At 32.5% G+C, this 71575-nt stretch overlaps 6 protein-coding genes across 11 annotated transcripts; 5 read left to right on the forward strand and 1 right to left on the reverse strand.

The window, feature by feature from the left end:
• Positions 1-3542: 3542 nt before the first annotated feature.
• Positions 3543-10161, forward strand: LOC108344853 (histone-lysine N-methyltransferase SUVR3). 2 transcript variants are annotated; one of them, XM_052867641.1, is made up of 3 exons: positions 3543-4233; positions 6296-6711; positions 9333-10161. In XM_052867641.1, the coding sequence occupies exons 1-2, from the start codon at positions 3561-3563 to the stop codon at positions 6682-6684; spliced, it is 1062 nt and encodes a 353-aa protein (XP_052723601.1). In that variant the 5' UTR covers positions 3543-3560; the 3' UTR covers positions 6685-6711; positions 9333-10161. The 2 variants fall into 2 exon arrangements, with proteins under 2 accessions (XP_052723601.1, XP_017438859.1); XM_017583370.2 differs by lacking the exon at positions 9333-10161 and having other exon boundaries at positions 3563-4233; positions 6296-7171.
• A 9814-nt stretch (positions 10162-19975) lies between these two features.
• LOC108344423 (uncharacterized) lies at positions 19976-20824 on the reverse strand. Its single transcript, XM_017582869.1, has 3 exons — positions 20705-20824; positions 20349-20630; positions 19976-20278 (listed from the first exon to the last, which is right to left on the reverse strand). The coding sequence occupies exons 1-3, from the start codon at positions 20822-20824 to the stop codon at positions 19976-19978; spliced, it is 705 nt and encodes a 234-aa protein (XP_017438358.1).
• A 1072-nt stretch (positions 20825-21896) lies between these two features.
• Positions 21897-27285, forward strand: LOC108346099 (probable inactive leucine-rich repeat receptor-like protein kinase At3g03770). Of its 5 annotated transcripts, XR_008245042.1 has the most exons (9): positions 22118-22294; positions 22408-23842; positions 24482-24615; positions 24876-25116; positions 25346-25548; positions 25671-25723; positions 25840-25948; positions 26026-26111; positions 26801-26938. XR_008245042.1 is itself a non-coding variant. In XM_052867638.1 (8 exons), the coding sequence occupies exons 2-8, from the start codon at positions 22504-22506 to the stop codon at positions 27074-27076; spliced, it is 2355 nt and encodes a 784-aa protein (XP_052723598.1). In that variant the 5' UTR covers positions 21897-22044; positions 22408-22503; the 3' UTR covers positions 27077-27279. The 5 variants fall into 5 exon arrangements, 4 of the variants coding, with proteins under 4 accessions (XP_052723598.1, XP_052723599.1, XP_052723600.1 ...); XM_052867638.1 differs by lacking the exons at positions 22118-22294; positions 26026-26111 and adding an exon at positions 21897-22044 and having other exon boundaries at positions 26801-27279; XM_052867639.1 differs by lacking the exons at positions 22118-22294; positions 26026-26111 and adding an exon at positions 21907-22099 and having other exon boundaries at positions 26801-27279.
• A 2101-nt stretch (positions 27286-29386) lies between these two features.
• Positions 29387-32238, forward strand: LOC108345424 (LOB domain-containing protein 20). Its single transcript, XM_017584024.2, has 2 exons — positions 29387-29800; positions 31808-32238. Exons 1-2 carry the CDS (start codon positions 29399-29401, stop codon positions 32135-32137), a joined length of 732 nt encoding a protein of 243 aa, XP_017439513.2. The 5' UTR covers positions 29387-29398; the 3' UTR covers positions 32138-32238.
• Positions 32239-39302: 7064 nt separating this feature from the next.
• LOC108343816 (mitochondrial import receptor subunit TOM20) lies at positions 39303-42705 on the forward strand. Its single transcript, XM_017582207.2, has 6 exons — positions 39303-39542; positions 39796-39874; positions 40273-40442; positions 40556-40603; positions 41786-41878; positions 42399-42705. The coding sequence occupies exons 1-6, from the start codon at positions 39444-39446 to the stop codon at positions 42531-42533; spliced, it is 624 nt and encodes a 207-aa protein (XP_017437696.1). The 5' UTR covers positions 39303-39443; the 3' UTR covers positions 42534-42705.
• Positions 42706-65385: 22680 nt separating this feature from the next.
• On the forward strand, positions 65386-69015 carry LOC108343926 (transmembrane ascorbate ferrireductase 2). Its single transcript, XM_017582376.2, has 4 exons — positions 65386-65700; positions 65953-66001; positions 68132-68331; positions 68602-69015. Exons 1-4 carry the CDS (start codon positions 65554-65556, stop codon positions 68902-68904), a joined length of 699 nt encoding a protein of 232 aa, XP_017437865.1. The 5' UTR covers positions 65386-65553; the 3' UTR covers positions 68905-69015.
• The last annotated feature ends 2560 nt before the right edge of the window (positions 69016-71575 follow it).

The following is a 71575-nucleotide window of genomic DNA, read 5'->3' on the forward strand; positions in this document are numbered from 1 at the left end:
TTACACAAACTCTGTAATCGATTAATTCATACAGATATGCAATGTGCAAAGAGTTTTATCAATCTTAACCAATGAATATGCATGCCATAGATAAAATCACTTGTATTAGCACAATGAATATGCATATTAAATAGTTCAAGCACAAACAAATATATAACCAGCAACTTTGCTTAATGTGTGCAAGAAACTATTAAAACATTTCTGTTGTTGTCATCATAAAAAACACATATGGGATATATGGGTTTAGCTTTAACATAGCTGCCCCTATCAACACGTTCGATGCTTCAATCCAAGTCAGCAAGGTCACATGGAAAAACCTCTCTCGCGTGGCTAGGCTTTCGGGGTTTCGGCTAGGCACCTCTCTTGAAAGAAAACAAAGAAAGAGCTTTCGAAAGTCCTTCTTCTACTTCCCTTTCTCTTAGCCTTAGCTTAAGTTGATGCTCCTTTGAATTGATTCCTTAAATAGGTTTCCATCAATTGATATCTTTAGAAAAGAACTTAATTGCAAAATGCTACCTAACCGTAGAAATTCAAAAAGAACTTTGTTTTTCTGAGCAAGCATTAAATAACATTAAATGCTCAACATTGAAAAACAACTAAAGTTATAAGAAAAGACGTTTCTGTTGCATGCACAATTTACTATAATCTTGCAGATAAGCTATTCTACACACATCCACAGTGCTATAGATCAAATATAAAAAAGTGGAAGTTAGAGACAAAGAAGATATTCACGGAATGTTCCTCACTTGAAGCAAAGTTTAAAAAAATTGTACAACTTACTTCAAGCAAAGGACTGAAAAAGCATGCCGACTTTGACAAGTTGACTTACCCAACCTCGGAAAGTTAGTTACTCTACCCACTGGGGTCCCCTCCAGCTTGCCCACTGTGCCACCCAAAAACCACTACTACAAAGGCTGGTAAGAAAGCCCTGAGATTCACCTATCATCGCCGACATAACCATAAGAAAGAATAGAGTTGAGGAGTTTCTTAAGGTGGGCGTGTTTAGAGGAGTTTTCTAAAAAAATGGGTGTTTGCCCCATCCCCAAATTTCATTTTTGAAGGTTCTTCTCGAGAGCCTTGATCTTATACTCTGCGTTATTGTTTAATATTTCATCCGCTAACAAATTCTTTTTTTGCTCAACCTAGAATGGATTGGAATCCAACTGTTGTGTAAAGAAGAAAATGAAAGCATGAGTATCAAGGCTACAAGCTCAGTCTAATGGACAAATATTCATGAAGCCTATATATAGAAGATCTCTCAAGAAGAAAAAAAAGAAGAGGATAGCTTATGATGATATCATAAGAGTATAAAAGCTTATGTCGAAATATTCATCCTGAGAACAAAAGAGAAAAAGCTCAAGAAAAAGAAGATATCTGAGCTGAAAAGAAGAGAAGAGAAAAAGAGAAATATATACTCTCGCACTTCATTGTCATATTGCATACTGTTGTAGGAGAGAAGAGAGAAACACCTGCGAGTGTTTAGACTACTTTATATTGTAATCAAATCCTTTCTACGAGAGATATAGTTTAAGCAATCATTGATTGCAATTTTGAAGAGAATTAAAATACTTACAAGTGAACTCTATTGGAGTTGACTAATCTTGGCAAGGTTGCTAAGTACTAGGACTGATGCGAATATTCAAAGGAAATCTCGAGTAAGGTTGCTGAGTACCAAGAGTCGTGCTAGTACTCAAAGTAAATCTCGTTAGGTTGTTGAGTACCAAGAGTGATGCTAATACTCATTTGTAATCGTGTGAAGATTATAGAGTAACCCTTTGCGGAGGAAACTAAACGTAGCTCAGTTCGAGCGAACCAGTATAAAATCTCTTGTGCAATTATCTCTTCTATTACCTAAACGATCCTCTTGTGAAAACTTGTAGTCACACTTTATTTCTAAACATAAGAATCTTCCAAGCTAAACGATCTTATTCATAAAGGAAGTTCTTGACAAAATGTTGTAGTGTCTATATTATGAGTAGCACGTTAAAAATTGTTATTATACAAATCTATTAAGTCGAGCTTTCAATCATTTAAAGAAAAATTTCAAGAGCTCGATAAAGTGCTACATCAAAAGGGTTGCAAAAAGTTTTCCATTAACATTATTCAACCTCCTCTTCTAATGTTTTTCATATGCTTCAAAATCAATTAAGAAACTTATAATCAAAAGTAAGCATTCATAAATAAAAAAAGTACCGAATATAAGAGAGTTTAAAGTAGTTTACATCTCACTACATTGCCTAGGAGATTTATTTCCTCCTAATGCATGGGGAAAAAGTTAAAACATGGAAGAAACTTCATCTCTTAGTCCTTTAAAGATGTTCTTTAAATAAAAAGGAAATGTGTAAGGAGACCCTCTAAAGTCTCTCTCTAAAATCTCTCTAAAAGTTCTTTGAAAAGTCCTTTAAAAGGTCTCCAAAAAGTCTCTCTAAAACAAAGGAGAAATCCTATTTTTATAGACTTTGACAGCATGGCTACAATGGTGGCTTCCATGGCTTCAGTCGTGAGGTTTCCTCCCAAGGTGAGTTTTTTCTATGGCATAAGTTGTGCAGTTTTGGGGTGGAGCCCCTTAAGATTGCTTCTATGTGAAGGATTCTTCATGACTTAAGCCTTAGATCAGGGTTTAAGGAAACCTTCCAAGATGGGTTCTCTTCGTGTGACTCAAGCTATTGCATTTTCTATGAAAGGCTCAAAGTTTCCTTGTTGTTCTTCATTATTCAACTTTGACTCTCGAATAATATAAAAACCATGAAAACTAGTAAAATTGGAGTAATTAACATAAATATTTAACATCAAGATAAGATAAGTGTCAAATTAATATTAAAATCAATTCATATTTGACACTTATCAATGATTCAACTTTAAACTTTGTTTGTTTTGAAACAAATATAAAAACTAACTTAAAAGATGTATGCATAATCATAAGTTAGTTCATGAACTAAGTGGAGCGATTGCTCCCTCATAAGATAATGCAAGCTAAAAGAACATGAATTTTTCATTCTTTTTAAAAACAATAGTGTAAGTTTTCACTTAAGCTTTTTGAAAATATGTAGAATTTTTCATGTATTCAATGTTTGTGCAGGAGAAAATCTCTCTAATAGTGTTTCACTCAATCAATCACAGTGATAATATGCTCTTTCAAGATTTTGTACCTTATCTCTAAGTACTTCTTATCACATATTTGACATAGATCACTAAGACTTTATGATCTTGTAACATAGTTGGGCTGCACAGAAATTTTTTATTTTACAAAGTTAAGTAAAACTTACTGATAAAATATGAACCATCAATATATACAATGAGTTCATTCATTTTCCTTTTTAATTGTCCTTGAAACTTGAAGAGATGATTCATTCAATTCTTAGTTATTGTTTTTCATTTTTCATACACCTTTTTTGATCTTTCATGACTTTTTACTTGATACTTGACTGAACCCACTTTTCTTTCTTCACTTTCTAATTTCTATACTTTCTTTTCCTAATTTTCAATTTATAGACTTTGCTAAGCCTCTATTATGAACCACATAACATAATTTAAATTTAGTTAAAAAAGAAAAACTATATATGCAAGTGAATCTCAATGGTAGAGTCCCTGAACGACAAATGCTAACGGCGGAAGAAAGTGGTCCCCCAAAGCGCTGCAACGCGAGAGAGCCTCCTCTGCTACAATGCGCAGAGCTGGTGCTACCCTACCTTAATCCTTCAGAACTTGCCAACGTCTCTCTCACCAGCAAACCACTTTTCAAACTCTCTCGCACCATCACCATCCGCCGCGCCTCCGACGCTTCCAGAACCTTCGAGACCCTTCCGATTCCGTTCCTCAACACGGTCGATTCCCACCCATACGCTCCCTTCCTCTACACGCGCTCCCTCGTTCTCTCCTCCCCACTCTCCCTCCTGCGCCAGCCCTGGGGCTCTTCGGCAGTTTCCCCCTCCGCGCAGTCTCGCCTTCTTAGCGCCGAGTCAGTGGGCTTCGTCGATGGCGAGGGCCGGGCCATGTCGGGCTGCGAGTGCGAGGCGTGCGATGGCGGTGAGTGTCCTTGTGCTGGCCTGGATGGGCTGGATGACGTTGGCAGAGAGTGCGGGCCCGGGTGCTGGTGTGGGCCTGAGTGTGGGAACAGGTTGACACGGAATGGGGTGGCGGTGAGGGTGAAGATTGTGAGGCATAGGAGGAAAGGATGGGGGTTGCATGCGGATCAGTTAATCGCGAAAAGTCAGTTTGTGTTTGAGTATGCAGGTGATTTATTCATCTAATCTAATATACGATGATACCTCTCTTAATAATTGCTTTTAGTATACATTATTTTTATACAAGTTTAATTTTGTTGTTAATATGATAAAGTTGTGGTAACTGATTTTTATAGCGATAACTGTTGATTTGTTCACTTAACAAAATTGTGGAACACAGATTTGTCGTGGCAACTATTGTTTTTGATAACTTAACATAATTGTGCTCACACAGGCCACCCCAGCTCTGGTGTTTCCAATAATGATATTAATCTTAAAATGACAGAGTTAACTGGTAGGACTAGACCAAGGTTTTAAATTGCAGTTGCTATCATGATTTCGTTGTGATCCTTGACATTTGGAGCATGCGCGACTCGAGCCAGTGCAGCTACAATTGTGGTTGCATAGCCCAAAATTCCATGCTTTTGTTGCTGAAATTATGGTGGTAGACTGTTTCTAAAAGTATTAACAAATCTAACATGAAGTCTATTATGTGATTTTAGTTTAGATCTTCAATTAAAATTAGAGTTTTCTTATGCTTAGGACTGAAGACAGTTAAGAGTACCAGCTTAAGTTTTCTCCGAATTTGATTTTTATTACAATATAAAAAGACAGTTGAGGGTTTCAACTTAAATTTTCTCAAAATTTGAGTGGGACTTTTTACTGAAAATTAATAATGTAACTCGAGAAGAAAGTTGTTATTGTCCTTTGTGCAGTTTTAATTTCAGTTCAAGTAAATGTTAGTTATTGTGATTTTAAGGATATTCTTCTTATTTATGTTATGTATTTGAGGGTGGTTGTGTTTGAATTTTGTTGATTAGGTAGATCTTCTCATTAACTTATGGTATTAGGTTGGACCCTTAGGTTATCAACTATTTGTGGGACTGAATATTTGCATTTTATTATGCTTGATAAGTATATGAAAAGAGGGGAAAAGTAAGGTGAATATAATTTTTTCCTTTTGGTTTTCATAGTCATTTTGTTTAGGTGCTTCCATTCCTTGGATTTGAACCATGTAGTGAGTTTACTTATGTGTGTACGATTATTTATTAACATTTAGGAGACCACGAGGTTTAATGATAATATGGTATCAGAAAAAAATGGTTATATATTGTTCAGAAAGTGAGTCTCCAGGCCTTGGTAAAGGGAGGAAAATGATGTTTTAGTAATTTGAGAAAGAGGTTACTATGTAGATGTGAAGTTTGTAACTCTTTTTTTTTTTTTACTTTTTAGTTCATTAATTGTTTGTTTTAGAAGATAAAAATAGTGGGTAGGAGCTTGGTATCCTGTATGCAATATCTTGGTTGCACTCTTATGAAATTGGTGCTAGGAGAGGGTTGATTGTCTAAGATAGTTTATGTTTTATTGTGATTGGAATTCTCAACAATACAAGATACTATCATTCCATAGCATAACTCAATTGGGTGTGAGAACAAGGTTGTCAAAACCATGATTCAACCTGCAAAATCATTTGACTAGGAGTAGGAGGGGTAAAATTTTGTGTATATTGTAGAAGCTTAATAACGTACTTGCTTTAAAAATAGAAAAACAATGAGGAGAATCTTGATTTAGTTTCCTACATGTTCTTGTTTTTCGTATTTTTAGTTCGCTTACTGAATGGAAATTAGAGTACTGTTAGGAAGTTTTGTCATAAGGTTATGAATGTTTGTGTAGTAGATTTTGAAACTTGTGTTGTTTCATTTGGGGAAGAGGGTAGATTACTGGTAAGGTGTATGAAACATTTGTATTTGTTTTCTACCACATAAAAGTTGTAACGGTACTAGAAGCCATCTAAAAGGTTTAAAGGTGTGAAGCCTAACCCGCATGATCTCTGAGTGAGTTTTTGGTACCAATTTTCGTTTAGATAAGTTAATAACTATCTAGTGTTGTTAAATTTACCATCCCACACTCGACTCAAACATATTTTCTGTCCTCGTGATACTATTTTCTACTGTTTCAAAGTCATTGTCGCTGATACTTTCTTGACTCTTTTAGTTGTTTCTTATGCATGGCTGTTTTTAATCCCCTCATGCGTGTGTAAACTTAAATCTTGGTTTCCTGTGTAATAAAAGGTGAACTCTTGACAACGAAGGAAGCCCAGAGGAGACATCAATACTATGATGAACTGGCTTCTCAGGGTCGTTTCTCTTCAGCTCTTTTAGTTGTAAGGGAACATCTTCCTTCTGGAAAGGCATGTCTGAGATTAAATATTGATGCGACAAGATTAGGAAACATTGCACGATTTGTAAATCATTCATGTGATGGTGGTAATTTAAGCACAAAGCTAGTTAGAAGTTCAGGAGCTTTGTTGCCCCGCCTATGCTTCTTTGCTTCAAAAGATATCCCAGTAGATGAAGAGCTTACTTTTAGCTATGGAGAAATCAGGAAAAGGTCAAAGGGGTTGCCATGCTTTTGCAATAGCCCTTCATGCGTTGGAACGTTGCCCTCTGAAGACACATAAGATTTATATACATTGCCATTTAATGAGGTAACCTATGTTAAATCAAAGGAATTTTGATTTGGAAAGGTTAGTTTTTATAATTTATTCAATAAGACATAGTAGGCATTGCAAATATCCTTGTCACAGGTCGATTAGGTTACCACCAATATCTTTATGTAGTGTGAATGATTTAATGTTCACTTATGTTTTGGTAGAAGCCCTTAAGTTCATTTGACGGCTTGCTCGTAGGATTTAACACCAGATATTTTATCCTTTTTCCCGAAGTTCATGAGATGAAAGTGAATGGTGTGGTGTTCAAGTGGTGTCTTATCTTGGGTATGTTGTTCGGGGATGGGGGTTTGTGGCGTGATTAATGATACAGTAATGAGGCGATGCTTCACCCTCAAGTGCTTTCTGAATTCCTATGCTTAGAAAACATGCTTGTCTCATAATAATGATTTTGTAAAATCAGCTTTCAAACATTTATTAATTTTATGATAATACGTTATCCTTCGGAATTCATTATACAGGTTTTATGTTTCTAATTTATTGTATACAGGATGGTTGTAAACTTTGTCAAGGTATTTATGATTTTTATTTTGATTATATTATAATTTTTTTTATCTTATAAATATAATCATAAATTTTACTTATTGAATTTGGCTTGATCAATTCAAGAGCAAAAGTAAGGTGAATGTTTCGTTAAAAAGTAACATGCATTTTCTTGTGGTTGGTTGACAAATCATATATATTGTCTTTTAAATGAAGGTGGGTTTAAATTATATATATAGTTCATTTAGAAGACAATACACATCATTTGTACCACCAACAAAAAAAACATTTGAACCACCCACAACCTCTTGAAAAGTTGAACGCACATCTTCATTTAGAAGACAATACACATCATGACTTTTTATAGCAAACTTTGAGTGCTAAGATGGTTTAACCTTTTCTCCTATTGATCAGCAAAGTCCTCCGATACTAACTTCATTTGGCTCTTCTTCTTCATGGTCCTGTTTTGACTAAGAAGAATTGTCCGAAGGCTTCCTTTTTTATCTGTATTATAGTAATATCCTTTATAAAGCTACCATCTATATGCTCATTTTGTAGTTTATTTTTTACAAAAATTACATCCTTTCTAACAACAATCTTATGGGCAGTGGGATCTCAGGCAATACCCCTTACATTGTCAACATAGTCCAAAAATATACGTTTCTTGGATTTTAGATTCAATTTTGCTCTTACTTAAGAATTTTGCATCATGTTCATAGGACAATCAAATACATCCAATGAAGAATAATTAGCCGATTTTTCATTCCATGTCTCTATTAGTGTCTTCAAACCTATAACTAGTGACGGTGATCAATTTATCATGTAATAAGCAATTTTAATTGTTTTTTCCCAAAAAAGCATGGCCACTACTTAATGTAGATCTTGTTCTATCATTTGCCATACCATTAAGTTGAGGTGTATGTAGAAGAACAAATTCTTGTAATACCTTTTTGCGTGTAGACTGCTTAAAACAAAAATCATGTCTACATATTCTCCTTGTTTATCTATCCTCAAGTATTTGATTCTTTTTTTAATTTCAATCTTTACATGTGTTTTGAATTCCTTCAATACTAGAAATATATTTGACTTCCTCTTGATGGATATATATAATGGTAGAGTCTTCTTCTCTTCCATGCAATAAGGGATTTGAAAATCATTTAAACCACCCAAAAACTTTTGAAAAGTTGAAGGCACACTTTCATTTAAAAGAGAATAGTAGTACCTTGACACGTTCATGTGTACTTTACACTCATTTGACATGGTTCCAGCTCATCCTTTGGAAAAAAAACATGCACAATAATTGAGGGTAAAGTGGAAAAAAATATCATTTTTTGGAATTTTTTTTTCTTTCTCTAGATTTTTTTCCCTCTTACTATTCTATGTTCGTTGTTGCCCCTTTCATTTTGTCTCGCTCCCCATTAATAGGTGATTTTGTAGGTTTTTCTAGGTGTGAAGGTTTAGGGGTTTTGCATCATTGTCTCACTCCTGGTGTTGTGCACACTTTCTCTATCTATAGTCTTCAAGGTTTTCTGTTCCGATGTTTCTGTACCAATAAATGTGACCAAATATTTCAAACTTAATCATTGTGGAAGTTGTACATAATAACTATAAGAACTAACCACAAAGCAAGATATAAGAGCAATTGAAATGATGTTGACTACTTGTGCAAAAAGACCAGTACAATTAGGCATTTTGTTGTGGATAACTACTCACTAAACCAATAATTTATACCAATTTGTAACATGTTGAGCAATTTATTGTTGTACTGAAGGAATATAGCAAGTAACCACATAAGCTTGACTAGATAACCACTTACTACACTAACTAATTATTCATCTTAAGCATTTTGTCAGTTGTATATAACCAGCTTAACAAATAACTACATAATGTTGACTACATAAACAGTTACTACATCAATAAATCTGATGAAATCTATCCTTAAGAACCACTATAAATGTTGTACATAATAACTTTCATAGAAAATCACATAACCTTGACTAGATAACCATTTATTGCATTAACTAATCAGATCCCTAATATCCATCTTCAACATTTTGTTACTTGTACAAAACTAGCTTAACATTTAACCACATACAATAACAACCTCCTTATGCTAGGTTGGGCCAAAGCTAGGAGATGTGCATGGAGGGATGTTTCCTTGAAGATATATGGTGTGTAAATGTGGTGGTAAATGGTTCAAGGATGATGAGCTAAGGTGTGGATGGAGTAGAAGCTCATGGCCTCTAGGAGATATAGTGGTGGTGGTGTAGTATTTTGTGGCTCCAAGAGAAGTGATGTCAACTCAAGGAGGAATGTGACTAGAAGGACCTCTAAGGTTGCTCTAGTCTTGATCTAGGAAATGTATGGCCAAATTTGGGCAACATAACATTAATAAACTTTCAAGATGAATACATGAGAGGAGACACCTCTAATTATAAGCTAAGAGTGTTTCCTAAAATCCCTAAAAGCATGGCCTAAAGAAACCTATATTACTCCAAGCTATGCTCCATGATGGCTCCAAATGTGGTTCAGAAGGTAGAGTTTAGACTATCTTTATGGACGACTTCAACTCTTCTTGTAGATGTTTGACCATGGTTAGGGGGTATACCATCTTCCTCTTGAAAAGGATTTGCTCTCAAATCTTCAACTTGGGCTAAGGCAAACTTTCTCATCTTCTTTGGAGTCATTATGTCTCTTTTTTGCCGGGGTCAAATACCCATCTTATAACACAAGTTATATAATAAGTGTTATGATAGTGAATAAATGACAAATAGAGCTCCTAAGAATGATATACCTTAAATTAAATGAATGATCAAGGTATTGAAGAGTAAGAGCATCTTGAAGCTTTTATTTGTCTTGTGTTGGATGTATATGTTTGAAATACTATCCATTTCAATACAAGAGCCAACTTTTAGGGATATGTCATCATACCCTCTCTTTTGAAAAGGATTTTCCCTCAAATCTTCATGTTCTTTTATGAAAAAAACCCTTTTTTTTATTATTGGTTAATTTAAGTATCTTTCCACCATGACTAAAGATTCATATGTAAGTGTCATCAAACACAAATCCAATAATCTCATGAGCCACAAACAACATGTATCTAGATGAAAGATTTGAAGAAGACCTTATGTTAATTCCAAAAGAATTTAAATAAAAACTTTGAAGGTCTACTCCAAAAAATTGTTTATGTTGACTTTGAATTAATTGTATCCTAGAAGGTAACATCAACTTAAAGTTTGATTTGAAAAAATTGAGGAGTTAAAAATAGTGGGCGGTGAAAAAGAAGTTGAATATTTTTCAAAAGTAAAAGTTGGAGTTATGAAAGATGGTTAGATGTATTGAGAAAAGTTCAAGGATTGGAAAACTACCTTGATCATCTTAGTCTCAAACTTAATTGTAGGAGTGGTAGGGGGTTTTAATAACTCTTCCTCTTCTTCTCTTCTCTTAATCTCTTCTTTTTCTCTCTTTTCTTTCTCATTCCTTTCTTTTATCTTTTTCTCTTCATACTATATTCTTCTTTCTTTCTCCTTTTTCTGTCTTCTTACTTGTTCTTCTTTCTCTCTTTGTTATTTCTCTCTTTTCTCATGCTCCTCATTCTCTCTTTATTTTTTCTTCCTTCTCTTGTCTTCCTCTCTTCTTCTCTTAATCTTCTTTAATTTCTCTTGGACTTTTTCTTATTTTTCATTAAGAATTCTAAGCTCTTCTTTTAAGGTAACAAGATATTGTTTTCTTTCAACTCTTTCTTTATTTTTTATCTCTCTCATTTGTTCATCTCTTCTTCTTTGAATCTCTCTTTTTCTCTTGTCACTCAAGAGTTTTCTCACTTTTTCTTTAAACTCATCTTCTCCTTCAAAGAACCCTTCACATTTTAGAAAAGGTTTTTCTCTTTTAATGAGTTCTCTCATCTCACATATTTGCTCTTGGTTTATCACAAAGGAAGAAGGAACAAATTTTCTTCTCATGCATGCTCTCAAGTCACACCAATCTTGAATTGGAGATAATCTACCTCTCTCAACCTTAGATTGTCTTTGATTCCACCATTCACTTATATGTCCTACAAGCCTAGAGATGCATAAACTAAGTATATGATATTTATGATGCCTAACCAAGAATGGATGAAGCTCTTCTATTCTTTTGCCCCACGCTAGTATGATAATGCACTAGTATTTTCACAAAAGAATGGAAGGTCACCCTTAATTTTATAATGTAGTTCATCCTCACCATGAATTAAATACAAGCTACTATAAAAACTCATTTGCTTCAAAAGCATTTTGAAAATCAATTTTCACAAATAATCCTAGACATTTTTAAGATTTTCGAAAATGAATTATGCAAAAAAACTTAGTATTTCAAATAAAATTCCTTAAGATACTTTAGAAGACAAAAGGATCTTAAGCTCACTTTTAAGAAAGAGAGGTGAATCACTAAGGATTACTTAAATACCAAGTCTTTCCTAGCCAAAGTTAAATTTAATTCCTTTTGTACCCTACTTCTGAAAGGGATTTAAACTTGAAATGCAAGTAAACACACACTGAGCTACCACAATTTAGGAAAGTAATTAAATCTAATCAATGTAGCCTAATGGTGAAGTTGGAAGGAACTTTGGTTCCCTCACACTCAACTACAAAACGTAATTAATCAAAGTCCAATGTTCTTGTTAGGACACATCCTCACAAGGCCAAATATTACAAATCCAAAAGAAAGGCAAAGACAATTTTACAAGGTAAAGAAATACAATTAAATCACTCTTTCTCACCAAGTGTTTACTTTCTCTTGTCTTCTTGTCCTCAACCAAGACCTCAAGCTTACCACAAGGCCTTCTTCACCTAAGATACTACCTCCAAGATGTTGGCTCACCACAAGGTCTAAAACCTACATAAAAAAGAGGTTACCACCACCAAAACACTCATACATCAAACCTAGATCACGAGCAAACATACCCAACACATCATGCATGTATTCAGACCTCATATACCCTCATGAACAGACCCTAAAACATTCATTACATTACTTGAATGATCCAAAACCCATCATTATGCAGATTATAACCTAAACAACCCAATATTCTACATATGATTATCATATCATCTTTATAACATATATTTTCATGGTAAAACCCCCAAGCATCATAACTTTGTCTCTCTTAACATCATTACCCATTATGGGATAAATTAACAAAATCATACATACTTTCATAGGGAAAACCCAACACAAATTTTACATAAACCTTATCTCCATCCATACACAAACCCTTACCCAACAATACCACAAATAATCATAACCAAAATCATGTACACATGCATCAAAACAAGGATTATCAATCAAGATATTCAAGAACATATAACATACAACAACAAACAAACAAAGGTAAGATTTCTCATACTTTGGCCAATACTAGGACTTTATCTACAATCCAAACCACTACAAATCTTCCTTTACACTAAGGTTTTTTATAGCTCCTTTGTATCTCTCCCAAAAAATGTCTCTTTCCTCTCTCTCTATTTCTTTTCTTTGATGTACGGTTTCTAAAAACAAATGTCACCCGTCTCCCTATATCTTAGTTTTTATAAATCACTCAAACCCTATCTCTAATATTCCCTCACTTAAAATAATAGACTTTTAAATCTAAATCTATACTTTTCCTCTTTTCCACGTTCACACCTTTTTCTTTTCATTTATTTTATTTAATTTGCATGTTTTTACTTTCTACACCCCTAACTTAATTTTTGTACCAATTAATAAAGATAAAAAGACCCTTTTGCCTCTAAGCCAAAAATACAATTAAAAATCTAAATTTTTGTTAAGCTTTCTCCCTAGGAATTGAACCGACCCATTTAATCCTAAACACCCATATCTACCAAGAAGGCAATACATCACTTTGGTAATAACACACATACCACAATCCAACAAACATACCAAAACATGTTTTAAACTTTATTAAATAACACTAAAGAAATAACATAAGTATGTTTTAACAAAGATATTCACACATAACACCTTATTAGACATATCAACTCTTAAAAGAAAACATACTCAAGCCTTAACAAAACTTTATTCCTAAAATCCCTATTTTCTTCGGGTCTTACATTCGCAAACACTCACCCTTCACCCTTCACCATGACTTTCTCTTATAGCTTTAGCCCAACCTTACTAAGGAGATTTTCGTCATTTGCTATCAAGAGCTTAGGTTCTTTAAGAGCTAAGTCTTTTGGTCCTTTATCTATCATCTTATTTTCGTGTTACCTTGTGTTTTTCTAATCTTGTCTTGTTGAAGCTATCTTGAAATGGTCCAAATCAACCTCCTTTACTCTGCAGTTAACGTTGACGCTTTTAAAACATCTAGCTCAAAGGTATAAAAAATACGTGTGTGTAGTCAAATGAAAGACCTTTGAGTCTAGTTTCCAATAAAAAAAGAATCATATCATTTCGAGTTTTGTGTAGAAAGTTATGGCTAAAACAGTGAGCAAAGGTCTGAGTTGTCATAATGTTGTCATAAACATTTTTTTTTGTTCTATTTTGGTTGTTTTTACTAGGTTTAATGTCTCCTAAGGTCTCTATTTTTGTCTAGAATTTCAAATAGGTCCCCTTCTTGTTCGGCGTCTCAATTAGGTCCTTATTTTGTGAAAATTGCAACAATTAGATCCTTACCGTTAAATTGGGCTTAACGGCGTTAAGCAAATGTTAAGGTGGCATGTTGATGTCGGTGTTTTAATGACGTGGCAAATTGTTAGATATATATATATATATGTGAGTCGCAAATTTTTGTGTTTTTAAAATTAAAAAAATGAGAAAAAGATAATTAAACAGATTTGTGTATAAGAATTAGGGATTTTAAATCACACAATCAAACGTCATAGTGGTGTAAGGAATGGTGCAAGCTCTGTAGTGGGAATCGATTGGTGTCAACAACAATGGAAATTCCACAAGCTCTGATGCGCTTTCCATTTTTCACAGCAAGAAGGAATGAATGTGATTGCAAAATCAATAAATAGTGATAAGATCTGAGTTGCGTTGTGAGTTCAATTCGCCAACAAGAATTGCAGAGAGAGAGATGAGAGAGAAAGCGTGACGGAGTGTCGCTTCTCTCCTCACTTTCACTTCCCACACGAGTTGAAACTTTCAGCTTCTTTTCCTTTTCTGCTAAAACAAATTAAAGAGGATTGAAAAAGAACATGATTTAGGGTTTGAAAGGGTTTTTCGAATTGAGAATTTTTTTGGATTAGAGCTCCTCTGCGTTTGATATGCAAGTGATGAAATTGATTTGGGTTTTCTATGATTAGGTCTGGGTTTTCTATGATTAGGTATGGTAGTGTTTCATGGAGGTTGACGCGCTGCAATGGTGCTCGCGATTTAGGTTGCGTTAACGGAGGCTTGTATGGTGGCTATCTGTGCAAAGAAGATGGCGGCAGCGACCTGAGGGTTTAGAAACGTGAAGAAGATGATGCACGAAGATGGTGACGGCGCGAGAACAATTTCTGAAATTAATTCCCAATTTGGATAAACCCTAAAATCAAACTTTCTTTTCCCAATTCCTAATTCGAATAAAGGATGCAGTTTAATCTTTAATTCATCTTTACAAATTTCTTTTATTTAAAAAAAAAATCAAAAGACACATCAAAATCTGATCCATCAAATAAGTTATTCTAAGTCTTTTAAAAATGAGCATGCCACGTCAACCACACATTAACACCGTTTGACCTAATTTAACGGTAGGGGTTTAATTGTAGCAATTTTTACAAAATAAGAACCTAATTGAGACGCCAAACAAGAAGGGTACCTATTTGAGATTCTGAACAAAAATAGGGATCTTAGGAGACATTAAACCTTTTTACTACTATTTTGTGCCTTCTAAATGCTCCTAAATGTGTTGGATATCATGTTCTTATATTTTTTTAGTCTTTTCTTCATATTTTCCATTCAATCGTATCATATGTTTGGATCATTTTACTTTTTAAATCCATCTATGTTGTCTAGAGTCATGTGTAGTCCTTTTTATGTCACTTTCTCCTAGTTGAGCTTATAAAAATCACAAAAAAATATGTACAACTTGGATTTCTAAACCGCATCATATACAAGCCTTTAAGTGTCTTATCTTTACAGTTTTGGGTTCATAATTGCCATTAGATCATTGGTAAGTCCATAAAAAAATATTTCTCTTATGTCTTGTTGAAGTTTCAAACTCTATTTTGATTCTAGTAGGTTTTATTCTACTTTGTGTTTCTTGTTCTTTGAGCTTTCAAAATCAAAATATCATATCTATTTCTAGGATGTGGCGGTCTTTTTTTGTGCTAAAAAAAGAATGGAAAAAGAAGTACTTAAAGCTTTTAAGAAAAGGCCTAAAAAAGTACCAAAGAGAGCTTAGAAAAGTGTTGAAATTGTGTGCATTTGGCCACGACCACTAGTTTGATTGGTGAATCTGTTTTGAACGTTTTGCTCTCTATTTTGTGCATTTTATTGCACTTTCCAACAACTTAAGTCTTGCGAGTGATGCTAAAAGAATGGTCTTAATGTCCAATTTGCTCAAAGATTGCCAAAGACAAGAAACACCACCTTTATATTCTAGTAATTTTTGTTTTTGTGCATCTACTTTAGTACTTTTCTTTAAATAATCTTTTTGAGTGTTTAATCTTCTTTTCTTACCATTTAATTTCTTGCTTGTTTTTTGTTTTTGTTTTTATTTTATCATAACGATGAAACTAATTTATCATACTCGTTAACACATATTAGATGATCTAATTCTACAATCAATGCAACATGTAACTTTTGGCACAAATTTATTTTTCTGGAACAAGCTTAGAAGCTTATGGTCAAACCTAAATAATTTCAAAATGAGAATTAGGAAGAACATAAGTGTTTATATGTTACGGAATCTATTAAAGTTAAGACTTTTTATTAAAAATTTAGGGTTAAATATGTTTATAGTCCCTAAACTATCAAGCGAATTTGTTTTTAGTCTCTCTTTCAAAGTAAGGTACATTTTAGTCCTCCTCCTTAAGGAAACCTTAATTGTTTGTCCTCCAAAACTAACACCGTTAAAAACCAACTAATGTGGCTAACGTCTGGCCACGTGTGTTCACAACTTTCCTTCGTATCTCTTGCCACGTTGGTATTTTTTAATGTAAAGTGAGAATATTGGTTTATTAGGTTAATTGGTAAAGTTATCTTCAAAGTGTATTGTGAAGGTGATGGAATCCTACTTGACTTAGTCTTCCTTTTGTATTTTTATCTTTCCTAGCATAGCTCTTAAGGAGCATGGGTTACTATAAATACCCAGCTCCTCTATTGTATTGTCACTTTTGAGATTAATGAGAATTAAGTTTTCTGAAATAGAAACAATTCTCTCTTGAAAGTCAGGCTAGAGAGTCCAAAGACTCCCTCTAGCCACCTTCCAAGCACCACTCTCACTTTCATTTTCCACTACCACCGTGCTTCTCTCATCACACAACATCACCATTGCTCCAATCCGCGTCAGTGGCGTCAGTACACGCGTCTTCTTCCCCTTCGCGCATCAGACACGCCCATCCACATTTTCTTTCTCGTTCCTTCACTCTCGCACAGAACCGCACCACTTTTTCGCGTCTCAATCTCGCTTTCGAGAGTTCCATCGTCTCCAACCTCAGATCTGCCGTTTCCCTATTTTCACCGATTGTAAGCCACATTCTACCTCGTCTTCCCCCTCACTTCATCCTTTTTGGCCATAGAACCTCATCTTCACCGAACAGTTCTTCGATCTATGGCCTTCGCTAGGGTTTTCTCGACCTTTTCTATTTTCCTTCATCTCCACCGTTTAAACCTTAGATCTTAGGGATTTCTTGATTCTCTTCATAGTTTAGTAGCTTTCCTTCGAGTCAGCTCTCAATCTAGAGCTTCGCTTCCATTCCGCTGCGTCTTCACTCTCTGGAGGAAGCTTCGAGGAGCTCGCACAGCTTTGGTCGTCAGCTTCTCGGGCGTTCGTCCATCAGAAGGGTGAAGAGCAAAGACGAGATCATCATTTAAGGTGGAAAGGAGGTTGAAGAGCAAAAGGTTGGATTTCATCTTCTTGAGCATTGGTGTAGTTGGTCACGTAAGTTCATATTTCTCTTTCCTCTGAATAAATGGATGGATTTGGGATATAGGGTTTTGGTTGGGACTAAAGGTATCTTTCTTCATTTACTTTTGAAATCACTGTTGAAGGGAAATGAAAGCAGTTAGTGGAGGAATTGGTTGCACGCGAAGGAGCATTGGTTCAGGAATGTCCCAAACATGTGGATCCTCCTCTCACTTAGCTTCAAAAATGTGTGGTTGTGGGGAAAGATTGTTGGTGTTGAAGGCAACTACATTGAAGAAGAAAGGGAGACTATTTTATAGATGTAGAAATTGGGCAGTAAGTGACAAAAAATGCTTAACTTATTGTGATGAAGTTTGTATTACTGATTTGTAATTTCTTTTGCAGAGTAATGCAAGCTGTAACTACTTTGAATGGGTTGATGAAGGACATTATGAAATTGAAGGAAGCTTACAAAGGAAGAGTGAAGAAGTTGAAGTCTGTATGGAAAAAGGGTGTATTGGATCTAAGGAAGAAGAATGATAAGTTGAAGAGGAAATTAGAACAAGAGAAGAAAAATTTCAAAATGATGTGGTGTTCTTTGTATTGTCATGGGCATTGAGAGTGATGTTATGTATTATGTTTGTGTTCAAGATAAATTGTAATTAGATTGGTAATGTTGTGATGTAGCAGAACTTTGAAGTTGAGTTCAATTATGACATTATGTTTGTGTTATGTGTATTTGTATCAAGATTATTGTTGTGATTTGAAATAAAAGAGTTTAAACATATAATTGGTGGTGTATCAATAAAGAGGATTTTCAATTTTGAAATGTAAACTTGGAATTGCTTCAAGATAATTTTCCCAAGTCACTTAGCGAAATAAATATGGAAGCTGTCAAATGATTTCTGAAATAGCAGTTTTAAGCTGTTGGAATAGCAGAAAATGAAACTGCTACAAAGCCTTCTTCTTGTTCCAATTGCAACCCCTTTTCACTTCGTATGAGCCTAGCTTAGTAGGTATAGCTTTGTGGTTGTGGATGCAACAAAACAGATGTCACAGTAGCTAAAACACACTGTAGCAAGAATGCACTAAACCAGAATTAACAAAAAAAAAACACTGATTCAACAACTTTTTTAGAAAGCAATAGGCTTAAAATTGGTGGTCTAGGTAGTGAAAATGTAGAGGATGATTACAAATCAAATTGTCTTTATCTTAACATGTTTAATTCATGAAAATAAACTTTTTTACACTGCTTTTTCTTATAGAATCACAGTATCTCAAAATTTGACTTGTCAAACCTCTTATTCCTTCAAAATAGCCAACTGTACCACCCAATTTTAAGCACACAGATTGAAATAGACTTTGATAACTGAAATTAAGTGTAGGACAACATTTGAAATATGTTAAAGACACTAGAACCACAGATATAAGATGTTCAACAATGATTAAATGCTAAACTGTATTAGAAAAACCAGGAAAAGCATTTTCGACTAACTACTGCACAGATGGTAAGTTGTTTTCAAGTTGAGAAATGAACTTCAGAATAGGCCAAGATATGATTAAATGAACAATGATTGCAACTTTTAAACATCATTTTAAAGTTGTTAAAGGTTCCAAATAGCACAAAAACATCATCAACCCAGATTAGACCTTGGTATGGGAAATTATGTAGTTTAATTTATGATGACAGTAGGAAAATGAGGTGTCAATGAATGAAAGGATTAGACACTATTAAAAATGACTCAAAGAAGTTTGAATGCACAGAAATAACCTACAATTATAAGGCTTACCATCACCAAACTGAAAACACAGCAATGAAAGACTGATTATGGAATCACACAAAATGAACATGGTGCAACAGAGAGGTGTGTGGACTGTGATGTATTTAAGTTGAAGAGAGGTGTGTGGACTGTGATGTATAAAAACTCAACAACAAAAAAGTAATTGTAGTGGTCCCTGAACATTAAAACTGAACATTGCATTCAATAATATAAAGTGGTACAAAAAGTGGTCCCAGCCTACTTCAATTAACACTGCATGTGCTACTACAGGACAAAAAAGTGGTCCAAAATATTGTGCCCACTACAAATGGTCTGTCTAAGTGGGTCACATTCAGTACATTAAATACTTCTTTACAAAAAGTCACATGGCTACACTACAATTTCAATTGCTACTAGCTTGAGACCCTACAATTTGTGCAACCAGTCTTGCAGATGATCTTCTTCCCCCTCCTACCTTGCTAGCCATAATTAGAAAACCACATTCCTTTTTACAAACTTCCCTCACTCTCTTCAAATCATTCTTCACAAACTTCACTTCTTTTCCATTTAAAATGCTATGATCCTATAGCGCACTTTTAAAATCTTTCAAAGACTTAAACTCCATCCCCAATTTAAATTTGAAGCTCTTGGTCATATCATCTGCTCTATACTTTAGAAACTGCCTCTTATTCTCACTCACAGGCTCATCATTATCTACATTTGAAGACAACTCATCTGTATTGTAATCTTCATTTATCTCATGCTCTTCAACTTCTTCGTTAATCATAAATGACCCCTCACTATCTTGGATTCTTCTCCTAACAGTCTTCTTCCTCTTTTTCATTCTACTCCACCTATCCAAAATAGGATTAATATTTCTTATCTCTTCCTCCACCCTCTCATTCTCCATCCCAAACCCATCATCATCATTTGCCATTCTTTCCTCTTTACTATCATCCACATTTTCCAACACTTAGCCCTCAACCATATTACCTTCTTGCTCTTGCTCTTCCTCTTCATCTTCCTCTTGCTCTTCCTCTTCCTCTTCCTCATGAACATAAGGTTGTTCCTCACCCTTCTCTACATTTTCTTCCTCAACATTCCCCTCTTCCTCTTCGTCATCCATTAGGATGTCTTCTACTTCCACATTCCCCTCCACCCCCACCAACATATACATCTTCTTCATCCACTGCGTCACCTTCTTCAACAACATAACCATGTTTTTCTTCCACAATAACCTCTTCCTCCATCTCTTGTATGTGTACTTCATGTGCCTCTTCACCAAAAGTAAGAAAGTTAATTTCAACTGGCTGACTGGGTTGGAGATGTTGGACATAGATTTCAACCTCATCGTTATTTTCCTCTGCATAGTTAGCCAACAACATTGCTTCACTGTCATCTTTGAGTATTCTGAGGTTGTTCATGGCCTTTTGTTTCGACTCCTTCCACCATAGCTTGAAGTCTGCATCATACTTGAATTTTCTAACAAATCCCACTGCTTCAAAGTAAGACCACATGTCGGGATCAATTCCTTTTATAACATGTCTTTCTCCTCTCACATATTCTACTTCCTTATTCTTCATCAACTTCCCCATGTGATGCAGAGAAACGTCAAAAACCATTTCTTCCTACATGGTAAAATGAAAAATTTACACACAATGCACATCAAACAAGCCACAGTAAACCAAAACTAGATAATTACCTTCTTCTTTGAATGATCTTTCTTTGACACTTTCTTTGACACACAATGCACACACACTTGGAGCCACATAAATTGCAAAAGCAAATTGAGGGAAGGAACACGAACCCTAACTAGCTTCATTCGCGTATAAAAATCCCTAATTTCCTAAGTACAACAATCCTAATTTTATTCGCGTAAAAAATCACTTAACACATGTCATCAAACATGCAATCACACGTGGCAAGAGATATGAAGGAAAACTGTGAACACACGTGGCCAGACGTTAGCCACATCAGCTGGTTTTTAACGGTGTTAGTTTTGGAGGACTAAAAATTAAGGTTTCTTTAAGGAGGAGGACTAAAATGTACCTTACTTTGAAAAAGAGACTAAAAACAAATTCGCTTGATAGTTTAGGAACTAAAAACATATTTAACTCAAAAATTGAAGTTGAAAACAAATACTTGAAATTATCAAAAACATATTTTTATCTTAGAAACAGCTAAAATCGGAAAAATAAAATCTTCGGTAGATTTGTTTGTATACTTTACTCTTTGCTTTTTATATCCATAAATGATTAGACGGTTATACAAAAGCGGCTGATTGATTCGTCCACCAACTGTTACAAAACAAAAGGAAAAAAAAGGCGCCAAAACCAGCATATACATGTAAAATAAAGGGTCATGCATAAAAGTTGAAGTGCGATAACAAGATAACAAAGGCAAAGTTTACGATACAGTACGTACTCTCGTCCAAACCCATCTTCATAAAATCTAACCTCAAAATTTCGAGAAACATGATTAATTTAATTAATCTTTGAAAGAATTTTACTAATATATTATATTCGTTCTCATTACTAATGCTTTTTAAGACTTTATTCTAAATGTTTATAACATTTAATAACGTTAGACAAAGTTAATATTTTATAGAAATTACATTGCTTTGTATTAAAGGCCACATGGAGTAATTAAAAAGTTTTTTAACATTTATACGAACTTATTATGAATTTTTTTTTAAAAGTAAGAAAATAATTTATTTTCTATAATTTGTACAACAATTATTTTTAATTTATGACTAGTTTTAACCTATGATTTTTTTTTTTCTATATTTACTTTACTATCCAAGAATTACCATATGGTCAAAAAAGTGTTGTTTGATGAACAACACTCACATGCATGTTAAACTATCATGGTGAGGAATAAAGGGTCATATACCTTCTCTGCAGAGAATCTTCTCTTTTGCTTTTCTTTGTGAAGATATATGACTTCACTTTATGACCATAAAACAAAAGAGAAGATAAATGGATGAAAATTATGTGCATTCTTTAATTAATTATGAACTGTTGGTTTGTGAAGTGATGCAGAGTGAGTTTTGGCTTTTCCATTTTTCTTTCACAACCCGTGCCCCCTGTTTGTCTTGGTGTGTAGAGAAACGGTTACACCTGGAAAAATTGTTTCTATGTGAACTGCAAGTTTTGGAAATTTGTAATAGATGAGTTTCTGAATATATGGCAGAAAAAAAATTTGATTTTTTTCTTCGTTCTATTTTAGTTCTTGTGTGTTTGTTTGATTTGCTTGTTCTTCAGAGCTTGAATTTGGCTGAAAAGAATGAGATGTAATGAATTGACTCAAATCATTTCGTTCATTAAAGATTTTAATAAACCATTTTTTTTTCAATTGAACATATTGTTGCCACTTTCTTATTCATGTGTTCTTGGAATTGCACAGAATCTGCCTGTGGATGTGAAGGAGAAGGAAGCTTCAGTTCTGGAAAGAGTGTAATCTAGAGCAAACTAGAGTATAACAAAAACTCCTCTGTCTGTAATGGGAAATAGGGTTCCTCTTTCGGTGCTTCTGGTTTTGGTAACAGTTTTACTTTCAATCTTTCACTCGGAGCAACTGCAATCCTCTCACTCGCAGACCTTCCTAAGAATTCAACGGCTATTGAACTTTCCAGCTGTTTTAAGCAGCTGGAACAACAACACAGACTTTTGCAGCACAGATTCAACATCTTCTCTCACTGTTGCTTGCTATGATGGCACCATAACCCAGCTGCACATTGTTGGTGAAACAAGATCTCCACTTCTCGCTAGAAATTTCTCAATAAATTCCTTTTTCACAACACTGGTTAGGCTTCCCAGTCTGAAAGTCCTCACTTTGGTTTCTCTTGGCATATGGGGTCCATTGCCTGGTAAGATTTCTCATTTGTCATCACTGGAAATTTTCAATGCGAGTTCAAATTTCTTATATGGTTCCATCCCTCAAGAGCTCTCGTTACTGTCACATCTCCAAACACTCATTCTAGATCACAACATGTTTTCTGGCCATCTTCCTGAATGGTTTGATTCCTTTCCAGCCTTAACTGTGTTAAGTTTGAAACACAACTTGTTCAATGGTTCACTTCCGGATTCACTGGGTAGCTTGGAGAATATGAGAATTCTTTCACTTTCTCATAACCACTTTTATGGACCAGTGCCTGATCTGCACCGTTTGACGAATCTCCAAGTGCTGGAATTGGATGATAATGGTTTTGGACCCCGGTTTCCCCAGCTTGGTGACAAACTAGTTACTCTAGTACTAAGAAACAACAAGTTCAGGTCCAGCATCCCTGATGAAATGAGCTCATGTTATCAACTTGAGAGACTTGACATCTCAGCAAACACATTTGTTGGACCGTTTCAACTAGCACTAATGTCACTGCCTTCTATTACTTATCTCAACATTTCTGGGAACAAATTAACAGGAATGCTTTTGGAGAATCTGTCTTGCAATTCTGGACTTCAAGCAGTGGATTTGTCCTCAAATCTTTTGACTGGGATCTTACCAAAATGTTTAATGTCAAATGCCAATGATAGGACTGTCTTGTATGCCAGAAATTGTCTAGAAGAGACAAATCAAAATCAGCATGCACTACCCTTTTGCCACACTGAAGCCATAGCTGTGGGAGTAGTACCTGAGGGAAAGAAGCACAAACCAGTATCTAAGGCAGTTCTCTCCCTTGGGATAGTATGTGGAACTTTTGGAGGAGTATCAATTATTGCACTGCTTTTTTTTATTATCAGAAGAAGAAATGTCAAAACAAAAACCAAGGATCCTCCTCCAACAAAATTAATATCTGAGAACGCAGCTTCTGGATATACCTCTAAGTTACTCTCTGATGCAAGTAACCCCCTCACTCTGAATAGCATACATTTGTATGTGTGTGCACACAGACACATTCCTTATACAAATTTTTGCATTTTTCAACTTGCATATTATCTTGAAAACTCTCACATGCAATTGTTAATTGGTGCCATGAATTATTTGTATGTGTGCAGACAGAGTACCTAAGTTATATTATCACCTTAAGAAATAACAATACATTTTTAAAACTTTGTTATTGGAAGGAAATTGGGTGATTCAGTTTAGACATTAGAAACTTGAGTTTTATTCAATTCTTGCCTCAATGAAAATATAAACTATTGCAACTTGGTTTTGTTCTTGTGTGGCATCCTTGAGCCTTTGATATTCAAATAATCAGAAATTCACCAGTAACAAACATTAGAAGATCAGGATGACAAGAATTTAGAACAGAGCATGCGGAATAATAATTATAAATTTTATTTCTGAAATGCATTCATTAATGGAGTATAGCAGAAAGTGAAACTCTGGTTATGAATAGAAAAGAAAATTACATGCACTGGGACTTCAAAAAAATATGTTTAATTGCATCAGACAGAACAACTAAACTTGATTTATAAATTCCTTTCTATCCTTACATATAAAAGATAGATGACAATTATTTATTTTTACCATACTAAAGGGTATATATCTCAAACAATGAAGTTTGGAACAGTTGATCTGCCTCCTTATCGAGCTTTCTCACTGGATGAGATTGTAGCAGCTACAAACAACTTTGACTCGGCTTGTTTTATGGGTGAAGGTTCTCAGGGAAAGGTACGTCACTTGTTTTAATTATAATGTCTATGTTGATTATAGAAAACTATTCCTTTGAGCCTAAGATTCAGGGGAGAGTGTTGTCATATTAAGGAATGAATCTATTTTCTAGCTTAAAATGTTATGAAACACTAGTTTCTTGACAAATATGCTGCGGCTAATACATGTTCGTGTCATAACATACCCATCAGCTTGCATGAAGAAAGTAATTTTGATTTGTATTTCATCATAAAATTATATCTTTTTCTTATGTGCTTCAGATGCACAGAGGTCAACTAAAGGATGGTTTACTTGTTGCCATTAGAAGTGTAAAAATCACCAAAAGCTTCAGCACTCAAGATTTTGTGCATAACATAGAGCAGATATTCAAATACAGACATCGTCATTTAGTCAGTGTTCTTGGACACTGCTTTGAATGTTATTTGGACGATTCAAGTGTCAGCAGCATATTTATTGTGTTTGAGTATGTTCCTAATGGCACACTCAAGAGCTGGATTTCAGGTGATTCATAAAAACTTGTTTCTCGAATAGAGTGTAAAACTGGTATCATTCCAACAAGAAATAGAATGGATATGGAAGTTTCTCTTGATGAAATTCTATTAGTAAAATATATGTATATCAGTTTCATGATGTTCTAAATTTAACAATAAGTTTTTTCTTTTTAAACCATATATTTCAGTCACAATGATGGCATTTCTCACAACCATCTCTTTAACCTGTTATGTGGCAGATAGGCACTACAGAAAATCACTGACATGGACGCAACGCATAGAAGCTGCTATTGGAGTAGCAAAAGGCATCCAATATTTGCATGCAGGAATTGTTCCTGGTGTATATTCAAACAATCTCAAAATCACAGATGTTTTACTTGACCAAAATTTTGTTGCAAAAATCAAAATTTATGACCTGCCTTTGTTATCTCTCATGAGGAAGGTATGGATTATTTTATGTTCTTTTCCGAGGAAAATAAATCATGTTCTACCATGATGTTTGGCCTTTTATTTTGCTTGATAAAATTGACTTCAGTTATTATTCAACCCTGCTTATTCTTTCAGGTTGGACAAGGTAATCCTTCTAGAGAACTCAAAAGTCCTAGCACTAACAAAAAGTGAGTGAGGGAAATTTAACTTGGTTTTGAGCTACATGTACTCAGCTTCTGTTAATGGAAAAGAGGATTCATCTTGCTTTATGAAGACATTGATTCAAAACATGCTGTTGTTGCAGTGTAAAACAGGAAGACGAGTCTGATGTATATGACTTTGGAGTAATCCTGCTGGAACTCATTCTAGGAAGGACAATAAAATCAAGGAATGTGGACACTTTAAAGGATCTGGTAATGAAGGAGATTTTGGTTTATTCAATATTTTCCAGTTTTACTTTCTTTTTAACCCTTTAAACCTTCAAAATTAGAGGACTTTGGTATGATCCAGTAGACATCCTGATAAGTGTTGGAAATCTTTTACTGGAATAAACTGGAGAGATTGACTACCTTTGAGGTATGAGTTGTCCATACAAAAGACTCCTGATCCAGCATCAAACCTTAAAAGTTTATGTTTATATGTCTTGTTCTTCTTATATACCACTCAACTTTCTTAATTTTTATACTCAATGTAAGACTTTCAACTTATACTTAGATTACTAAGATGAACGTGGTGCTAAGTCATAAAAAAAAAATAGTATATTTCCACATGATCTCACAGATATTAATCAAATGTAAAACAAAAAACAATCACACCAAGCAGGGAGGAAAATTTAAGATATAAATTAGTTATGAACAGAAAATGTACTTTTCTTTTGAATATAAGCAGAGTTCAGAGTTACAATCTCATGCCCGAAAGGTATCAAAATAAATGATTATATTGTAAGATTACAGAAAGTTCCATTTAACAATATCAATTTAATATGTCTAAACAAGCCTATGTATGCTTCCCATTAGTATGAATTTATCATATTTGATTACATTTGAATCATTGCTACAAATATAGGAAAAAACAATGCTATTCAGCCTTAACGTGTGCTAAATTGACAACTTTACTTTACACCTTGTTAATATGACTTAATTTAATGTTGCTCTTTCTCAATACCTGAAGGATAGTACATGAAGGGTTAAAAGCACAATTAACCTTAGTACTTTTCATTAATTTGCACTTTTATGATTTTGTTTCCACTTTGGATCATGAAATAGTTGCAAGCAAGCATAACAGCTGATGGTGAAGCTAGGAGGAGCATTATAGATCCAGCAGTTCGCAAGGTGTGCTTAGATCAATCGTTGAAGACAATGATGGAAATTTGTGTGAGGTGCCTAGTCAAAGAACCAGCAGAGAGACCCTCTAATGAGGATGTTTTGTGGAATCTGCAATTTGCAGCTCAAGTCCAAGATGCATGGGTAGGAGACTCTCAAAGTGGCAGTGATGACTCACCCATCTCACCTCTAGCATCTATACGAATGACCTTCCATTAGTGTCAATACAAAGGTTTTCACTTTTTTGGTTTTGATATGTGTGCCTCAAATGTTCATTTTAGTTCTTTGCACAAGATGAGTTTGGAGTTTACAGTTTACAGTTTACCGTTTACCGTTTGCAGTGTACAACATCAAAATAGTGTAAGTTCTTGTTGTAACAATTTTTCCCTAAAATAAGCTTCTAAAACCAAAAATGAAAAATTACTATTTGTAGTGACTTGTTGCTTAAATCGTGTAACTAAAGGGAATGAAAATATGAAAAGAAATAAAAATTGAGAGAAAATTTAAACAAAAAATCATTATCATTCTTAAACTATTACCTTCTCTCCGAAATAATCCCAAATATAGAAAAATCTAAACAATTAGTTTCTTTAATGTTAGAAATAATGCTAAGTAGATGCCAAATATTAAAAAGTACCCTTCAAATTGATTCTTAAATTATATTAGATATCGATTTAGGGACTAAAAATAATATATTTACTATTGAGAGATTACTTATATAATTTTATTGTTTTAAATTTGAAAGGGGAGTAATACTTGATTGTGGAAATGGATGGTATATTAAAAGTAAGATCAACATTGAAACAATTACTACAAGAAAATTTCAAAAGAAAATATAATTTTTAGTGACAAAAAATATGTTTAGACCAATTTTCTTATCAGAGACCAATTTCTTTGATAGTCAAAATCTGAGTAACTAATATTAACGACTAATTTAAAGATCAATTTATAATAAAAATTATTTTAATTACCATTTTAGGAATCAATTATAACTTTTTATACACAATAAAAATGATTTTAGTTATTAATAATTTTTAGTTAATAAATTAGTATCTAAATTGGTTATTACAGTGACTAATTATTTTTAGTCACTAGAATTAGATTATTATTTACGAAGTTTTGCAGTGAAGTGTGTCATGATTCATTATCATGTTAAGGGTACATATGATTAGCACAAACAATAAGAATTATCTATCCAAACATGCAACTAAATTTTTGTCAATCAATGTAAACTTAAGGGGATTTCAAAGAAAAAAATTAAATTAGAATGAATAAGTAAAAAATAAGGTACACATGAATAAGATTGAATAAGATGATAAGAAAATCCATAATAACTACCTTGCGAGTCAAAATTGCATTAGTATTGGTAGATTTTGATGTCTTATTTTTCATGGATATTAATATTGTAAATTATTTTTGTTAAGTAATTAAAAGGTATAATTAAATTCAAAGTTCTTAATAAATTTTAGCTTCAGGATGTGCAATCAAAGAATATTTCTTTACACTTTTTAAGGGTCACCTCGCTTTATATCTAGTTTATGTTACAATTGTTCAGTCTTCTTTCTTCAAGTCTAACAATGATATATATGTCAAAAGATACTTCAACCCTTAAATCTAATTGATTATCAAAATAAAACCAATAAATACAATCACATATCTCCTTACTTTATTTTTGTATTTATTGATTATCAAAATAAAATCAATAAATATAATTAATTATGCCTTTACCTTAAGTTTTCGTATTTGTAAGTTTCTAAATATTTTAATTATGATTGACCCAATTAAACGACTAAGCAATACATTGTTTAGATAACTTAGTCCTCGGTATTTTATTAAAAAATTAATAAAAAAGTATGTCATCACGTTTGAACAGATGTAGAACTCATATTAAAATTAAAATTAAAAGTCTGATGTAGAAAATTCCATCAGTCTTCACATTTTGTTTTGGGTTTAACTCTTAATGTCACACGCGGAGTACTACTACTACGATATATGTAAAAATAAAATACAGCTTTTTCCATACATAGATTGTCCCAAAAGTAGAAAGTCTAACAATTTCAAGCTCATTCTTGATGACTTAAAATGGACCCATTTCACTCTTATTCTGTTGCTTACAAGATGAAAAGAATAAAGAAATTGAAAAAAAAAGAAGAGAAAAATATAATCTTGAATGAGTTTTTATAGCCACGAGAAGCATGCACTTTTGGTTCTACCACCCCACACGCGAAGAGCAACAAAGACTGCGTAGTTCTTGTGTTTTCCCCACAAAGACAACCTTTTCAAGTTTAACATTTCATCCTTAACACAATATTATAAACATAAATCTAACAAACATGCAAACAGTAACAACATTTTCATCATATGTACGTGGTCTCTCACATCACATACTCCCTCACCAACCTCAAACGTCTTCTTTCTCAAACCATAACATCACAAGACCAACGTGCACTTCCCCCACACAACATCCCATATATATAAGCATCAACACCATCCCATTCCCTTTTACTCTCTACTACCATAATACTCCAACAAACTACCAGAATGGAGGACGCACAAGCTCGTAACAGTAATGATGGAGATGACAACGGTGGATCAGGAAGCAAACGTAAAGGTCCTGTTTTGAGGCGTGCCATGGCAACCCAAACGCAAGATGAAGCAATGGTGGGATCTTCACCTGCAACACCATGTGGGGCTTGCAAGTTCTTGAGGAGGAAGTGCATTGGAGGGTGCATCTTTGCACCCCACTTTGGCACAGACCAAGGTGCAGCCAAGTTTGCAGCTGTGCACAAGGTCTTTGGCGCTAGCAATGTCTCAAAGCTCTTGTCTAACATTCCGGCCAACCGCCGCCAAGAAGCAGCAACAACCATATCCTATGAGGCTCAGGCAAGGCTCTCTGATCCGGTTTACGGTTGTGTCTCCACCATCCTTGCTCTGCAACAACAGGTACTGTTTTTTTTTTTTTAAATGTAATTATTTTATAATATACAACAAACTTTAACTAAAATAATAATATCAAATATAATTTTTTTTACGCACCTAAATATTTTTACAACACTATCCTTCTTTATATTTTATTCTTTTTTTTCTTGAAAAAATAAAAAAGTTTACACTTTTATATCCATTTTACTTTTGTACTTTCAATGAATTAAAACTAAGCATAATGTTTAACCTAATTTTAGTTTAATGTTTATATACTGTATGATTATGGTAAAAAACTAACAACAAACTTATTAGAGTTGAATAACCGTATGGAACTATTTTTCATCCCTTATCAGTTTATTATATATTTGTAATTAAATGAAATGTAAATAAAAAATTATATATTCTTTACACTTGTGTATGTATTATTAGGACTAAATTTATCTTTTGTTCTCCATATTTTGAATACGTATTTTTAGTCTGCATAAAGTTTTAACTATATATTTAATGTTTATTCTGCCCTTAAAATTAAAATTATGTAATTAAATTATTCAACTATCTTCATTGATATTTGGGAGATATAAAGTTAATTTTAAATATTTGAAAAAAAAATATAAGAGAAGTTGTAGATTCAAATCTTTCTACAAACAAAACTAGTTATTAACATTTGTTTGATAAAAAAAGCAATTAGGTTTCGCCGTTAATAATTATTATTAAAAGGAAAATTTTATATGAACAGCGTTAAATCTTTCTATTCTTAAGTATCACCTATCAAAAACTAATATTTTTACTTTTGTATTTAGTTTTTTTAGAATTATTTTATATTTTAAAATAAAAATATACTTTATTGGTATTGTGTAGGTGTAGATAGAAATGAGAATGTCATATATCATCATGCATAGTATTAGTATTGTTTAACAATATACACATCACTTACTATAACTACAAATTTTTTTTGTTTAATTTTGAAAATTTGAAAAGTAAAATGTAATATTAACTTTTATAGAAACTAAATTTGTACATTGACAAAAATATTTATTCTCTTAAGAAAGATAATTATTTATTCATTTTTTAGGGGTATTATTTTCAAATGTTAGAAAAAGAATTCATGAATATGGTTCCTACAGTTTCCATTGATTGTGGCTTTTCTCAAATATATATTCAATGCGTTTGTTTCTTTCGTGGTTGGCTATATGTTATTTTGATTATCCAAAAAGTTTGATTTTTCAATTAAAAGAATATAGGTATACAATAAATAAATTATATATAAGTCACACTAAGTTTAATTCTTTCTATTTTCAGTTTATATGTATTAAATTATTAATATATTTTCCTAAGCAAGTTGTGAAAAAAACGTTTCTTTAGTTCCTTTATTAAAGGATGGGTCAAGATCGTGTTATTCAATTGGCAGTTAGATCGCAAATGATATCGCATTTTCTTACCCTTTTAAATAGATCATTGCAAAAACTGGGGTGCTATTTTGTAATTTTAATGTCTTTAATTGCTTGAAATTTTATTGTATGTGGTTTAAAACAGAAAACATATATTTTTCTTTTCAAATAAGAAAAATCCCACTAATTTTCTTTTATATTATAGTTTTATTTGAATTTTTTTGCGTATAACCCTACAAAGTTATTATCTTAAAATTTTAAATTAGAGGTGATTCCATGATTTTTGCTCACATTTTATTAATCTCTCTACATCTCTTCTCAACCAAATAAAAATCAACATGATAATGAATTCAATAATTAAAATTAGGTTTAAAGAAGTTTTACCCATATATTTTTGAAGAAAAATTTAAAGTAAGTTTTTTATAAATTAAAATTAATTTTGTAAAAGGTGTCTATATAAACTATCTAAAATTTTTTATTTTAATTTTGGATTACAAAGTGTTTAGAGGAAAAATACTCTTTTAAACATACCATACTCTAAAATTATTAAAATTATTTTAGACTTGTAAAAACTATGGTTGACAAGTTTAAGTAGTCCTTCATTTTCATCCATGAAATAGTTAAGTTTTGTCCAATTCAGGTAGCATCTCTACAAGCAGAGCTAGCTATGTTGCAAACTCAGGTGATGAATAGTAAGTTGGCCTATGCAAGTGCTCTTCACACAACACAACTACAGCAACCAAACATGAATGCAGGAGCACTACAACCAGCATATTCTAACAACTCATGTGCTTCCACCAACCTTATGAACTTGAGCAGCTTCAACAATAACCCTGCTGCCTTTGACCTTGCAATGGACACAGCACCCTCATCAAACACTTTAGAGCCTCTTCAACTCACAAGACTGTCCAAATGTGAAGAAGAAGATGAAGAAGAAAGCAGGACTCAGCTAGCCTTCAACCACCATTAATTATGAGTTGCCCTTTTTGTTTCATTTGTTAGTTGTGCTATTCTCTCTGTTTCATCTCTACATATAGTTATATAGTGTCCCGGTATCATTAATGTAATGTATCTCAGTACAACTCTATACTTTAGTTTCCATAATATATTTTTTTTCTTTTTTAATAAAAGGGCAATGAAAAATCCTATCTTCTAATATGTGTTTTTTTCTTGTTTAAAGAAAAAATTATATATATATATATATATATATATATATATATATGAAAACGATATATTGACACCCAATTTTGAACAATATTTTGACATTGTTACGTGTTGCTTCTATTGGATAAAAGCTGACAGAAACACAAATAAAATTTCCTGAGACGTGTAGTTCAATGTCCTTAAGGACTTATTTGCGGTGTATTGTGTAAGTTCTCCAAGATACAACAGGAAATTTCCAAAATATCTCTGAGGATTTCAGAACTAGCAAAGATATCTAAAAAGAGTATGAAAAATAACCCAGAATAATTTTAGAGGAGGAAAAGAGAATGAAACTAAGAAGAGAGGAGAGTGAGAAAGATTGAATTTGGTGTGTCTTGGAATGGGAGAAGAGCTCTCTATTTATAGAGTTAGGAAAGAATAAAAGAAATAAAAGACAATAAAAGCAAAAACACTTATCGTTGGAGCACTTAAAGTTTTTTTTATCGTTGCTTATTAAATTGTTGAACGTTGCAATAAAATATCAACGTTCTAACAAACGTTCCAAATCAACGTTTTGCAATATAATAATAACATATTATAACAATCCCCCACATATTGCAAAAGAAAGTTGAAAGAATAGATAAGAAACTTTTATTCTGGGTCTCATAGGATGTAATGCATCAGAGCTGGTATAGCAAGCTATATGAACCAGTCTTAGACTGAGATACTTAACACACAGTGTAGTTGGTATAGCAAGCTATATGAACTAAAGACACTTGACGTGTGTTAGAGGTTTATCAATCACAATACACTCCCACAATCCTTGTTGTTATCGTTGTGTTGCGCCTATTAGGCCATGCGCATGCTCGGTATTCATGAGTGCTCTAGAGATCATGCCAAGATCTCATGCAAGCGGCCCCACTCGACACTCATATAGGTGATTTCATAAAGTGTATGCTACAAATCATACACCACCCGTAAAGGATATGAAGATCATTAAAAACTTTGATTAATTACAAAGTTTAACCTCTCAATAATGCAGTCTCTAGCACTTACACACACCATAGGAATGAACATATTTGATTTAAAATCAAATTAGTGCTATAAGAACTAACAAGTGACTTGTTTTTACCCATATGAACCTTATTCATGGGATCTCCAATCACAAAGGTTGGGTTATCATCACTTGTTTGTTTGCAAGTGGCTTAAGTCTCATTCCCCTTGATGTTTCTAATATCATTTGTCTTCCTAGGGGTTTTGTCAGAGGATCTGCTAGATTCCGTTCTAACTTCACATAATCAATGGAAATAGTTCCACTCTTTAGCACCTGCTTCACCAAATTGTGTCTCAATTGTATATGTCTATTCTTTCCATTGTAATTCTTGTTTTTAGCTATAGCTATTGCCGATTGGCAATCACAGTGTATTGACACCGATGGGGTTGGTTTCATTCCTAGTGGAATGTTCGCTAAGAAGTTTTTCAATCATTCAGCCTCATAACTAGCCATCTCAAGAGCAACAAACTCATATTCCATTGTTAATCTTGCAATAATTGTTTGCATGGATGATCTCCATGTAAACGCGCCACCCCCAAGTGTGAATACATAACTACTAGTGGATTTTGTCTCATCTGAATCATAGATCCAATCTGCATCACTATACCCTTCTAGTACAACAGGAAATCCACTATATTCAATGGCATAATCCATTGAACCTCTTAAGTATCTCATAATCCTAGCAAGTGCATCCCAATGTTCTTGATTTGGACATTGAGTGTACCTACTTAGCCTACCTACTGCATAAGCAATATCAGGTCTTAGAAAAGTTCATCAAGTGTAGTAAGCTCCCGATTATCTGGGCATACTAAGACTGAGATAATGATTCTCCTCTATTTTTCATTGATTTAGAATTAGCATCATAAGGGATACTTATTGGTTTTAGGAAATAAAACCTAAACTTCTTAAGAAGTTTCTCAACGTATTGTTCTTGGGATAGTAATATACTATCTCCCTTCCTTATGATTCTAATACCTAAAATCACATTAGCTTCACCCATGTCTTTCATTTCAAAATTTGATCCTAAAAACAATTTAGTTATAGCGACAATCTCATTGCATGAACCAGAAATTAACATATCATTCACATACAAAATGACATATTTACTACTTTCTACCACATCAATTCACAACCCACATGTACCCATTCCAACATTTATATTTGGACAACCAGGTAAATATATATATGCACTTCAATACAAGGATGTTCACTGACATTCACAACCTGACAAATATTCCATGAACACACTCAAACCAAACTGGACTACATTTAGTCATTCAAATAACATTATACAAATTACTAAAAAAATATTCCTTAACCATAATCTGGACCGCTATAACAACCAAGTAGTTCACATAAGTATGTTCAACAATTTTACCTCATATTGCACAGTAGTGATATAAATTTTAAAATAAGTAACAAATATCCACCATTTAAAATAAGAACAATCCATCTTGTAGAAAAATAATACTTATTCATTCTATCAATATTACCTTAACTGTTGACACCACTCCAAAGCCAGAAACGCCATACCAAAACCTCCATCACCATTACTCATAATTGTAATTATTGCTCTTATCTTATAATCATGACTAAGATTGGTAAACGAGAAAATACCTAGTTGTGCTTCTCTCATCTATAGGTAAAGTATATGAAAAATTACTCAAGTACCTTGTCTTCTTATTTCTTTTTCATTCTCTGGAGAGAAAATCTTCTCCACCTTTCCTCAAACATTGCAAAGGCACGACACATGAAAATTAGGGTTCATCATCCTAACTTCAACGAACTCCAAGTTGTCGCCTCGTCTCCCTCTTTTTCATCCTCATTCGCGGTCCCTGCAAATGCGATCAGAAGCCACCATGGCTGCGAGCACCTTGGCAGCCTGTAGAAGTTCTAGATTTCGCAAATACCGTCTGAGTTTTGAAAACAAGGTTTTGATCCTCCGAGATTGAATTGTTGATGTCAGTCATAAGTCCTTAAGATTGTTGGATAAAAGCTAACAGAAACACAAATAAAATTTCCTAAGGTGTGTAGATTCACTGTCTTTAAGGACTTATTTGCGGTGTATTGCGTAAGTCCCCCAAGATACAACAGGAAACTTCCCAGAATATCTCTGAGCATCTCAGAACTAGCAAGAATATCTAAAAAGAGTATAAAAAATAACCCAGAATAATTTTAGAAGAGGAAAAAAGAATGAAACTAAGAAGAGATGAGAATGAGAAAGATTGAATTTGGTGTGTCTTGGAATGGGGGAAGATCTCTTTATTTATAGAGCTAGGAAAGAATAAAAGAAATAAAAGACAATAAAAGCAAAAAAACTTAACTTTGGAGCACTTAAAGTTTTTCTGATCATTGCTTATTAAATTGTTGAGCGTTGTAATAAAATATCTACGTTCTAACAAACGTTCTAATTCAACGTTTTGCAATATAATAATAACATATTATAACAGCTTCCTTATTGGTCCACGTCATTATATTTTTTAGTTATTTTTGTGTTGACTTGAAAATCAAACACACTTGCTCGGATGTTTCAAAATTTAGTTTTTTCTTTTGTATGTTCACAGAACTTATGTTAAGACTAAATTGTCTATAAGACTGAAATGTTTAAAAATTTTCATATATTTTGAAGTTTAACAAACAACGATAAACAAAATGAGTACTTGAAAGAGTATTGTCTCTCTAAAGATAAAATTATTGAATGAGAAACTTGTTTTGAAAAAGCCATATGAAATATAAAGTATTTCTAAAGAAAAGTCTTAGTAGACGCACCATCAAACGATTTTATTACAAACGTGTTTATATGTCATATGAGAGTTTTGCGAAACGATTCTTGTTATACATTGCTAAGTAATGTTCAAACGAGCTCTCAATATGTCCTGATAGATAAAATATCAAAAGCTGTTTTTGCAAGATACGCTAAAAGTGTTAAATGATGAGTAAAAAATTTGTTTTGAGAGACATCCTGCTAAACACGCTTTTGAACGAAACAGAGATAACTTAAAGAAGCACTTTCAGTAAAAGCTTTACATAGGATAGATGATACCTTGTAACAAACGATTTATTTCATCCAACTATGAAAACTTTATAAACTACTTGATATCTTATTCAAATGCTTAAATGATCAAATCTTGTCTGAATGAAAAAAATTGTGAAAAGCACTTTGTTGTTCTGAACATGCATTAAATACTCAACATTTAAAAACAACAAAAATGATAAGAAAAAAGACACATTTGTTTGCATGCATATCTACTCTACTTTGTGCAGATTACCTATGTCAAGTATCCACCTACTCCATCATATACAAATCAGAAGTGGACATACGTTACCAATGTCCTGTCAAAGTTGGCAAGTACCAATAAAGGGAGATATAAGTTGTTGCTTCAACAAGTTCTTTCATCACCATCCACTTTAACAAAAAGGTGTGTGGTCGTGGAGGTAGAACAGACTTAGATGACGCTAATTATCAAGTACCTAAAAAGTGGGGAGTTACTCGAGAGCGAAGAGAAAGGATAAGCAAGTAAAGTTGGTGACGAGTTATTCAAAAGAGGATATTGTCAGACATTGCTAAAATGCGTTACTCTAGAATAGGCCAAATTGGGGAGTTACACAAAAGACATTTGTAGATATCACTCTAGGGAAAAAACAATGGCAACACAAGTGTTGCAACCATGCTACTTTTTGGTTGACTTTGGAGGTAGACTACACCGAATATGTAAAGAAGTGCATACCAAGTCAAAAACATGGTAGCCTTATTCATACTAAGTAGGAACAACTACACCACATTTTTTCTCCATGACCCTTTGCAAAGTAGGGAATGAATATCATAAGACCCCTTTCACTTCAAGTAAGGGTCAAGTGAAGTTCTTACTAGTCGACATTTAGCTAAGATAGGAGAGTTATCCCCTCAATACGTATTATATGACGATGAAAGTGATGATAAATGCCCCAGCCTTGGCCAAGTGCAGATAATAAGAGTAGGCCTCAACTATTGAGAGGACCTAAGCTATTATCTTTTGGGCCACATTGTTTAAATATATCAGAGTAGGTTTAATTTTGGGTTTTGTATTATATGCCTAGTAGTATAGGATTTTCTTTGGGTACGTATTTGGGCCTTAATGGTTTTGGTCCTAGAATGAAGTTTGAGCCTAGAAGGAGTGGGGCTTGAGAAAATGAGATACATTAACCCTAATTTGGTGCACTAACTTGGAGAGCAAGTTAGGGTTAATGGTCTCCTTTGTGTGCCTACAAGCATGGAAGGTGTGACTTGCTTATGTAGCAAATCACACTTGTGTCATGCCTCTTTTTGGCTCCAAAATTCAATTTCTAGACTCAAAATTTCCCTCTCTTTTTGGAGACACTAGCTTTCCTTTTATAAATAAAGGAGTTTAGACCTTGTAAACACTATTAATAAGTGTAGCAAAGTTACTATGTCGAGATGACTCTAAACTTTATCTTTGTTAATCACCTTAGGTTAGAGTTCCTTTATAGGTTTTCTCTAGCCTCCTTACTTAGAGTTGACCTAACATTTCTTGAGAGACCTTATATTCATCATCGTCAAACCACTTCTCCTCTTCTACTCCTTGCTTCCGCACCATACTTTTCCAATCTCTATTGAAGTCATGCACACGGACTATTACTTGAAGATGGACTAATAATGTGGTATCTAGAGCCATGGTTAGACACAATTCAAGAGGTAAGTTCATATTCTCCTCTGTTTCTTCAATTTCGTGTTGTTATATGCTTTATTCTTTTCTTGTCTTGTGTTGTACTGATTACTTTCCTTTTGATTTGATGGGTCTATTCGTTGTTCATCTTTGAACCATTTGTTTGTGTTTAAGCTTCCATGTCCATGTGTGTTTTCATGATTTCTTGAGTTTTTGTTATCATTTTGTTAGATGAAACCTGCTTGTTTTAAGTCTATTTTCATTTTGAAATCATATTCAAGTTGTCTAAAGTCTTGTTAGTCCTTTACTTGTTTTAATTTCTTTGTTTAATAAAATGAATGTTGTTTTGATATCATATCTTTGATTTGAATGGATTAAAATTGTTTTTGATATATTAAAATCATTTTCACATATTGATTTTAGCCTTTAAACAATGCATTCCCACATAGAATTTTAAAAAGATAATTTATAAATTTTTAAATAAATCTAGAATAAAATTACAAAAAATGTAAATTAAATTAAATATAAATTAAATTTATTTTTAATTAAATTTAACCTAATAAAATATAAATTAAATTTTAATTTTTTACGAATAATGTGAGTATAATATTCATATCTGACCTAATTATAAATTAGTATTAAATTATTCATTATTCTCTATTTACAAATACTCGTTTGAAGTATCTATTTATTGTCCATAATAGATTTTATTCGCAAATATCTGCTAATACAAATATTTTTATCATCCTGAAATCAAAATTGTATCGATAAAAAATACTAAAATAACATTGTATTAACAACTTAATGATAAATAGATAGCATATAAATACGTTTTACCCATAATGATAACTTTTTTAAAAAAATGTTCATTATGGTAATGTTCAATTAAAAAACACTATTTTAAATAAAAAATCCATATTCCGAGCTTACATGATATAGACGTGTAGTTTAATAAAATAAAACTTGGAGCTATCCAAAAATTTGTTTATTTATTTGGGTTTATTTCTGAAAAAGAAAAAAATAATCTGAACTATGGCACACAGATAGTTCCATGGTGAAACAGCCACTAAAGTTGTTTAGGTGTTTTTTTCAGTATATTTTATTTCGTAAATATTTTTGTGACATCTTTTACAGTGTTACGAGAGGGTAAAAATAAAAAGACTTGGAGTTTTTGTGTTACCTCAATTTGAATATATTTATTGATTATTCATTGACATCAAACAAATATCATATTTATCTAAAATTGAGTAATGGTTCGAATGTAATTTGAGGAAAGAGAGGGCAATTTCAGGTCTCCACGTAGGTCATTAGCAGCTACGCTGCCCTCATAAGAGCAGCTGCAGATTTCCATTCTAAAACCCAAAACCCTAAAAGCGAGACAAAGCTCCCAAAGTATCTGTTGCTCTCAAGCTGCCATGGATTTGCAACAGGGTGAGTTTGATCGCCTCTTGTTCTTCGAGCACGCTCGTAAGGCTGCAGAAGCCGAATACATCAAGAACCCTATAGATGCCGACGTTCGTATATCTTCTTCCTTTCTATGTTTTATTTTATTTTAGATTCGTCGGTTCCTTCGAACTCCAAATGTTTCTCTCAAAGGATTGGCTCATGGCTACTCTATTTAGATTATCATCCCAATTAATCTGTTAATTTTTGTTTTTATCGTTTTCTGGGTTTATTTTCATATGAATTGGTCGTTGCGTGCTAGATTGGGAAAAATGTTCTGCAATTTTTCTAAAAATGATTCGTTTTTTCCATTTTTCTCTACAGAACTTAACACGATGGGGTGGAGCTTTATTAGAATTGTCTCAGTTTCAGAACTTTCCTGAGTCGAAGAAAATGACCCAAGGTACTGCTAATTTTCTTATTCTACTTAAATCTTTTTTGGTCAATTTAGGGCCGATTATCACTTTTTTTAAAGAAAATGATTTTCATGCGGTTCAGCTTTTCAAATAACCTTAAAGAATTTAAAATCTGATAAAAATCAAGAGATATTTTGAAATCCCTAATATTGTATGTATTTTAATATTTTATAATTCTCAAGAAACATAAATTCTGCCAACAATTATATTTTTAAAGTACATAGAATATAACAAGTACGCCCTACATTTGTTTGGACATGAAATTTCCAAAGTAGGGACTTTTTAGTTTTTTATTTTGAAGATTTTAAATGGAGCATATGCTGATATGGTAAGTACTTGTGTGCTTATGATTTTGAATTTTTGTTTGCGTTCTGTTTTTGAGCAGAGGCTATTTCGAAGCTGGAGGAGGCGCTTGAGGTGAATCCCAAGAAGCATGACACCCTTTGGTGCCTTGGAAATGCTCACACCTCGATGGCATTTTTAAATCCAGATCAGGAGGAGGCAAAGGTTTATTTTGACAAGGCAGCTCAGTACTTTCGACAAGCTGTTGATGAGGTACAATTGTTTTATTCAGTGTCAATGGCAGTCTCATCAGAGATGCATCGTGGGATGTATTTTACGTTTGTCTCAGTTGAAATAATTTCTAATAGAACTTTTGTCTTATGTAGGATCCTTCAAATGAACTTTACCTTAAATCATTGGAAGTGGCGGCTAAGGTATGTTTTGTATTATATCGGTTTTGTACCGTCAAATTGGTTAAATGACTCCTTTGACTTATGATTTGTGTTTGGAATATAGAAACGGTTGTTGCAGTTTGTTCAATTTTGTTGTCACTTTTGTGTATGGGTTTGAGATAATTAAGGCAGATATCGTGATTTCCAATTTTTTATTGTAAAGCCTCTGATATCTATATTTATGGCTGAAAGTTTGCGATTGGCTTGATTTGTAGATTGTCAATACATCTATGTTTATCACATCTTAATGAATTTGATTCTATTCATGTTATTTTTATCTGATTGAGAAAGTTTGGATCACAATTGTTTTGGAAGAGTCATGACAAAATTTTACTAGATTTGTACGGTCTGTGATGAGCATAAATCTGGCATCTCCTGGTTCCATCTTTTATCCAGGTTGTGTCCTTAGTAACCTAATTTTATAAAGCCAACAATGTGTGAAGCTTTTTGATCTCCCTGCTCCACCCTTTCCAGCTCTTCCTGCCCTGCCATTTTGTCCTGACTTTTCTGAGACTATTCGAAGTCAAATAATTTTTAACTTCTATGCAGTGTGATGTTTGACAATAAATTTTTTGTCTAGATGGATTGAGTTTTTCTTATTGAAATTTTAATTAATTGTTATCATAGTTGTCAATCAGAAAAGCACTCCCACAGTGCCTCAAAAAGTGAGAGGAGGGAGAACCGAGTGTTCTTGTCATGGTGAATGGAGGACGCTATTGTGTCACTTTCTAATTATAATGATTTTTGCGGAAACTATGATTGGAGAAAGCCATTGCTAAAGAGTATGTATAAATTGAATGTGGAAAAACACATATACTGATCTAGTTTTTGAGGAGAGTTGTTAGGAACTAATACTGAAATGGGAAAGAAAAGCTTGGTTTTGTTGAATTCAATGCAAAGAATGGAAAATGAGAGGAAGATCTCTATTCCAAAGTTTTTGTCTTCACAAAAGGGTTCCCCTTCACAAAAGATTGATGCCACAATTGGCTATTCTTTAAAGTTGATCTGTTCCTTGCTTTTTATGGATGGTGGTACCTTATCCACTGCCTCATTTGTATTCTTTCTTTCTAGAATAAACTTTCTCTTTTATTTAAATAGAAAAAGTTTCATCAACTTGTTCTGAGATTGGCTTCTGTGTCAAATTACTAATGCCTTTCTTTCCAGGCTCCTGAGCTTTATCTAGAAATTCGTCAGCATGGATTGGGTCAGCAGCAGCAGGCAGCAACAGCTGGATCTTCTACATCTTCGGCTACAAAGGTAATATTTCTGTCTTGTTTCCCTGCGTTAACCTTGTGATATTGTATGAGTTTTTTGTTTTTTTGTATAGTTCTCGACCTTTTATGAACAACTAATATATATTTTTCGCAATTTGTTAATGAATTGATTTTTCTGAGGTTTAATTTACCTTCAAATTATCTTTCCATTAATTTACTGTTGTCTGACGGAGGACAAAATCAAGGATTGCCGATGCAGTGAAATAAAGGAGTTTGTTGAATCAAATTTGCAAGTTGATGGTTCTAAATGTTCACTTTTCTACGTTAAGTTTGATTCTTCTAGTGAAGTAGGAAGGGCTCATAGGTTTTACCATTAGTGCACCAAATTGAATTTGTATAGATCTTAGTTACCTAATCAGTATATACATGCTTTGAGATAGATTGGATATGCATTTTATTTGGAGAGTCCAAGAGCCAAGTCCAACCCAAACAAGACAAATAGCAGTAAGCATGTCTTATGCTTTGTATGAGTTTTATCACCTATTTGTGGTTCTCTTTGTCAGACGCAGAAGAAAAAGAAGAGCAGTGATCTGAAGTATGACATATTTGGATGGATAATTCTGGCAGTTGGCATTGTTGCATGGGTGGGATTCGCAAAATCGAACCTGCCTCCACCTCCTCCTCCACCTCCTCGATAAGTGAAACCATTTGATTCTATCTCATACATTATTGATTATTGAGAATGATATTTAATTTGGTTCAGTGCCGTTTGTTTACCTTTTGACAGCAGTAATGTTTGTAATGATGTAGCCATTGGCGTATCTTATCCCTCATACGAAATTTTTTCCTACTGTGGGTTGAGCGGTTAAATATGTCCGGCTTAGATCTTTGCTAGTTTTGCAGAATCAAAAGCATCGCCTTCAGTCAAGTATTGAATATAATAAGAATTTTACGCCAAGGTTTCGGTTTTTCATTTATGGCTCCGCTTCAATAGTATTGGTGCCAGTTTGGTAAATAGGCCTTATGACATGCTTTAATAAATTTGTTATTGAGAATTTAGTTTTGGATCTGTATGGGAAAATTTCACTTCCACTGTCTTTTATTGGAACGAAAAATAAGCAAAATGGAGAAGTCTTTTTAGAAGCTAAAATTGCGTACCACCAAGTTAAAAATAAAGAAGATAGAGAAGAGATATTTTTAACAAATAAGATTGTGTAAACTGATCTTAATTTTAGAAGTTCGTTATATATTCTTTTTATTTTTCTCCTTGATGGATAGGTGGAGATTTGTCCAAATGGGTCGTTTCTCAGAACTAGTATTATTCAACTTACAAAGAATATGGTTATTAAGTTTTTAAGGTTCACCGTGTTTTTAAGGATTTTATTTCGAGAATATTCTTTTTAGAAATAATGTACTTAACATATTTTTTTCACTGCATGTTATTTATCAAAATATTCCTATTATATAAAAGATATTGCTTGTGCTGTCTTGTGATATATAAGTAAAATACATCTACGTGCTCTTTCTCTATTAATGATTTCTGAAATTAAGATTTACATGTTTTTATTGAAGTCGTGTTTGCATTAGGTTGACATTTTAAAGTTTTATCAATAATTTTTCATTTCATAAGTTATTCATACGGAAAAGAAATACAAAGATGGAAGAGGATTAGAATTATGATAGAATTATGATAAGCATGTATTTATTACACAAGAAAATATATATTTTTTATTAAGACAAAATCGTGTAGAAAATAAATTGTCTAATGAAAAATATTTTATAACTCTTTAAGCAAGAGTATAAATAATGCTTTTTACATGTTTAAATAAATTTTAAAAAATCATCATTAATATTTTTTTATAGGTTCAATATATCATTTAGTTCTTCGGAGTTTTTGTTAAAAGTCATCCTACGTTTTAAAAAAGTTCAGTTAGGTCTCATATTTCGTTAAAAAATGTTCAAAATGGTCTTTTTGGTTACGACGTTAAAATTATAACGATGCAGTTGCCTCTGTGGTCAAAACTGAATGACGTGTAAAATTTTTGTAATACGTGGTACATATGATATATTTGAATGTATAAATTTAAAAAAAAAATATAATGACGTCAGCTAGGTTTAACTAAATGGATTAAATCAAATTACCTTTATCTAAGAATCTTATTGCGATTTTTGGGTTTAACAATCTGGTGAAACTGGTCTTGTAATCACTGTGGCATGGTGATTCCTTGAAGATGAAATTGGAAGAGCGTACATGAGGTAAGTGTTGCTAACCCTAGCCCACTTACTTGATGTTCTTGTTGTTGGATTTGGGGATTAGGGTTTGAGGTGGAAATAGAGGGTGGAGTGGAGGTGGTGGAAAGTAATGGTGGAGAGGAGGTGGATGGTAGAGTGGAGGTGGACAAAGATGGTGGACTGGAGGTTGAAACTAATGGTGGAAACTAAGCCAGATATCTTTCATGTGTTTTTTGTTGATATCCATTTGGAACCAAAGTACATAGTTTTAAATTGAAAAGGGGACCACATTGCACATTTTTTGACCAAAGGGGAAACTAAATTTAACATTACATATAAACACCTGAACGTAAACATTGAGCTTCACCTTCTTCACATTACATGAACACCTACATCTGAACGTAAACATTGAGCTTCACCTTCATATTACATGAACATAAACATTGACCTAGACCTTAATGTAAACATTGACCCACCTACGAACATTAACCTAAACAGACCCACATTGTCACAATGTTCACCGCAATAACAACACACAACTCCAACTAACAATTTTATCCTTTCTCTAACAATTTCACCATCTCTTTCATCAATCTTTTCTTCATTACACCACTTGAAGAAATTACAGTACATCACTCTTGAATATCTACCCTGTTATTCACCAAATAAGCCACCAAAATTGGTTTTAACTCATCAATGTATGAAGAAATAAAATCCAAATAAAGTGACAAGGGTATTCATAAAATCTTATAATGACGACATCCCCAAAATTGTCTGCCAGCATTCTGTGGAGTTCTCGCCACTTTGCTTATAGCAAAATCACCACATTTGCAACGAGGGATTATCCCACCTCCCCTCCAACCACCATCATTTAAGGAATACGAATTTCTTTCCCACCCTGTATTGGAACAAGAAGAACAACCTTGGGAAGAAGCCATTTCTATCTACCCACAACCACTTTGCTAAAAAAAGGGAACAAGTTGCACGAACCTTAACCAACCCTTTTATTTTATCCAATAAATTAAACTTTATCCGTTTCCACCAAGTCGTTGCACTTCACATTGCCACGTATTCATCTAACTGCACATATCACTCAGTTTTGCCCACGGTGACATTTGCAATGTTATGTTTTTAACGCCGTGAGTCAAAAGGATTTTATTGAACATTTTTTAACGAAATATAAGACCTTACTGAACTTTTTAAAAGGTAGAATTACTTTGAACCAAACCTCCAAAAGTAGGGACTAAATGATGTATTAAACCTTTTTTTATACAATATTAAGGTTAATAGACATTTGTATTTAATATTATATTATATTAAATAAAACTCTTTAAAGAAAACATTATCTGATAAATGATTGCTAAATGTTTTAGTCTCTAAAAATACATTATGTATGGTTATATATGTTATATGTTTTACTAAATGATGTATTTATTAATGAAATGAAAAATGATAAAATATTTTAGACACAATACATTATTTAATATTTATCAACGTTCAAAACATTTAATGTATGTACAAAAAAGTACTTTGATGCTTGTATACTCTCTTTTTTGATATTTGTGCAAATCAATAAAGCAAAAAAATATGATTAAAATCACTATATCCAAGAAGAAGACGTTGTGAGAGAAAAAGAATAAAAATGTTTCCCTTGAAGCCATCTCTTTTGTTACATCGTGCAAGCTCAAGTTTTGCATAAGTTTTCATCCTGCACCTTCCACTAGACTTATTTACCCTTCATTTATTAAACTCTGCAACTATAATGATGGTTTAATGATTTTGGTTTAATTCCAACAACCAACTACCTTTAATAAATAGTTATTTTTATAATCCCTGCATGCACCCCCTTCGCTAATTATTTCTTTATTGTTCATTTCTTCACTGTTGAGTTATTTTTTGTGAGAGCTTGTCTTCTGAAGTGTTGTGGTGATACACTAGTGGTCATTATGATCTGGACGTCGGTGGTGGCCGTGTGCTGTGTGGTGTGGTTCGTGGACGAAAAGGTGGGGAAAGACATCCTCGGTGAAAGACATTCGAAAGGCATTCGAGGTTAGTAGTTATAATCGTAAGCACCCTTAACCGACATTGGAACTACGGTTAAGGGAGCACCGACGTTCGAACGCTGGTTAAGTCTTGCCGCATTTCTAAGTTCGGAAGGCCTCAACTGCACTTCGAAGTTCGGTTAATGTTTGGCGCACTTCAAACTTCGCTAATTTTTTTAGCGCACTTCCAATTCTGCTTGTGATATGTTTTTGTGTTATTTTATGTAGTTTTAGTTAATTTATTTTTTGATATATATTATGTTGTTTTTTTATTTGTTTAATATTTTTATGTTTTTTATTTGTTTATATAAAAATTGTAATATTTAATTATTAATCAATATGTTTTTATTTTTTTATTATTTCGTTTTTAATATTTTTTGTTATTTATGATTCATTAGTTAATTTTTGTAGATGTTATTTTTTTTTGTGGTTAATATTTTGTTATTAAATATTTTCTATTTGTTATTAACTTTTTAATGTTTTATGTGTTAATGATTTGAAGTTTTATTTAATTTTGAATAGTTTTTTGTTTTTTTAATTAGTATTTAGTTTATAATATTTTATGTTATTTTGTATTTAATATATACATTTTTTATGTGTTAATTTTTTTAACTTTCAAAATATTTTGTTGATATTTATGATGTATTAGTTAATTTTTTAGGTGTTATATTTTATGTAGTAGTTAGTTTTTTGTTATTAAATCTTTTTTATTTGTTATTAAGTTTTTAATGTTTTATACGTGTTAATAATTTGAAGTTTTACGTAATTTTGAATAAACTTTTTGTTTTTTAACTTTTATTTAATTTATATTATGTTTATATTTGATAATTTTTATTTAAATTTTAAAATATTTTATATTTTATAATTTGTTATTGGTTATTTATTACTTAATTTGTAATATGTAATAATATATTAAAAAAATTACAAATTAATAATATTAAGAAATAAATTCAAAAGTATAAAAAAGCATAAATAAATACATAATAAATAATATTTAACCGTAAAACATAACATACAAATAATAAATAATATTCTAAAATATATACAAAAATAAATATAAAATATTAACAAAATATTTCGAACATATATTTTTTAAACAAATTTAATATTATAAATAAATATCAAATAATATAAAAATTTTTAAAGATATAAATAAAAATTAAAAGTTTCAAACAAATCAAATTAAAATATAATTAAACATAGCATACAAATCAGAAAAAATGAAAAAAAAAATATAAACCGCAATTCGAAATGTCACGAGATTCAACTGGTGTTGGAATTGTGGCAGCCTTAACTGACGTTCGAATGCCGTCAAGGCCTTAAGTGCACTTGAAAGTGTCGTTAAGGCCTCCGAATCTCGTCCCTCCACAAATCACAACAAATCCAAGCACCACAAACATACATTCAACCCTTCCACATGATCACCACATATCCAAGCACCTCAGGCATACATTCAACCCTACTACCACAGATCATACATTTTGCACAAAATCATACCATACTTTCATACATTTTGAGCAAAGGAGCACCTACCTGGACGCGAAGCCACATGACATAGAATAGGAAGAAGCCTTTGCCATGAGCACCACACCACTGGAAGCCGAGTTTGCCACGAGAGAGAAGAGAGGAAGAAGTGGGCTCCAACCACGAGAGAAGCAAAGAGTGAAGTGAGAAGCAATGAAGTGCAGTGAGAAAGAAAACGAAGTGCGTTGAGCGAGGAAAATGAAATGCGTTAGGGGGTGTAGGGTTTTTGTGTCTGATGGTCAAAGATTCTTCTCATAGGGGTAAAGATGGAAATTAAATAAAAATTGGAGGTGCAGGATGATATACGTGAGGTACGGGAAGAAGCTCTCATATGAGAAATGCAAACCATTCCTTGTCATCCACTTATAATCATTAATAAGTGTCCCTCAACAATCAAAATCGAGCGACGTTGAATCCATTTTGATGAATACATTGTGAATGATGTGGTGTTGGGGGCTCATGCTAGAGTTTGCACACTAGGGTATATGGATTGGTTTCAATCTTTCTTGCATTTATATGTCGCTGAAATGGCTCATAATAAACGCATTAATGCGATACTACTTAAGGCACTTGTAGATCAACAATGCAATCAAGCATAACATCATATTGTGGTATGAATTTTTATTTACTATTTTCCATGTTCAATATATCATTTTTATATGTTTTTTGAAGAGTATATGTCAGAGCATCACTCAAACACTTCAATTGATAGTGGATGAAGGTCATTTAGTTGAGGGAACTCCTCGATGGGAAGGGACACACATAACCATAAGGCTAGAAAGAGGAACAATAGGAGAATGGCTAGTGTATGTGAGAAGGCACAAAATAGACAAAGTTGAGGATATTTATAACTATTTTCACATCATTATATATACTTATTTTGAAACTCCAACACAGATGTTGCTGACTTTATGTGTCAACAAAAACACATAAAGTTTTATACAAAGATATCTAAATGACTATATGATGTAATGTGTAAGCTACAAATGTTATCTAATGCTTATTATTTATGTGAAAACTTGCATATGACTAGTCTAATATGATGATCATGTTTGAGTGGCCAGATAACAATGTGAAGACTATAATAAATATGTTGAAGGAATGAGACAAACTTATTGTAATTGGACCTAAAATAATTTAAATTTAATATAAGTTGGAATGATTATCTAAACAAATATTTTCATTTAAAATGTATTCTACCTACACAAAATCATTTCTATGGACATGCCTAACTGAAATTATACAATGTTGTCCAATATCATATGTAGGTTAGGTTCTCAAAGGAAATATAGTAATTGATAGTTTAAAAGATAAACAAAAAACATTATAATGATTGGCAATAACATATATCATATATGGTATTGTCATCTATTTATCAGTTCTTGTATGAAAATAAATACAACAAACTCAATCACAATATCACATGCATTAACTTTAGTGGTATGCTACCCATCTCAATTGATAGTGGTATGCTACCCATCTCAATTGATAGACTGAGTACATTTAAGGGTACAAGGATAATGTGCTTTATCTAACCCAACATATTTAGCTCGATTGTGCTCTTCAACAATATATTGTAAAGCATACTTTGATACAAACCCTAAAATTTTTTATATGTTGAGACGTTAAACACGTGACCTACAACATGGACACTTTGTTAACACGTCATTGAATTGTATCACAAGGTTATCACATTGTAAATGGAATCCATGCAAAAGCACGTCTCCTATCCAGGTCTAAAGCATCCTATTTTGACTCCAATGTATAGCTCCTGCCCTACAAAAGGAAAATAATTATCAATGGACATAACTTGTTTTACTACCTAACAAGTCATATTTGTTACAAAATGAAAATAATTATCAATGGACATAACTTGTTTTACTACCTAACAAGTCATATTTGTTACTTGTTCTGTTACCTAGGAGCATTACCTTATCTAACATTTCAATAGATATAATATTTGAAAGGTAAATTCTTGTTTAACTTTAAACAATTCTTTAATTCATTGATATGTTTTTATAGCTTAAATACATCTATTGATTTAAATAAAAAAAAGTTTATGGGAATTTAAGCTTAAATATAATCTCACTTAAATATAATCTCACTTATTAAGATAATATTAAAATCTTTCAAAGTCTATTTTATTCAAGTTTATTGGGATGGTTTTGTGTATCTGCTAAACTCTTATTAAACAACCCACAGATATAGATATGTTAAAAATTTAACATCAAATAATGAATTAAAGATACACTTACCTACTAAGAATTAAGATTGCATTGCCCATATTTAATATTTGATTCTTTCCCTAGTGTATAAAAACTAACTAAAGACTGTACACGAATATATATATATACATTGCTAGCAGAGAAAATGATATTTAGTTCAAAGCCAAAACTGAATATTCAGGGCACCGAGATGACCAAAACTTTAATACTACCCCTCATTCATTACTCTTAAATTCAACACTAAGACTAAAAATATTTAATGCATCCGAAAATTACCAAAATTGAATATCATCCCTGTTAAGTGTCAATAGTACATTACTTAAACTAACCTGAACTTCACTTCACATAACCAAAATATTTATGGCATCAAAATATCACAAGAATTATCATCCTTCCGAAAGACATTTAACCACAAAAGAGTGATAAAAAGCCTTCATTTCTTAGGCAACTTGATATGGAACATATAATCATGGAGTCCCATAGTTATGACATGTGAGTTAATTTAGCATACAAAGAGTTTTATATACTTGATGTTCTTGTATTTTAAATTAATACAATTTCCCTCTTTATATGAATTAAGTAGGATGTGATATCATATGTTTTGGAGGGAGCTGATGATAAGATTTAAGATGGGCTAACTTGTTTTGGCCAGTGCCCCTTGTTTCTTACTTGTTAGCCCTAAATTTTCATAGGGGAATTTTGTAAATTATAAATTTCATGTGATCTTTTTAATGAATACCTTTTATTAACCATATTTAATTGTGTAAGGTAGTAAATCCTACTTTAGTACTATTGTTGGGAACATATTACTTTATAGCTTCTTATACTTGAAAGCTTAATGTTATGGTTGGGGTATATAATTTATGTTTTTTCTTGTTTGCCATGAAAATTTGAAGATTTACCATTTGAGGCTAATAATTTATGAGGAATTAGCTGTTTTGTTGGTTTTGTGGAATTTGTTTTTTTGTTGGTTTAGCAAAATTGATCAAAGGCTAGCTAGAGTATAATTTGATTTTATGTGTCCTTGGTTTGAATGAGTCTTGATTATTTGTATTTGATTTGCAGTATTGACATTAATTAGGCAGTTATGAGTGTGAGTATTATGTAATGAAACACATGCACACCATTTGTACAAACATTACTGATTCATGGAATAAGATATTAAAAAAACTAATTAAATACTTTAACTATTTATTAGAATATTGGTTTATCTTCATTATTTTATTTTTAGATCTTTAATGATTCATCTCCAATGAAAGCTCTAGACATTGAAGACATTAGAACCAAGTGGTTTCTTTTATTTTAAGTGTTAGTAGAAAGTTGACTACAATTTAGTAGTGTATGTACGTTAATGTAATATTTGGATTTAATATATAGTTTGATGTACAAATAATGTACTAAATATTATTAAATTTAATGTTTGAAATGAATTCCATTTTGTTAGTTCAATTGAATATGTTCATTTCAGGCTATATTGATTCTAAATTGATAAATTGATTGGATGTAAAATGTAATAATGATTTTTTCTACAAAAAAACAAATTTTTATGTTGTACATGACAATGTATGTCAAAATCGGTTGATTTTGAAAAACATATATTATGACAGGTGAACAATTACTTTTCATAATACATTTGAGATATTATGATAGATAAAAATATCTACGTCATAAAAGACTACATATTATGACAGGTAAATCTAGCTACCTCATAATAAATTCGCCATATTATAACTGATAAGTGAAAATTTGTCATAATAGACTATAAGTATTCTAATAGGTGATAAAAAGTATGTCATAGTATGTTGAACCTATTATGACGTACTTTTTCTGCTACATCATAAAAAACGCAAACCTATTATGAATGTCAGAACTATGACATCAATCCACCCATCACAATAGGTCATTTTTACCCATCATGAAAAGTGATTTCTGCACTAGTGAATGTTATACTAACACCCAGCCTAAATTCGGAGTAGTTAGAGTAATTTACCAAGCCTCAAACAATAAAAACTAACAATTTTATAAACCAAGTTTGTGCTTGAAGCATAACATAAATTAAGGAAAGCTAACATCAAATGGCCCAAGGAATCAAGTAGGTCAACCATTACTAATTAAGATGATGAGAATTGAGATCCAAATGAATCAGGAAAGGATCCATTAATAATAGACTGGTGGTAGTAATTAATAAGAACATGTCATAGAAAATAACTGATTACGTGTTAGAAGTTTTGAGTTAAAAACAACATAGCAATTACTCAATAAAAATTCATTAGAAGTACATATCTGGTGTGTATAAAGGTAAGTGTACTTAGAGACTACTCTCCACAGAAGCGTTGTCTCTACAATAACCAGTCTATTATCATAATGTTCATCATGTCTGGCTGGGAAGGACACATACATACAACTAGAAGTTTATGAACATAAAGACTTGCAACCAAACATCTAAAACAAACATTCTTTCATTCTTTCAGAGTTTCTAAGTGCTTGGTGGGAGCATCTTCTAGACAACTTGTAGAAGAAGTGCTCATATTTGTAAATCTTTCATGTGTGAAGTTAATCTCTAATAACAAGGTGTGCTTTTATTTGATATTCAATAGGTTGAGAATGAAACCATATAAATAACATTTTTTTATCTTATAACTTTAGAGAGAATGTGTATTTATCCTGGAGAGGTGGTGTTGTGTGCTTGTACTTAAACTCAAGGAAAAATGAGCGGAAAATCTAGAAAGACTTTATGCACTCATGTATGCCAAAAGTGGCATTGAAGAATACTTGTACACAATTATTTGTTTAATGGAACATTTTACAATTTGCATTGAAGAATAGTATGAAAACAAAAATGATCAGTCTCTTTTTATTACTTGCACATTGCTTCTCTTGGCCAACAATAAAATGTTTTACAAAAGCTTTGGTGAATGTTTTAGAAAACCTTCAGATGACCAACTTTTAAGCGCTTAATAGAACATATTGCAAAAATATTCAAATTTGACCTTTTAAATCTATTTGAACCCACTACCCTTTGTGAAGCTAACATCTTCCAAAGCAAACTTATTGGGGTCACTTCTTTGTAAGGCAAAATGTAACGATCCTAGCTACAATGGAGAACAAAAGACAAAATGCAAATAAACCTCCCCTATTTAAGGGTGAAAAGTTTGATTACAAGAAATAACACAAGATTGTGTTCTTCAAATCATATCATAGACATGATAGAAGTAATTGAGAAAGGAAACCACATCCTAGTACTGGTAAACATTTGTTTCTTTAGTGGAACACTTTGCAATTTGCATTAAAAAATTGGACATAGCTCAAGTTAGGAGTGATCTAATATAAAAAAAGGTGTTGATTGTCACTTTCTATTACTTGTGCATTGCCTCTCTTGGCCATTAAAAAAATGTTCTAGAAACCTTTTGTGAACTTATTGGAAAAACCATTAGATGTTAAGTTTTTCTCCTCTTACGTAGTTTTAGACAACACTTTTATAATAAGGAGTTGATTGAAAGGGTAAAACAACATCACCAAAGAATACTCGGCTTCTCATTTAGAGAATTATTGTTACTCCAACTATAATGGAACCCTAAATGGTATTTTTCATAGTTTTGAGCACTTGCCCAATGCTTCAATAATAGTTTAGTCTTTAAGCTTCTAATAAAGGGATTCAGATGGGTTTTATATTATAGCATTGAGGCCAAGCATTTTAGTGTTCTTTCTATTTAGGTTTAGTTAATTGATATATTATTTAAATAATTACCCTACATATTTTATTTGTTTTTACTAAATTGCATTCTTAGGTGCTCATTATGTATGTAGGGGATTTTTAGAATGGAATGAGATTATAATTAGTGAATGCCAAAATATGCACATTGATGCATGTGATATGCACACAAATGCACATCTTCGGCATAATTTTGTTGCCTTATTTTACATAATTCCTGTTAGATTAATTATTAAATGTTGGGTAAGAAGTAGTATGTTGGGAACTACTTCCTAATATATCTATAGTTGTACCCAGTTATATACCTAAGGGTTTAATGCAATTTTTTTTTATCTTTTTTTTTCTCATTGTATCAGGTTTTTATTATTATAAATAGAAGATCATGAGAGGGATCTTTCAAGCCCTCCAAAAAATAAATTCTCTCTTACTAATCTTAAATTTTTATTAGAGCAGGTTGATCTTACTTTGGTGGACTTTGTCTATTCCAACACATTCTTTGTCACTGACCAACCACTGAAGTTTCGTCTTTCAGTACCTGGGTCTAAGGTGTCTCACGGAGCACAATCCAACCCAGGTGGTCGCGCCTCCATTATCCGCCTATGCACCGCCACGTGTCATTCACCGCTAACGATATTTTTCCTCTAACACCTAGATCCGATGTGCCGCAAGGAGCGTGACTCAACCCGAGTGAGCGTGCATCCAAACTTGGCTGACGTGTCATTACATGATTCCCAAACATCGCCTGCGATGGTCGAAATCTTCCTGGATCACCATGGTCTAACTCGTCGAAGCTTCCTCAATTGGTTCTTTAACGGGTCATTGTCCAATGCAAGAGATTGTAGGCCCTTGTTCTTAATCAAAACAATTTCACTGACCTTTCTTATCATCTTCTATTTATAATGATAGAAACTTGATATAATGAGAAGATGAGAGATCAAAAGATTTCTACAATGTGAAGTGGTTCCCAACACACTACCTCCTACCCAACATTTAATAGCTATTCTAACACTCCACCAAGATGGAGCATACAAATTGTATGTATTAAGCTTGGAAATGTGAAGTCCTCTTAAGGATTTGGTCAACACATCTATAAGTTGGTCATTTGAATCAGCAACTTAGTACAAATTTCCTTGAAAAAACAACCTTTCTTGAATGAGATAATAAGTGTGGGAACCTTGACTTAGAACAAAGTGCACGTAATATCCGGAGGAAGGTGTGACAATAAAAAACAAAATGGCCAGCCTCACTATGTTTCAACCCAAAGGATTGAACAATATGGTTGAACTTTCTAAACCAAACACATGGAGAATGCTTCAAACCACAGAGAGAGTGAGGCAACAAAATCTACATGGTCTACATCTTTAAGATCAAAGTGTTTTCTTTACTAAACAATAGCCTTTTTCCTGTGCTTGACTTCAATTAATGCAAAATTGTTAATCACTTGCACGTGTCCTTCAATTGAATGGAAAACCCCATTGTTCCTCATCCTAAATATAATTGGTAGATATATTTGAAGCTTCTTTTCATGTTAGTGTATAAGGTTAAAATATTCAAAAAAACACATCCCTGGTGAAGGTCTTGGACAAATATATACTGGTAATGGTTAAGGTTTGCCAACTCAATCTCCTGTTTCTTCATTTTTTTGTTTTGAATAATCTTAATGTTTCTTTAGCTCTCTATCAATTAGTGCATGTTCCTAAATATTTTTCGATTCTAAATAATCTAATTAGTGTTTGTAAATTAGCTATGGACAATTATGCTTATGTTGAATTTCATGTTAGTCATTGTTTTGTTAAATCTCAAGTAACTAATGAAGTGCTTGTTCGACGAGATGTTGGGCAAGATGGTCTCTATGCCTTTCCCACCTTGCGGCTTCAACCTTATCCTCATGCTAAATCTTGTTCTCCTTTCAATTCAATAATCAATGTTGACAATAACAATAGAATTCAATTTGTTTGGCATGCTAGACCAGGGCCTCCTAAGGTTAATGTTATGGAACTCATTTTTTGACATTGTAATATTTCTTTTCTAATAAAGTTGTTTCTCTTTGCATAGTTATATTGCCAAAGTTCACAAAATTCCTTCCTCCTTATCCCGAATTGTTTACAATTATCATTTTGAACTCATTTGTATTGACTTGTCGAATCCTTCTCCTATGTTATCTACTAATGGCTTTCTATATTATGAAATTGTTTACACTTTTTCCAAATTTACCTAGATTTATCTTCTTAAGAAAAAAGTTTGATTTAACTTTGATTTTTGATTCCTCTAAAAAGCATTCACACTGATTAGGGTGGTGAGTTAAAATTCTTGCCTAAGATTCTTAAAGACACACATAACTCAACACAAGGTTATTTATCCTCATATACATCATTAGAATGTAGTTATTGAAAGGAAGACAAACATGTTGATCTTGGTGTTCTTTAGTTAGACATGTTTTTTTTTTTTTTCCTTTAAACTTAGTTAAATCCTAATATATATTAAGAATACTCTTGACAAAGGTCTTAGCTATGAAGATAAGGGGACTACTTAAATTGTTGGGTAACCTGATGTTGACTTGGCAAGCTTGAAGAGTGATAGACACTCTAATTCAAGGTATTGTGTTCTTGTTAAAGATAATTCAATATCTTAGAGATGTAAGAACCAAAATGTTGTCTTAATCTCAAGTGAAAAAGGTAAAATATAGGTAATGACTTTAACCATTGATGACTTGGGCTCAAACTCACACTCCATTCAAGGACCCATTACATGTGATATGGTTAGAAAGCTCAAAGAAGACCTTGAAGATACATCAAGGGAACTTCAAGCCCTCTATCTCCAATTCCATTGGCAGCCTTGGACTCCTAAAGAAGCTCACATCTAGCCCAAGCTCGGCCCATGAAGGAAGAAAACTAATGTTTCGGCCCATGAAGAACTCGCTCAACGCACATTCACTTGTGTCTAGTGGCCATGCCTGACCTATTGCTTGAAGACGTGGATTTAGTCCATTTCTGATTTGTAACACATGTTAAATGCCTAGTACATGTGGCATATGATCTATATGTAGTGGCTGATGATCAACAATGTATTATCTTTGTGCAAGGGTGCAACCAAGTCTATAAAAGCAACACCTCCCCCATTGTATGATTACTTTTGGATGATTATAGAGTTATGTTGTAGAGATTACTCCAGTCTCTACAACATTTTGTATGATACTGCTTAAATCAACTAATTGTGGGGTTATTTATGAATTGGTTTATGCTAATTCAAGGAGAACATTTTTACAGGTTCAAAAAGTAAATATATTGCTCTGGATTGGCCGAAGAGGGTTGTTGTTTGTCATGACACAAATTCTGGTCTATGTTTTCTTCACCAAGAGGCTCAACCAAACATTGTTCATAGGGATATCCATGTCATGTAACTTTTTTATAAATTGATTTATGATTAGACTATACCTTTTTATTTTTCAAGTTGTTGATGAATTTCCAAGTTTGTGATTAGATTATAAATATATTATTTCCAGATTTTTTGTTTATTATTATATATTTCTCATACTAAATAGGAAGGTCTATGGACTAGTTCTAACTTAGAGAGCTTTGTGAATATCTAATTTTGTGAGCTTTTTCAATAAGGAATGTTTTTGGTCTGTAATTTTTTTTTAACTCCAATCCACATAAACTAAAACTAAGTCTTACGAGATAAGCTAATTTAACAGGACTATTATAGTGATATCAATTACAATCTCCTTAAATAAAGTTTTAGGTTTGTAAGTTATACAATATATATAAGTTATTAAAAGAATTAATAGAAATTTAAAAAAATAAAATAATTAGTTTATTAACTTTTAACTCTTCCCAAGTTTTTAATAACTCATTTCTTAATTTTACAAAATATTCCTTTTATAGACGAGTTCGTCAACTATTTCATTATTAATTAATTTTCATTATTCATGTTATAAAATGTTTATTTGGTCCCTATGTTATAAAAGTGCATACATTGGGTCTCTAAGTTTTTAAAATTGTATGAGTGAAGTTCTATACGTTAAGTTGGTATGAACGACGTTAAATGTTAATTAATGTGGCAAAATAAATATCCAATGTGGAAAAAGCAATTTTTTTAGCAAAGACAAATATCAAAATGTCCTTTGATTACAAAACCAAATACATTGTCACGTCAACTCTAATTATAATTTGATTAGATTAGGTTTTTTTTTTATTAAATGCTATTTTTTTAAATCCAAATTAAAACTTTAATTAGTTTCTCCTTGATTAATTTCCCCAAATTGAAATTCAGATTGAAGAACCCTAATTTTGGCAATTCTTTCTCAAAGCCCATATCTCTTTCCCAATTTTTGGTCTTTCTCTTTCGACAGACCAGCTTTGGACTGCCTTTGTGGAGCTCGCGCAATAGGGAAGCTTTCTTCCCTTTCTCTTTTCTCGTTTTACTACGTGGCAATGACTTCTTTCCTCTTCTCCTTCGTGGTTTTGGTTGGGGGTTTTGCAGGTAAGGCGCGAACACCTTTCTCGCGGTGCAGTGATTGTTGCAGTGGCGGCGCCTCCACGAGGTTTTGACCTCAGAAATCTCCGCCGTACGAGAATTCCTGTTGATGGTGTCGTCGTGGAGGGAAATAGCGGACATAGAGTTTCGCAGTCTGGCGGTTTTTGTTCATCAGTGTCTCCGCAGCCACTAGGGTGGTGCATGGCGTTGGATAATGATTTATGTTTCTGCTTTGCAAGTGGATGGTAGCGTTTTGGTGGTTCATAGGTTGAGGGTTTTGGCTTCTATTCTTCTTTGTGGGTTTGCGAATTGAGGGTGGTCCTAAGTTCGCGTTTGGGATCTCGTGGAGGTCGTTAATCGTCCCCGGTGGAAGCGCGTAGATGACGATGTCGAAGTCCATGACCAGCAGCGTCACCAGGATCTGGTCCTCTATTTTGTCTATATTTTTTTTATTGGGGATATCCATCGGGATTTAGAAAAGATTAACATGAAATTATGCAGACTTGAAATTTTATATATTAGTGTTAATAAATATTATACTTTTTTATTTTAACACAAAAGGAAGGTTATGTGATTTTAGTTTTTATTTTAATTTATTAAATGTGATTTAAATACCATAATAATACAAAAGAGGAATAAAAATCCTACAATTATGAAATCATTAATATAGAAGAGAGAGAGAAAGTTGGGCCCTAACACATTCATCTCGAAGGAGCTGAGATGGGATATGTATCTTGCCACGTTCGATAACATTTAACGTCGTTCCTACCAACTTAATGCATAAGACTTCATTCATACAATTTTGTAAACTTTAAGACCCAATGTATACACTTTTAAAACCGAATACTAAACTGAAAAAAACCATTTAACAAAGGAACAAAATAAGCATTTAAGCCGGTTAAATTTACACTATCATATTATAAAAAGTTGTCGTTAATATAACTTAAAATAATAATAAAAAATAAATAACTTACTACTATACTATTGTTTTATAAGTGAATGAGTTCAAAAATAATTCACACCTATACTATTTATTAAAAAATCTATTATTTAAAAAAATGATTAAATGTAACTTTTTCCCCTTTAGAAACTTCTAATTCAATCATGGAATTAACGAGTAGAAGGTTTAAGTATTTTACCTAAACCATGGAATATTTCTATATACCAAGACAACACTCTCTGTAATGGAATCATTTTATGTGGTTCCCATAAAGTATTATCAATAATTGTCGAAAAAGTTTTGAATATTCTTAGATTTGTTTTTAAATTACTAGATATCAATTAATTAAGAATTACAATTGGTGTAATTTTTAAGTAGTTATTAACGCTAATAAATTGTATATCAGTATTGTATTAACTTTTCAATTTAAAAATATTTTTTTAGAGCATAAATAGTTTATTATTGATGGATAGACCCATTCTTATATATACTTACCACAATATACATGAAATATTTGTTCATAAATGGACAATTCTTTTAGAATAATTAAAACTATGAAGATATTTGCATATAAGCCTATTTTTGAAAAAGAAATTTGCAAAAATTAAAATCAGTGTAAATTAAAAATTGTATTTTATCGTATCCATGCACGTAACTAATTATATCATAATCTAAAATGTAAAACTTATGATATTATTCTTATTAGAAAAGAGTGTGATTTATGGTAAAAAATACTAGTGAGTGCTTATTCGCTGAGTTATTGATAAAAGTTAAAAAAAAATCATTTATAAAAGATTTTCCCACACTTGAATAATAAATACTTTAAGAAAGTTATAAAAGTATAAGAATAATATAATAAATAAGAGAATTAACTTAGTATTTCCTGCATAATTTATAACTTTTTTTAGGTCTATAAATAAAGACTGAAAAATAAGATTAGTTAACAAGTAGTTTGAAGATTATTAAAGTATTATTAAGTTAATATTTATTTAATATATAAACATTTATGAGTTGTTTGAATACAAAAATATTATATACTGCATATTCAATTCTGAATATCTTAGAGTGAGATATACAGAATTAATCTCATCTTTGCTGAGTTAAATTTTCAATCTTCGTATGTTATACTTTTGTAAACAAAGTTTTTAGTATTATTGTAATCATAATTAAACATAAATTTCATTTTATTTTTAAGATTTGACATATGTAATAAAAATGACGCACATAATTTTTAATAATTTTTATATTAATTTAAATTTTTTATGTCTTACTTATTTTATTTAATATAATAAAAAAATTTAATTAAATATTATATATATATATACATATACACACATATATATATATATATATATATATATATATACGTGTGTGTTTTCAAATAATAAAATTATAATTATAAAATTAAATATAAATAATTTTTACAAATTTATTATAGACAAATTTTATTAATTTTGTAGTAATTTTTTATTATAGATAATTGTTTTAGTTTTAAAAAATATTAATTTTAAAAAATTTAAAAAAACTGTTAAGTTAAACAAACGGTATTGATAAAATAATTATTTTAGTTTAAAAAAATAGTTAAATTTTAAAAATAATAATCAAATTTTCAAAAATATAACTTAAAAGATAAAATTAATAAAAATAATTACTTACTAAGAATAAAATTAGAAAATAAAATATATAAAAAAAAATCTCTCTCTCCATTATACATGGTGTCTTTCAAAATTTTCTTAACATTTTTAATTGCCTAATATGTAATATCATAGAAGAATGACATTTTAAAAGTGGTAATGATTTAAAATTAGTCAGACTTCAAGAGATTGATTTTTGAAAGGGTGATCAAATGACTCAAGTTCAAAGTTTATATGAGTGGTTTTCTTTGCAAGTTTGGAGTTCTAGCTCAAGAGTTCTAGTGGATTTTGGTTTGTAAGAGAGATTCTTGGTGTTAAGAGGGTGAGTCTATAATTGTACATCACGTGCAAATCGAGCTAACAAGTGGGGCAAGTATCATGTGAATAAGAGATATTTGACAAGTACAAGTGAAAGAGAGAAGCACATGATCTTTGTGGTGAAAGATGGGATATAAGTGTTCTGAAGCGGGTACTAGAATTACCTCCTAAGAGTGGTGGAGTTCACTATTGTATTGGTGTCTAATGCAGAATCAGAATCAATAGTTCCTAATTGAATAGTTCATGATGATTGTGAAGTAAAATATGCAAGTGGGGGAGTTGTTAGAAAAGTGATGGTTTGGACTCAGTATAATTACCAGGAAAACTACAAGTTTTATGGATCTTGGAAGAGAAGTAGAGAGCATGTAGGACTGCTCTAGTGTAAGTCTTGGATAAGGCAGAAGTGATTTTTAGAAACTATGGTTTTAAGGAGTTGAGACAATGTTAATGAAAGCAGATGCTGAGGATGTCGTTGGAAAAATGGAGTTTTAAGGTTTTGAAAGTTCTATGGAAATTGTGAAGGACACTTTTTAAGATTGTTCATTTTTTTTGTCATTAATAACATAAAGAGGTCAAGGACACTTTTTAAGATTGTTCTTTTTTTTTTGTCATTAATAACATAAAGAGGTCATTATTTCGGTAAACAAAGGAGTGGACAAGTATGTGAATTAGAGTAGCTTAGTAGAGTAATGACCAACTATGTTTCTTGATGATGGAAGGTATATGAGAAGGGTATCTTACTCAAGGCAGGGTGGTTAATGCGTTAGAGTATTCTGGAGAGCAGCAAAGATGTCGTTTCAATGGGGTTTAGTTAAAGGGGTTCAACAAGCAGTCAAAATTAAAAGTGTAAAGTTACACAGAGGAAGTTGGTCAAAAGACAAAGAAGAAGTGAGACAGTTAATAGACACTTTGAATAGAGAGAAAATATAAGTTGTTGATTGGATACGAATAGAGAAAGAGTTAGCGGAGAAGTATGAGGATTAGAGTCTGAAGTGAAGTCATACGGATAATTCATTAGTATAGTCTCTATAATATAATTAATGAGTTTCTCAAAATGGATGGGGAGAAAGGAAAATTAAATCATCGTAGATTGAGATGTATCATAAAGTTGCTAGGTAAAGATCAAATTAGTGATTTCAAGTTGAGAAGGATGCAGTTCTAAAGAATGGGTCAAGAAGTGCATATGGAGTACCAATCCTGGTTTTGGTTGTTGCAATAGATGATAATTCTTCTTTGATAGTAGGATAACATGGTTGAGGACTATATTACTCACTAACAAGATTAATATATGAAGCATGAAGTTATCATAATGGTTGTGTTAAGGGGGATCAAGAGTGTCAACATTTGGTAGTAGATCAAAAGTTGTGGGTGATCAAGCCAATTGTGTGAAGCTTCAAAGGGAATGAGATTATATGAAGAGATATCTAACATGTACCAGATTAAGACCTAAGGCTATCTTTCGTTTTTTTGTAGAACTTATAGAAGTGGTGAAAGATATATGGAATGTGAGTTTAGTTTGGGTAGACACAATTTTTGTTGATCAGATGTAAATAATCTTTCAAGGTTTAATGTTGAGGTTGAGAAGTTGTTTTGAGAGTAGTAGCTAGACTAATCTACATTGTTGAACAATAGAGCATTTTTCATAAAGGCAAGGTTTTCAGTCAGTTAGGTGTTGGGGGTAGTATCTCGGTCAAGCTAGGTGTTAGTGATAAGAAAAAATGAGGAGAGCATGCTTTTCTTTCTACTTGATGAGTGAATTTTCAAGGACGAAAATTATCTTATTGGGGAGAATGTAACACCCTAGAAAAATGAAATTTTTAGAACGGGTAATGATATAAAAATAGTGAGACTCAATTATTTTAATATTAAATTATTTTAATATAAATAGTTTTGCTATAAACGAGTTTCATTATTTTAAAACACATCATCTCTTTAGAAACCACTTTTCTAGAGCTTTATGACTTCTCTAAGGTTCTTGCTCCCAGCTCGGTCGATTGAAGAACTGAGATCGTATGATTTATCCTTGCGCTGAGCTCTTCAATCTAGACCGATTAGTTTCTCCGTTTAAGTAAGTTGAGTTTTCAACCTTTTTTGTCTTTTCTTATATTTGTTTCATGTGAGTCCCGCTTATCTTGCATGTGTCTTTTGAGTCTTCAATCTGAGTCTTTGCTGATTAATGGTTCTAACGGAGTACCTTAATTGTGATTTTGTGGTTCGTAGGATTAGATAGGACTTCTTGTGTGTTTGAGATTGTTTTAGGCTCTCTAAAGAGGTTTGGTCATCTGTCAGGTAAAGGAAACTAAATACCTATTTTCTATTGTTTTAGTGCTTTGATTATCTGAATTGCTATGCTTGAGTTTGATTAAGAGATTGAGTTTATTTGAGATTCTATTGTGTTGTCGTATAATTGCTTGAAGTGAATTACATGTGTGTTATCTGAATTGGAAGAGTATTGTTGTGAATGTTGGTTAATTATTACTTGTTTTGATCACTTGAGATGATGTATTAAGGTTATAATTGGTTAGAATCTGCTGTTGCATCTTGATGTAATCAATAGGTAGAGTTTTGGGTTAGTTTCTAGTCTATTTTGGGGGGTTTTTGATAGGTGAAAATCTAAAAGAGTTGGTTTGGGAAGAAACTGAGTGTTTAGGGTCTATTTTTGAATCATTTGAAACTTGTTTAGCTGCCTAGATCACTAAAATATGATTTATAGCATGTAGAATTTGAGTGGTTGGTTTGATTTGATGTACCTTTTTTCTGACAAACTAAGAAAATTGGTACTCAATTTTACTCACAAACATGTTTTTGCGCCAATTCTAGTGTAATGATACTAGTTTGGTCATTTGGATAGGTCTGAGATGCATCTAACAAGGAAAGCAAGTTGCTGTTATCTAATATAGCATTAAGCGGCCCTGTGTGGCATGGAGCGTTGCCAAAACATTGAGCTACTAGAATCTTAGCATTGAGCATTGCAAAACCAGAGAGCTCTGTGGTTTCTAAGGGTTGAGCACCAGTTTTCCACTCTAGGTTTGAACCTCTTTTTGCCTTAATTCACTAAATAAGAGGTCCTTTCGCTGGGCAAGCAGTATAACTTGCTGAACACCCTATTCCTAACATTTTATATTGTTTTCTTGGCTTTAGTTTCTTGTTTGGTTTAAGTTGATTATTATGATGATATGTACAATTCGTAATAAATTATTAATGCCCTGTAAATTGTAATAGTGTAATTGCTTGTTTGAGTAGATTGATTATTCTAATATGATGTGTATTTGTTGATGCTTATAAATATGTTCATGACATATGATAACGAATGTTATGTATGTAGTTTTTGATAATTATGAACTCCCTGTGAATGGTAATGGGGAATGTGTATTTAGTTTAAGTATGTAGTAAAAGAAATTTTATGGGAAAAATTCTTATGTTGTGCTTAGTGTTGTATTGTTGTAGGAGTTCTAAAATCGGAGAATGTTTTTAACACTCCAATAATCACCCCATCTTTAATTCAGAGGGATGATTATGTAGTAAGGAGGTACTAGAAAGAGATGAAGCTGAGACTAAAGTAGGACATTCAAATTCAATTTCTTTCTTTTCGTAAAGACTTATTATACTCTTAGTTTAATGTAATATTTCATAGACATGCAAAATTATTATAAGTCATATCTAGATATCTATAATAATATTTTATAAATTTTAGTTGAGTTGATTGCTTTATTTTATAACATTGAAAGTGTAACGATTCGATAATAATTAAATGTTATAAAAGATTGGAATATTGCATAATATGGCTTTGTGTAAACACTAAAACATTTCATGTATTAAAATTTGAAACTTGAAACTTTATTACACCGTTACTTATCGAATAATAATTTAAAAAACATCGTTAGTTTATTGAGATAGTATTAAATTATTTATTTTATTACACGTATTAAAGGGATTGAGAATGTAAATCATAATTCTTAGAAAAAAAAATTAAAACATATTTAAACTATTTTCTTATAGTATTAGTCATGGGTCATGCAAATATTTAATTGAATCTTACATTTTCAAAATTTGTCATAAAGTAGAGAAAATAAGTTATTCATTAATATGCCAAAAATATTTATCATAAAATCGAATCATCTTTGTTGATTTTTACAATAATTTTTTAATTAATCACCAAATTAAATTATTTCATAGTTATTAAACTCCGCAAAGTATCGGCTTGTATTATTTTAACACACTATAAACTAAATCGAAAACTTTCTATTCCGTAATTGCCCCTAAACATATTTTACAAAATTAAATTATATTTATTGACTTTTTTTATAATAATTACATCTTAGCAATTTGCTATATAAATGAATTATTATATAAAACTATCTTTTCATTATCACTAAAAAGATAAATTGTTCAGAAAATTCTTACTAATTAAAACCTAAATGAAATTCATAATTTTAATTTAGAATGTCAAAGTTGTTTGCTTCTGGTGTAGGAAGAAACTGATATCACTGTACAAAGCTACACCATTTTCATTTTGTATATCCTTTCACATTTCTTTCATTTCCTTCTTTTCATTTCCTTCTTTTCATTTCCTTCCCTCTTGTGTCTCTTCCCATTTCTCTCTACAAAGATCCCAATGGCGACTCTCCCCGTGGTAAGTTTTCCGATCTTCACAGTGGTCAGGGTGGTCGGCGTCGCCGTCACCGTTCTTCTCCTCACATGGGCCGTCCATTTTCGGGGTGGCCTCGCTCTCGTCTCTGACAACAAAGATCTCATCTTTAACGTAACTATCCCTCTTCACGGCCTTCTCTTTTCATTTTCGGGTGATGGGTATGCGGGATTTGCTCAATCTTTTCGTTTTTCTGTTATGGGGAATTTGATTTTGAACGAGAAACTGAAAAGGGTGGAATGGTTTTCAGTGTTTGATCTTGAATATTGTGTTGTCTTGTTGACTTTCTTTTATCACTTTGTTTTAGGTCCATGTTTGTTTGAATTCTTTTAGCTTTGTTGTCTTGGCTTGGTTTTTCCAATGTAGGTTCATCCTGTGTTGATGGTGATTGGGCTTGTTCTAATCAATGGTGAAGGTAAATTTTTTTATATTTTTTTAATTTTCTTATGTATCTCACTGGTACATCATTTTATGCATATTGGTATCTCTGAAACTTTTTCTGGTCACTGATCATATTTCAGTTGCATTGGAGAGTTGTTATTAGATCTTTGTATTAAAATCAAATTAGGGTGTCCCTGTATTTGTGCAAGGCAACCATTGATTACTGAAACTCATTTGTCCGTTTACATATGGTGCTATTCATGATTGCTGATTAGCATGGCTCGAATATGGAAACAGTCCTTTTGCATACACTTCCTCTGTTCCAAATGATTGCAGTTTAAGGTTTTCTCACCCATGTTAATGAGAATAATAAATATACCCCTTTTTGAAACAATTTTACTGAAATATTCTCGTTTTTTTTTTCAAAATAAATGCGTTGTTTTGAATAAGAGAGGGAAATTGATTTGAGGAAAAATTAGGAAGAAAAAAAATTAATACTTGGTATATGAAAACATTAGTCAGCTTGAAAAAAGAAAATTTACATAGCTAAAACTGGAGTCATAGTATGGAGAATTCAAGGATAACGTTTTGCACAACACTCTGTCGTAAACTGTTGCAAAGTAAGGAGTCTTTTGGCACCATGGTACACTAGTTAGGTTGCTGATTCACAATGTTTCTCAATGTTAGGGTAGGAGGTGAAGCATTCTATGATCTTTATTCTTGTTTCCATTCTGTGAAGCCTGAGTACTTGATACAACATGAGTACCATATGACATTGATACAAGGATGCAAAAACTATAAAAGTGTAAGATATAATATTTTGCTTAGATATGTTAAGTGTGAATATAAATTTTGAAAAATACTTACATGATGGATACACAATATTTGTAAGTGTTGACCATTTCTCATCAATATATAATTCTATCATTTCTGTCCACTGTTGACGATCATGATTTACAAAAGCAATACTTGTGATCATATCCAAGATCTAGGGTTAGATTTTATTTCTCCAATGCTCCCCTATCAAAGTCACAAAAGCATCTAGGGGTCTTGGTTCTATATAATTGCCTACTGTTTGCTATATGTTTAAGGATACAGAGGGAAAAATAGAACTATATATGTGATTGAAGTCTTATTCACGTATTTGATCCAAACATATTAGTCAGTAAAATTGAAAGAAGCCAAAAAGGAGGATATTCATTGGATAGGACGATACGGATACTTTGCCATATTTTGAATTATATGAATTGTTATCAATTAGATGTAAGTTTCCATTTTGTAGGATATTGTTTGCGATCCTCTAAAGAAAACAAGCACAATAAATAAGTTCAAATAATGATGTTTGTTTTATCTCCATGTATGATTTCTGTCCTAATCTGAATGTAGATTAATATCAATCATTGTTGTCCTAGGAACATGGTGTTTTCCACTTAGTTTACACAGTTTATCTGATGATTAGTTATCCCCTATCATTTGACATGCTTGTGGTGCTACTGAGTGCTATAAAACATTTTTTCCGTCATATGTCTTGATTACATTTGGTATCTAAATCCTTTGAACTAGTAGAGCCTTCTCTGACCCGAAATGAAACAGCAAAGGCCAAATTAGAATTAAAATCTTGGTGGTATATTCTGGTAGATTGTAAAGGATAGCAAACATGAGCTGGTTAGTACCTTCAACATGCTTGTATTAACCTTGTATGAAAATGAAACATCCTGTTAGGGATGGAGAGTTTACGAGTGAAGGAATAAAACATTAAATGCCTAACTGCCTTAACTGCCTTAGCAGTTAGGAAGAGCGGGGTTATTGGTTGTATAAATAGCAAATAATCAATTGTAGTGGGGGGTTGATTGTTTTGATTGTAGTCTAACAGGGTTTGTCATCCTGAGAAGGGAGGTTAGGCTCTCTAGAGGGAGGTTATGCTCCCAAACCCAGTCCTTGTAAAGAGATTCGTTTATGGTGAATAATAGCAAAACTCATTCTTTCATTTCTGTTTCTATCTTTTGAGTGTTTTCTTGTTAGGTTCCAAACCCAGGAACCTAACACATCCCAAGGAACTTGTTGTCTTAAATTCAATACAATGTTTCTTCTTACCACCCCTTGATTGTTTATAAATACTTTCATGTTAGAACATCCCTCTTTTATTCACTATGGCAATTTGCAGGGATGCTTGCATACAAGACTCTATCTGGAACTAAAAGCTTCAAAAAATCAGTTCATCTCACATTACAGTTTGCTGCTCTCATTTTGAGCTTGATCGGTATCTGGGCTGCTTGGAAGTTTCACATTGACAAGGGCATTGACAACTTCTACAGCCTCCATTCATGGTTAGGCCTTGCATGCTTTTTCCTGTTCCTCATCCAGGTATGACACTTCATCTTACAAGCTGTTCTAAACCTTGTTAGGTAAACACCTCATTAGTACTTATATTTAAGACAAAAATAAGAAAGAACAATTAAATAAACTTCTTCCATAAACTAAAATTAGCTTATGTGCATAGTTAAAGTTAGTTTTTTTGGAAAAGCCTTTTTTTTTTCCATCTTTTGTAAGTGTTTATAGAGAAACTTTTAACCTGTTTCGAACTTGGATTCTATCATTTGGTTGAATCTAATTATTTGCTAAAATATTAATTAGTGGGCTGCTGGGTTTGCAACATTTTGGTACCCTGGAGGGTCAAGAAATAGAAGAGCAACTTTAATGCCATGGCATGTTTTCTTTGGTATGTATATCTATGCCTTGGCCATAGCCACAACTGCTACTGGTATTTTGGAAAAAGCTACATTCCTTCAGGTGAACAAAATCATATCACGCTATTCCAATGAAGCACTTCTGATCAATTCTTTAGGCATTTTGATAGTCATTTTAGGTGGCTTTGTTATTCTTGGACTTATTACTCCAGTTTATGGTAAAGCTGATGTCATACGGGGAAATGAGTAACCGTATTGTAATATATGTAATCCAAAATTGAGGAACATGGACATGGATATATCAAACTCATTGAACGTGTATACAGGTTTATTTCTAAATTTTATTTATTTACTTTGTGTATTGTTCTTCTATTAAAATGAGCATTCGTTAAGAGACTGTAATATCTTAGCCGAGAAATAATCATGTTGAGTAACGTAGAACCTTTTTGTAGTATTGATGGTAAACTATCTTTCTGAATGTTTTATATAACCCCTTCCTTCATATTCAAGGTTTAACTTGAGAGTATTGATTAAATTAAAATAATTGTCTTGGTACATCTTTCGGATTGGTGATTTATGGTTAAGATTGATGCAGACCAGAAACTATGGATGATTTATACGATAAAAATAAGAGCAATCATTTCAAAATTCTTCTTTTAATTTAAATTTTGAACCTTTTCTCCATTTCTACAAAGGGGAATATTGAAGGGAAGATTTAGCACTCACATATGGTTTGGTCAATCAAAGATATTGCAGCCCGTTACCAATTAAACACTAAGATTGTTTTATCAATTAAACACTAAGATTGTTTTATCCTTGCATCTTCAATTATTTCATTTTGCATCTCCAATTTTTTTTTTTAAATTTCGAAATTGTCCTTTGCAATTCAAAAATTCCTACATCCCATTTTTTTGTGGTTCAACCGATATCAAAATTAGATTAATACTTTTTTTTATCGAATTTTGAAATTCAATAAATAATTTTTTATTTTTTTTAGTGAATTTCAAAATTTGACGAAGGATTTTTTATTTTCTTTATCTAATTTTGAAATTCGATAAAAAAATGTAAAATTATTTTTGAAAATTGAAGATATAAGATGAAATAATTGGAAATGCACAGTGAAACAGCTAAAAGTTAATAATGAGTCATTTGGTATATGTTTGGACGGGTTTTAAATAAGAGTTTATAAGAAAATGTTTTTCATAAACTAAAATTAATTTACAAGTTTTAAACAAGTATTTACTTTGTTTGGACGAGTTTTAAATAAGAGTTTATAAGAAAATGTTTTTCATAAACTAAAATTAATCAAAAACTAAAATTAATTTACGAGTGTTAAACAAGTATTTACAGAAAAAGAAAATTATAAACTAAATTTAGTTTATGCATAAGTTTAATTTGTAAAACTTAATATTTTTTCAATTATAAAAGAATTATTTATTTCTAGAAGTTTTAGGAAAAAATCCTTTACAATAATACTACCACTTATTTTAACAGCTTGTCACATCATTACTATTTAATGTTTGAGTGATTCTCTCTGTACCTCACTAAGTTCAGCTTTCACTTCCTTGTTTTTTATATTTCCAAGTGTACTCTTGTCATGTCAGAGAATATTTTGATTTTAAAAGAAGCTAACCCCATGGAATAATAAAAAGCACCAACCCTTCCTCCTTTGCCACATCTCAGATTTGCAAAACCCTACACCCCCTTTCTCCTTCCTTCCTCTTCTTTGCGGCATTTCATATCTAAAAGCCTACACGTCTTTCTTTATCCTCTCTTCTGGTGCTCTTCCCTCCTCCTTCATTTTTTACCATTCTCAGCTGCTGAGTGGTTGTTCCCTCCTCCCCTCCTCCTTGGTTTGGTAACTTTGTGTTGTTGGTGTCGTGCTAAGTTGTAGCAGCAGTGGTAGTTCTTCTTCTCACACATTTCAATCAAGCTTATTATTGCATTTGTGCGTGCATGAGCCTTAGCCGTAGTTGGAACTGCGGTTAAGGCCCCGTCGCACTTGGAAGTGCGGATGAGGGGGTGTCGCAGTCGGAGTTGCGAGTGCTGGGAGCCGCAAAGCCGCACTTGGAAGTGTGGTCGTTGGTCGCCACAGTTGGAGGTGCAGGTGAGGGGGTGCCGCAGTTAGAGTTACGGGTGATGGGAGCCACACCTAAAAGTGCGGTTGTTGGTCGCCGCAGTTGGAGGTACGGGGTGTATTGATGCGTGTTTTGTTAGATCTGTTACTACTCAGAAGTAGTAATCAGTTAAATCAGTTTGTTTTGTACCCTTTTCCCTTTTCCCTAACCTTTAAATAGGTTAGGGTTTTTCCCTTTCAGTTGAAATTGAAAAAAAACACTTCTGCACAATATTAATAAAAGTTTTAGTTTTCTCTTACCTTATGGAAGTCTCTCTCTCTTCCGATCGACCCTCTCTTTTCCTTCCAGATGCCATGTTTGAGTGCTGCCATGGAGAGCTCTAGTCCTTTCTCTCTCTCGCGGACCAGCCTCGTGTTTCTTCATTGATGTTCTGACGCAAGTGGCTTCTTACACGAGATATTTCTTCTCGTGGGCTTTTATGCTTTGGGCCTTTGTTAAAACAACTACAGACCTTATTATAATATGGTATCAGAAGAGCAATGTTTTTATTGACCTATTCTTGGCATGATGGACAACCCAGATCCCACCACTAATCTCTCTAGCCCGTTTTATCTTCATTTTTGAGAAAATCCAAGTATTACTCTCATTTCCCAAATTCTTAATGAGACCAACTACTCATCATGGAGCAGAAATTTGAAAAGAGCAATTCTCTCCAAAAACAAGATCAAATTCATTGATCGCAGTATAAAAAAGCGACCAAGAACTAACCCTTTATTTGAGGCTTGGGAGAGATGTGATACAATGGTTTTGTCCTGGATCATCAAGAACCTTTCACCTTAGATT

This window comes from Vigna angularis, chromosome 8, assembly GCF_016808095.1.
Source record: "Vigna angularis cultivar LongXiaoDou No.4 chromosome 8, ASM1680809v1, whole genome shotgun sequence".
NCBI lineage: Eukaryota > Viridiplantae > Streptophyta > Magnoliopsida > Fabales > Fabaceae > Vigna > Vigna angularis.

Coding starts and splice junctions, on each gene's coding strand:
- LOC108344853 (XM_052867641.1), top strand. CDS start 3,561: ATGCAAGTGAATCTCAATGGTAGAGTCCCTGAACGACAAATGCTAACG. Junction 4,234..6,295: donor GTTTGTGTTTGAGTATGCAG/GTGATTTATTCA, acceptor GTGTAATAAAAG/GTGAACTCTTGACAACGAAG.
- LOC108344423 (XM_017582869.1), bottom strand. CDS start 20,824: ATGAAGCTAGTTAGGGTTCGTGTTCCTTCCCTCAATTTGCTTTTGCAA. Junction 20,631..20,704: donor AAGATCATTCAAAGAAGAAG/GTAATTATCTAG, acceptor TTTACCATGTAG/GAAGAAATGGTTTTTGACGT. Junction 20,279..20,348: donor CAGAGGAAAATAACGATGAG/GTTGAAATCTAT, acceptor CTTTTGGTGAAG/AGGCACATGAAGTACACATA.
- LOC108346099 (XM_052867638.1), top strand. CDS start 22,504: ATGGGAAATAGGGTTCCTCTTTCGGTGCTTCTGGTTTTGGTAACAGTT. Junction 23,843..24,481: donor TAAGTTACTCTCTGATGCAA/GTAACCCCCTCA, acceptor ACCATACTAAAG/GGTATATATCTCAAACAATG. Junction 25,117..25,345: donor ACTCAAGAGCTGGATTTCAG/GTGATTCATAAA, acceptor GTTATGTGGCAG/ATAGGCACTACAGAAAATCA.
- LOC108345424 (XM_017584024.2), top strand. CDS start 29,399: ATGGAGGACGCACAAGCTCGTAACAGTAATGATGGAGATGACAACGGT. Junction 29,801..31,807: donor TCCTTGCTCTGCAACAACAG/GTACTGTTTTTT, acceptor TGTCCAATTCAG/GTAGCATCTCTACAAGCAGA.
- LOC108343816 (XM_017582207.2), top strand. CDS start 39,444: ATGGATTTGCAACAGGGTGAGTTTGATCGCCTCTTGTTCTTCGAGCAC. Junction 40,443..40,555: donor TTCGACAAGCTGTTGATGAG/GTACAATTGTTT, acceptor TGTCTTATGTAG/GATCCTTCAAATGAACTTTA. Junction 40,604..41,785: donor CATTGGAAGTGGCGGCTAAG/GTATGTTTTGTA, acceptor CTTTCTTTCCAG/GCTCCTGAGCTTTATCTAGA.
- LOC108343926 (XM_017582376.2), top strand. CDS start 65,554: ATGGCGACTCTCCCCGTGGTAAGTTTTCCGATCTTCACAGTGGTCAGG. Junction 65,701..65,952: donor ACAAAGATCTCATCTTTAAC/GTAACTATCCCT, acceptor TTTCCAATGTAG/GTTCATCCTGTGTTGATGGT. Junction 68,332..68,601: donor TTTTCCTGTTCCTCATCCAG/GTATGACACTTC, acceptor AATATTAATTAG/TGGGCTGCTGGGTTTGCAAC.